Source organism: Patagioenas fasciata, chromosome 3 (genome assembly GCF_037038585.1).
Source record: "Patagioenas fasciata isolate bPatFas1 chromosome 3, bPatFas1.hap1, whole genome shotgun sequence".
Classification (NCBI taxonomy): domain Eukaryota; kingdom Metazoa; phylum Chordata; class Aves; order Columbiformes; family Columbidae; genus Patagioenas; species Patagioenas fasciata.
In genome coordinates this window covers 74,216,176-74,275,348 of record NC_092522.1, presented here as the reverse complement: position 1 = coordinate 74,275,348, position 59,173 = coordinate 74,216,176, and the positions used below count along the sequence as shown (strand labels likewise).

Sequence of the window (59,173 nt, the reverse complement as noted above, 5' to 3'; positions counted from 1 at the left end):
AATATATACGGCCCGCCAACTTTGGGGGCTCGCAGGCGATCCTGGTGGCTGCGCGGGTTTGGGGTAACCTCCCGGCTCGCAGCGCAGCGGGGAGCCCCCCAAACCGTGGGGAGTCCCCTGGTCACGACACAGCACCCCCAGAGAACTGCGGCGGGTGGGAGAAGAAGCAGCAAGCCGGGGAGCGGAGAGGAGAGGGCGGCGGGGCCGAGCCGGCCCCTCGGTCCACGGCAGGAGGAGGAGATACCCCGCGCTACAGCCCAATGGGAATAGTGGCGCTTCCCTTTCTCCCGTTTCCTTTCTCCACCCCCAGCCCCGGGCTGAGGAGGCGGGAGCGTTGCAGTCCGGCCACCGGCGGGGCGCGGGGCCGGAGGCATCTCCGTACGGCCCGTTCTCCGCCTCCGCAGAAACACCTGCGGGGGGGAAGGATGCCGGGGAGGGGCCGCCCCTCTCCGTGCCAGCGTGGGCCGGCTCCTGAGCCACCCCGGGAAGGCGGAGGAGGAGGAAGAGGGAAGGAAGAGAAAGCAGCAAGAGGGAAGTGGGGAAGTTGTGCCTTGCCCGCCCCGCCGAGAGCCGGAGCCATGGGCCCCGCCGGGGGGGCGCGGGCTGCCCCCTCGCTGCTGCTCTCCCTGCTGCTTGGAGCCTCGGCCCCGCTCTGGCTGCGGGCAGAGAAGCTGGGTGAGTCCGGGAGGCGGGCGGGAAGGGGGTCCGGCGCTCACGTCCCCCGGGGATTTTACCCCGCGCTGGGGGTGAGAAGTAGGGTGCTGGGGAGTGTGGGGGAGTCTCCGCCGTCGTTTTCTCGTTGCTCCGCGGAAGCGCAGCCTGAGCTGCTCTGAGGGCTGTATATAGTTGACCTGGTTAATCTTCGCCGGGTTTATCCCCGTGTCTGAGTAGCTGGGAGATTAAAGTGGTAACCGGCCTTACGGCGAATGTATACTACGGCTTACTTAATCTTCCATTAATTGGCGCTTTTTTTTTTTTTTTTTTTAAGTCAAGTAAGTGTAGAAAAGTCCCCGGCAAGTTGCAGGCAGGAGGTAGGGAGCGGCTCTGGCGGTTCCCGCGGCCACCCGGGCTCCGGCCGCGCTTCGTCAGCCCCGCGGGAGCCCTGAGCGCGGCGGCCGGCGCTCGGCCACCGGCAGCACCTCCCCTGCTCCGGCCGGGGGGCAGCCCCTGCCCCATAGCTGGATACAGGCAGGGCTGCTGCCCTGTTGCCTCGACGAGAAAGAGAAATGCCCTTACTCGTGCTGGGACAAAGTTTTGTTAGGAATTTCAAGGGGATCTTGCAAGCACTTTTATGATACTGCAGTTTGCTAAAATTAGGGCCCAGCTACTACTCTCTTTACCCTGTGTTTTTATGCGGTTCATGGTTAAGCTTCCTGTGTAAATTACAAGTACAGCTGACTTCCATCGAGGGGTTGGAACCTTTTGGCTTCTGGTGTTGCGTGGCCTGATGCATCCATCTTAGAAGTGTTGACTGATATGTACTGTAAAACGGTTAATTTTGGAAATTAAGCATCATAGTGAGCTTGACAATGCATTTGGATAAATTAGTAGTCTCCATATTAATGTTCCAACTAGGCTGCAAATTCCAGAACCCAGTGCTGTGCATTAGCATTGCACCCATGCAGTGATACAAAATAGTCTGGCTGATTTATACTGTTTTTTCCCATAGCCAGAGATTTCTGGTACAGATCTTTACAGAAGGGGGAATGTGGTATGAGTTGTGTTGCCTTTCCACTTGTCAGCTTCATGCCAGCTTTGCTCTTCTGTCCTCAATATGCTTCTGTGTTTTGAGACTCCAACTTGATATGCTCCAGGTAACACATATGTAGCAAAGAAAAAAATATTCTCTCAGTCCCCAATTTTCATCAGGGTTTTGGGGTTTTTTGCTTGTTTTCTCTTTCACCAATGTTTGTCTCATGTGATGGCACCAAGGAGAAAGTCATTTGAAGGGCCAGTTAGAATTAGTAAGTTTGCTGGGATTTCTGGGGGTTTTAGCACATACAGTGACACTAACCTGTACATATGAATCCTACTCCTTGTCTGTATTCCCAAATAAATTGTTAAAAGCACTAATATTATATTAATGTTAAAAATATTGCTACTATCAAACCAACAGCATGGAAACACAAATAATATTTTGCCTGGTTCTCTTTGGACGGAGCTCAAATCTGCAGGATAGTCTGTCCAGTGTCTAGAAAGCAGAAGAGACTTTGACAACTGTCTTTCCTTTCTCCTCAGGGGGCAGTTATTGTATTTTTTTGTTTATTGATATTACCCTATAAATTAGGGACTAAGTGTCCTAAAGTCACACCAGTGAAGAAAGGAGGTAAGGATAAGTGGACACCAACTTCCTGCTACACGAGCCTCTTGACATGATTTAAAAGTTTTAAGGGAGCATGAGAAGTGCCAGAGTGAATCAGACTTGAATTTTGGCTAATCCTATATCTTGTCACCACTGGTGTTTCCCACCAGCTGGTGCAAAGAGAGATGTACTGGTTTAAATACATTGATTTTAAAAATACTCATTTTAAAATATAAAGTAGTACATTTTTCTGGCTTCTCATAAGCTGGCTGCACAACCTGGGGGTTTTTTGTTTGTTTTTGTTTTGTGATGTGTGTGTGTTTGTTTGTTTCTTTGTTTGTTTTGTGAACAGCTCACCTTCCTTTTCAGTTTTTCCTGAGGGATGCTACAGAACAAGGATAAAGCTGCTGTTATAGCTTCTGTTCTCTTACTTAAGTTTCATATTAAGGAGAGGCTTTTCCCACCCCCTCGCCCCCCCATGTGGCTTGGTTACTTCATAGCATGGCTTGTATCTGAGTGTTATTGTGCAGCTCTTGTCCTGCTCTTGAAAATACATTAAACGTGTGTTGTCCAAGGGCTTCTATGAAACATAGAATTTTGTTGTTCACAAAATGATGATAGGAAATGCTGAGCATTTAGGGAATTGATTTTAATTAAAACAAGTTTATAAGCTTAGGATGTCCCACCTGGGGACAAATATCACATCTCTGACTATGCATGAGTAATAAATAGCTTTGGAATTTGTAATAAAAGTTTCATCTTTTCCCTTTTTATTCTGCTGTACCCGGATCTTAACTTCGCTTGTGGTTTTAGTTGCCAGTTCTTTGCTGACAGCTACAAAATATACCTTGTTCCTCACCTGTCAACCTCACACAGCCATACCTGACCTGGTATCTCTTCCAAAAATCTCCTTTCAGTGGTTTGAACCTGAGGCAGAAAGGAGGGAAGCCTGAACACATGATCTTTGCCTTGCATCTTTCTCTAGTTTTTCTTCTGGTTTCATTGAGCAAGACCTTGAACCATGTAATTGTGGGCAGCAGATATCAAAATCAGAGTTGAATCTGAGTCTTTCTTCTCAGAGTTTTGAGTCATCTTCTATTACATTCCTGGCCAGTAGGACTTAAAACTGAACTGGAGGTTGGTTATATGTAGGAAAGCATATGAAGAATTGGGGTTTTACTCTATTAAGAACAACATTTAAGCCACTTCTCTTGCTGTAACTCATTTATTTTCACTTTGAATAAAGCACAGCAGTGAAACTAGTTCTTGTGGAATTTGCATATCAGCATCCAAACATGAAGTTTATTTGCAGCTTTCCTGTGTCTGTTGACAGTTGTGCCTGATGCCTGGTTGAAAGAATTGATGGGCAGTAGACTTCTAAACATTTTGAGGCAAGGCTGCTATTTAATGTGACAACAGCATATGCAGTAATTCTGAGCAATTATGGCTGTTCTCAAGGGCTTGTACAAAAGCAGTACCAAAGAATATTGGTGTGATCATGCTAATCCACTTTGCATGCCCATTTCCAGCAGTTTGAAATGCAGATAGAGATGCATCTTTCTTGTGCCCACCCTCCTCTTCCAGCTTCTGAATATAAGTGATTGGTAAATTTTCAGTTTGTTTGCATTTTGTCCTTATGTCAGCTTCCTTCCTTGGCTCCCTCTGTCTTGCCTTGAGAATGCTGACTAGAATCACTAAAGAGGGAGGCAACAGTTTTCCTGCTGCAGTTCATAAGCAATGTGTGTACCCATCACATGAAAACTGCAATGTTTTCAGTCGCACAGGCTTTGCTATAAATAGCTCTAAGCCCTTTATATGTACTTCTCCTTAGGTTATCAGGGGATATATTTCAAACAAAATCAGAGACAGGGAGGACACTGGGAGTCTTGCTGACAAAGGAGGGAGAAAAAGATAGCTTGATAAAGTTGCTACCTTCACATGCACATAACATGTATGGATGTTGAATAATATTGCAGGCAAATTATTTGTGGATTTGCATATGTACAAATACATTCATTTATATTTATCAAAACTGTGTTGTCTTAGTCCACTTGAGCTACCTGTGTGGCACAGTAAAAATTAGTTTGAAAAACACCCACTTTGAGGATGCTTGAGCTAATGGATAGAGGTCCCTAAGGTATCTTCTCAAAGCCATTTTAGGTACCAGAAATAGTATTGTTTTGAAAGCCCATCTGAACTAACACAGCATGCCGAGGAGTGTGGTCCTGAGTGGTGGTGGGCACTGAAGTCCTCAGCATAGACGTCGCTGTAGTTTGGGACTGAAGTCCTCAGCATAGACGTCACTGTAGTTTGGGACCAGATGAATTGTATCAGATGCTTTCCTGTGGCATGTACTCATCAACACATGGGTTTGCACCACCTGCTAAGAATAAAACAAGCCAGACAAAATCAAAATAAAATCCTTCTGACTGGATTCAGTGGAAGAGCGTTGGATTCCAACTACCTGCAATAAAAAAAAAATGTTAATAGCAATGCATAAGAATGAGCACACAACTTCCCCAAAAGATTTAATTAGCTTTACAACTGGGAGTAGGAAAATCCAAACTGGGACAATCTACTAGTGATGTTTAAATAAAAAAGGATATTGGTTTGACTAGTTTTAAGAGTATACAGATATCTTAATTTTTCTTTAAGAATAAATTATGATCCAATTAAACTGATTTTTGTATGAAAATTGTGTGAGTGGTAAAGACACATTTTTGAGGTCGGCTGGATGCTTGCATATAGAAAAGATGCCAGTAGTTATGGTTAGGATTGTTGATCCTCTGTAATTAAGCCTGGGAGCTGAGAGTGTTACAAGAAGGAAACAATTTGGTCTTTTACTCCTGCTCTCCCCTCTCTCTTTCGACAGAGCCAGGACCTGCCTCTCGGGAGTTTCCTTCTGAGAGGCGAAGGCTTAGTTTGGTGGTGGTGGGACTTCCTCATCCTCCCTGAGCAGGATTTGCAGTCCCAGTGCATCCTTACTCACTATTTCCGTTCCCCTGATGGGACAGGGTTGCTGCCTGGTGGCAGCAGTTCCGCGCTGCTCCTCCATGTAGGCAGAGGGAAGGATGAGTGCGCTCAGGCCGTGCTCTCTTTGCCCATCCGCAAAGAGCTTTAATAAAGATGTTTTAAAGCACCAAGACGACAGACAGGAGAATAAATGGGGAAGACATAGCAGGGCAAGGTTAACAACTCAGACCCAAGGCCTCCTACAAGACCAGCATCTTCATTTTGATATGTAGTATCACGCATTTAGGCTTGAGCTCCTATTGTAATTACAGTAACATTGACCAGGCATTTAGTCAAGCTCTAAAATGTTGTTTCTTTCCTCAGCTGCTGCAGAAGCCTTGTTTCCATCACAGTTTTAATTTGTGATGTTCAAGTTTCTGGCACTTCCACCAGAAATTGTTCAACAATATTGGATTTCAGTCTGACACTTTGACATTAAAGTTGAAGTCATGTTGATGTCATCTTCCAGATGTTCATGTCTACTGAATAAAAATTGTGTTTATTTGTTTTATTTCAAATTACAAAAACACATGGGGAATTCTGGATGCAATCCCTCATGCTATACAAAGGCCCGTGTGTCCTGTCAGAAATCAAACAAAACTTTTCTTCATGGTGTAGCAGGGGAGACCTCAAAACACTGGAAACATAGGTGAATTTCTTCACCCATCCGAACAGAATGGCTTTATTATGTGCCTGAGCCTTGTTGTTGCAGCTGTGATAACTGCACAGAATGGAGATGTGCGGCTCCTGCCCAAAACTACTTGTATTTTGCTCTGTTGAGACACCAGTTCTGTGTTGGTGGGTTGGTTTGATTTTTGTAGTGGGCTATGCTTCATTTGTAAATGTCTATGGTATCCTCCAGGTATGAAAAAATATATTTTAACCTGTAAAACAAATTCAAGGGGTCCTGCAGGTCCTCCTCCACGGGAAGGCTTCGGCAGCAAGGTCCATGGCTGACACTGGAGCTCTTGCCCTCCCTGTTGTCTCGATTTGCTCTCAAAGCCAGGGGGTTGTGTTATCCCACATTTCTTGTGTCAGCACAGTAGAGAGGAATTGAAGCTGAAATGGCTAGGAGCAACAGAGCTGGAGGCAGAATTTCAGTAGATAAGCTGTAATGTGAAGTATTGTGCCATGTGTGAAGAGTACCTGGGTGGTCGTAGGTGTTCACATTTTCAAACCCGAGAAGGAGTCAGCACTTGCTGATCTATTAGTATTTTGTGACAGACAGAAGGCACATAGTTAAGCTTATGGTCCTTAAAATAAGTATGTGAGAACATACTGATTTTCAACAAGTGCTAATGCTTGTGTTTTGAAAATGGATCTTCTATTTTTTTTAAGATGAAATTCGGTTTCTGTGTTTTTCTAAGTGGAAAGTAAAAGAATATTGTGTCAAAAGAAACTGAGCAGTTACATTGAGGTATTCTCTCTAGAGATGAGTGAAAAACTGTTCAGACCTTTCTGATGTACCCTGTTTTAAAATTTGAGAACATGATTGTCTGATACTACTGTTAATCAAAAAATCCAGTCAAATAAAACAAAATTATGGAGTTTCAGTATAAGTGATGTACACAGGATGGCATTAAAACATTCTCTTTTTTGCTATTTTTCACATCCATTTACAAATATCTTTTATGCAGTTTGATATTAACATGTCACAGAAGATACAGAAATGATGCTGTGGATCATATACAGCACCACAACCAATGCTATTAGTACTTAAGTAAAGATGTGGTTGTTTTTTGGTGTGTTGTTTTGATTTCAAATATATTTGACAGCAACCATATGTAAACACAATGAACCAAAGAGATCACAAAATTCCCTTGTTTACAGACCCTCTGATCATACTGTCCTGGTTAATACCTTGATGAGCATCAGGCAGGCTGGTCACAGGAGAATACTGAAAAAAGGCATTTCTTGCTTTCAGTGTTCCAGCTCAGAACTCTGCTGTAGCTCTTTGACAATATCAGTTAGTTTTCACTGCCATTTCTACTGGAGTCGTAAGGAACCACTTGTGGTTAGATTGCAATAACTGTGGAGGAAAGAGCTAGTTTCCTAGAAATTAGGTTGAGTCAAACGGCAAAACAAAAAATTGCTTCTTACTACTGAATAGCAGTTATTGTTTCCTTCACAAACCAATTAATTTTCTCTTGAGATATTTGTTTGTTTATACCTTGGGGATAATGGGGGCGGGGGCTGTATAATTTGCTTTGAGAAAAGCAGCATGACTTCAGTTGTCCGTCCTTACTAACAAATCACATATTCCATCTAGGCATGCAAGTGAAAAAGGTAAATGTGAGATTTTTCAAGGAAGCCAGAATAGGTTTGCTTTCAAGAAAAAAGACTACCCCTAATCATTGATAACTGTCAATCTTGCCTGACTTGCGTCACACTGACAAGGGAACTATGTATTAAAAAAGACAGTGTGGTGGTTTCATTTGATCATGTTCAGCCATTTTCTCTCACCCAAAATAAAGTAGTTTTGAAATCTTGCCTTCCCACCTGCTACTGTAACTGGAACAGCTCTGCTTCAGCCTTTCCTTACCCTAGTGTCTCTGAATTTCCTGTCCCTGTGGGTATGTCGGTCTTTAGCAATGCTATGAATATTTCTATTCCTGTGCAACCCAATATTCGAGTCTGGCCCTGAGCTTGCAGCATATGTTTCCCACACAGTCCAAATTCGGTGCTATATGCTCTAAGTTAATCTACAGCAAAGCATAGTGAAGAGAAAAACCTGGGGAAAAAAAAAACAGATGGAGAAAGTAGAGCAAACAATTTGCATATATATGATATGTCTCTCAGTTAAGATTAGCATTTCCTACTTTGCCTGAAAAGCCCTTAATAGAAATCTAACTGCATATTTGCCCTGAATCACAGAATGTATGGGATTGTAAGGGACCTCAAAAGATCATCTAGACCAATCCCCCTGCTAGAGCAGAAACACTTAGCTGAGGCTACACAGGAATGTGTCCAGGCGGGTTTTGAACATCTCCAGAGAAGGAGAATCCAAGGCTATGTCTTAATGGCACAATGTCCCCCCAACCCAAGGAAAGCCCAGCATGGGGTGGGAGGTGGCTCCATCTCCCACTGTGGCCCCATGTCCCTGTTGCACTGCTGGGATGCTGTGGGCAGAGGGACTGGGAAGAAACTCCTGTCTGTGGGATATTTGTTCCCCATAGTATTTACAGCACTGAAGCTTCACCAGGGCCCTGAGTTGCCTGTGTGGATGGCTGGTGGAGGAAAACAAACCTTCTTCCCATTTATTTACAGTCCTTCGAGGTTCCTTCTGGGCGTGCAGTTCTAAGTGCTTGGGCAGTGAACTTCTCGGTGCCTTCTCATCACATCCGCCCTTGAAGGGTGTCATGTGGATATGTATCTTCAAGTGGGCTGGTACTTGTTAGAAAATAAAAACTCAACTTTCCTTTTGCAAAAAGGGGACCCTTCGCTTAAGATTACTCTGAAATTTCCATAAATGTGTAGCTCTGTTCTTGTTTCTGTTTCCAAAAACACTCCTGCTAATAAAATGTTGAGGTGATCAATTACAGCAATATGCCACATCCATAAAAGAAAAGCATTGATTGACGAATATTGAATGCAGCTATGCAGGGAACAAATAAATAAATTAAAATTTACGAATCTCTTTTGTTGCAGCAGTTAAAAAGGCAATGAAGTTTTCTCACACCCACAAGCTCAAGAGTGCTGTATTTAGAGTGCTGAAAAGCAAATTCCAGTGCTGAAACTCACTTCTCTGGAGGACTACATTTTGGTATACTGCCTAAGTCCTGGAAGCAGTGACTAGAACATGCTTATTTTTGACATGTATTCCAGTACTGCCTGTCTTTCACAGATTGTGATGGAGCCAGATAGTGATCCTAAAAAGCAAAGGCAAACCTAGTTTGCTACTATTTGCATATTTAATAGAAGCAAAGCAAGAAAACTATATGATGCTATTTACACTTTTGTGTAAACCTTGTTCCTTAAATAATTCATAGGAAAGGGACTACCAGGCTGTAGCTGCCATTTTCTCCTTTTGGCACAGTGATTTCCATGGTAATCTGAATTTTCTTGTCACTGAGGCCTCATATAAATGTAGCCAGATAGTGTTAGGCTTCATTCTGACACAAGTCTCTAAGATATATAAGCAGATGAGATGCTTACTTCCCAGAAGGTTATTTGATTAAGCAGCAAAAATAATTGAGCCTTTATGGATACAGTGAAACTGGAAAAGTCTTAGTGTGTGAGTTCATATTTGTTTAAGTTTAAGTAAGACTTACTACTCTACTGTTTGTTAAGGTTTCAAACCTGAATGCTGAGTGTAATGTTCCCTCTTCAGTGGTACATGGCTTCCTGTTGATGGAAAGAGTTGCTTATAAGGAGATTTCTGCTTTCTTTTGACATTTTAGGAGCTAAATAAATAAAATCTCAGATCTCACCAGATTTTTGTCTTTGCAGACTTCTGCAAACATGAGAGGTTTCTGGGGTAGTAAAGGCTGCCCAGGCTGTTTGTATCAATACAGCAAAGTCATTGCCAGGCAAGTCAGCACAGCTGGAAAGATTTCCCTGGACACTGGCATATGGCTGTGTGTGCAATTGCTAAAAAACTCTTTAACTTTGAAAAACAGCAGTACAATTGTAAGCTACTTTGCTAGATAAGGCACTTAGAATGGTTGTCAGGGATTTTTTTTCTATACTTGATTATGGTGATCCAACTGCTTGCCAAAATAACTTATATGTTTGAGGCAGATAATCTCTTCTGTGGCTGGCTGCATGGGAGGACAACCCCCAGCCGCAGCCTGGGTGGCTGGAGGGTGATTGCAGCTGGGCGAGTGGTGGGAACTTGTGATTTATGAAACTGCCGTGGAACCAACTGGAGATCATTTGCTGCTTTTTTGTTCCTACTTTAAGAGAGACATTACAGTAAATAATGTGTGTGAAGAGGAGGGAAAAGCATGCTGTGGTTTTTTTGACCTCCTCCTCCTTTTGCATCCCTTTGAAGTTAGCAAGTAAATAATTTGGGCAATGAAATAAATGCTCCACAATGTTCTTTTGTTTCTTCTGCTGCTCTACCTTCCCTTCCTACTCTCAGCCTTCCAGCCACTGCTTGGTTAGCTTGGGCAGTGAAATGGTTGTCCCGAGGAACTGTTGTAGTGCAGGGTTAATATGTTTCCTGAGAACCTCATGAAGTCAAACAAATTAAAATGCAATTCAAATAAAATGTGTGCAAACTTTTTTTTTTTTTCCTTTTGCAGTAGGGCATACTGCAAAGCAGGGGGCTTCTTCCCTTGAAAATACATTAATACTAATCAAAGGGCCATGGAAGATTGCAGTCATTTTTTTTTTTTCAGATGATTATAGACTTGCCTTAATTTTCACTGGTTTCTTTAATTATTCGAAAATAGTTTTTGTTGTGTCCACAAAATATTGTGAAGAATGTAAAGCTGGACTTCTGAAAAGAAACTGCTGTGGATTTATATACTTTTTAGACACGTCTCAGCCAGCTGCTCAGCTGGTGTAAACGATATCTACCCTGAAACTGGTGGTTTGTGAAACTCCCAAATGAATGGTCACCTTCTGGGTTCCCCTGTGATGCCTGTGGCTCTGAGTCCCAGTACTGCCAGGAAGGAAGACTGGGGGTACTCACCTGCCCAGCAATGCTTCAGGCCTGTGATGTTGCCCTTTGTTCTCATCACCTGCTTGAAGCCACTACCAGGAAAAGCACAAGCATCTGACATCTTCATCGTTCTCTGGAGAAGTAGTGGATTTAGGTCCCAGACACATGGTGGTCTCTCTCTTCCATTATAATGGCACAGTAAACAGCTGATGCTCTTGACCCAGGTTTGGCACCAGAGAGGTTAGAGATGAAGTGCTTAACTCTGGATTTTACTCCATCACATCAGGATGCAGTGAAGGTACAAACCCATTCATGTTTGCAGCATGATTCTGTTAGTGATGGAAGCCAGAGTAGCTTTATAAAAACCTAAAGTGTTGGCAGACCATACCAGTGGGTTTGGATGGCATCTGGCAAAAAAACTTGTCTTCCCCTGGTCTTTTCTCCTATCCCACAGGAGCAGGAGGGCACAGGTTTGACTGGAAAGAGTTGGTTTCTTTTTTACTTATCTGTTCTTATGCATAACTCGAATTTTCTTTCAAACACGAGTGCAGAACTCTGTTTTGTCTCAGCTATTATTGTGACTTTCAATAAGCTAAAGTCATTACTTCAGAGAGAGCAACGTGCAAGACAAGACAAATCTCATTTCTCCTCATGGGGATTCTCATCAGAGCTCACAAAGCCCTACCCTCAACTCGATGGCATTTTCTTCACTTTGGCTGTGTCTATTTGCAAATGTGGCTCTTCAGAAAATGATGAGCTTTGTCTGAATCCAGAATTTAGGTATGCAAACAGTTTTCTGCTCTTTCCTCTCAAGGGAAGGAGGAGAGGGAAGGAAAAAGGACAGGTCTGCAGCCTCCTGCTGCCTCTGTGACCTGACCTCCATGCAGGGCTTGTCCCAAGCATCACCATGAAGGTGGGTGTCCAAAAGGATGTCAAACTGGGAGAGAGGAGGCAGAGAGGGAAATAAGGCTACTTTGGAGTTCTTGTCCTGGTGGGAAGGGATTGGCAGCATATAGTGTGAGTCTGTAACCATAGAGGCCAAGAGAGAAATGCTGGTGCCCAGCAGGGCTTGTGCAGCAGGGTGGAAGAGGACAGGGAGCTGCTGGTTGTGTATGTGAGCACACCTAAGAACAACAGGTATTTAGCACTGGAGCAAGTCCAAGTCTGTTATTAATTGCTTACTGAGGTGAATCAGAAGGATGAAAAAGGCAGCTGTCTGCTGCCAGGATATTGTAGCAATACTTTTGAAAACAAGCTTTGATATCATGCTATATGACTGTTTTTGTAGTTGGCGGTATAAAAAGCGAAAGGTGCAGCATGTGGAAACTTTTTATAGCAGTTGTTTGAAAAACGGTAGCTTCTTCCCTAACTGGGAGGGTGGTATACTGAGTGCTTGGATGAAGGCTCTGTGCACATCCAGTCATGTGTGTGAGCAAGGGGTGGAAAAGACCAGGGAGCACAGGAGTAAGAGGCCAGGGCTTGGCTTGAGCACAGGGCTTGGGAAGAGATGAGAGGAGAGAGTCAGCACAGCCAGGTGATTTTAGGTGTCAGGAGGGTACCTCAAGGAGCCAGCATCATTTTGACAGATCTCTAGCTCTGCCATGTCTGGGAACACCGCTGTTTTGCTAAAGCCACAGCATCCGTCAGGGGCTGTGTCCAGTGCAGCTCACAGTGTGGGGCAGGAGCTTGTTTGTGGGCATCAGTTTCATCATCTACATCCTTCCTGGGCAGGAGGGGGCCCTTCTTGCCATGAGCCAGCAGCCGTGGTCAGGTGCAGCTGCCTGGAGATATTCCTTCACCTTGTCCCACACACATCCATCGTGCATGGTGACTGAGGAACTGAAGTGGTGTGGTACCCACCAGCCACCTGGTACCTCCTTTTGCCCTCTCCACAGGGCCAGGCACTGGTGTCCTCCAGAGGGGTCCCAGGTTTGGTTTCACACGCACAGGCAGCTCCTGGCAAGCAACATGTGAGAGAGGGCAAGGTGTGAGCAGTATGCCTGCTGCTGCGGTGGAAGGTGCCTGTGGTGGTTCTCACTTCTTGAGGAGTTATTTCCATCGTCTGCCACAGGAGACTATTTTTATCTGTGGTAAACAGGCTTAATTCCAGCACTATGTGATCTTTGGTACAGGCTGAGCGTAGACCAAAGGGCGGGCACCTGCAATCCAAAGACCACGATCTTGATCTTGATTCAAATGCCTGTGGGACTTGGTTTACAAATCATGTTTGATGTGCTTTTAGTAACTCCTTGTGCAGAGGAGAGATTTTATTAAATCTAAGTGTGTTTAGACTTTCTGGCTGCTGAATACCTTGTGTTCAAATATTTTGCTTTGCTCCTGTCCAGTGAGAAGTGATGAAACCTGGATGTCAGAGGCAAGGCTGCCAGTTTCTTGCCAAACAGGATGATGGAAAGCAGTTCTCAGAAGTAATGCTAAGTGAAAATTTAGTGTTAGCCAGAAGTTCTGCATTGAACTTGACTGGTTGAATACATGTATTCCCAGACAGAGGAGTTGTGCCTATAGGAAAGAGTGTGACATCAGGTATTTAAACCATTGTTTTCATAAGGCAAAGCAGTCGTGTTTTAAGCTCAATGTATTTGAGGTTTGTCTGATATGTTTTGACTGGAAATCAAAATTTCACATGGAAAATAATGCCAACAACAAAACTAATGGTAGTATTGTTCACCTTTTTAAATTTCAAAATGCGAATAGGGATATATTTTGAATTCCTTACCACTTGCCTCCATTTCTGAGCCCTTGAAATACAGTCACGGTATAATATAAATATAAGTTTTTTACTGCATGTAGTCATTAAATCTCTCTTTGAGTTATCAGATCCTGAGTTTCATTCTACCTTTCCTCTGTGCCTTCAGACTCCTTCCCTAGGGTGCATTTTCCAGCAGATTTCAATGTAAGATTTTTCTTTGCTCTGGTAATCTTGCTAAGAATCTCAAAACTTAGAGCTGCAGTCGGGCTTCTCTGTAATAAGCAATGGTTACTAGGACTTGGTCTAACTTTCTGGACATTGCTTTGGTTCCTGTGGTGAACAAGCTTTTGTCATGACCTTTGTCTTCAAGGCAGGCAGGCAGAACAGAAGCAGCAAGGAACGTTATAGGTGCAGGATGATGCTGCGCTTCCCTCTCCTCAGTTGCAGTGTTTGAATGACCATGCTCCTGCAGTGAAAAGTCAGAAAATAGCATTTATGGTTTCTTAGCTCAGAAGATGTTCTGATGCTAATACATTTCAATGCTGACTCAAAGGCAGCTTTAAAAAAGAGTTTCCCTAGGAACGAGACCTTGTATAACCTCGACAGAGGAAGACGGCTGGCTGAGGTCTCTGGTGCACAGTTTTGCCTGTACACTTTCTGCAGAAATAGAATGCTTTGTGACCTCAATGGTTGTCAGGGTCTTACCATGATACCAATGTCTTTACAGCTTTTTGAGGAGAGTTTTGTACCACAAAGGATCCTTGGGATCATACCGAGGCGACACAAGCCAGAACATAGCCCAGCAAGGGGAAGACTATCTGAACATTAGACTTCTCATTTTAAGTAGTTCACCCCCATGACATTTTGTTGTAGTTGTATAATTTTTGTCTTTGTTTTCCGTTCTCTTTCCCAGTAAGAATAAGTTGCAAACCAGGCTCCAGATTGTAGTTACTTTATTTTCAGAAGCCCAGCTGAAGTAAATGCTTACAGCTAGAAACATGCAGCTTAAATTAAAAGCCATGGGCAGTTCTTTTTTACTACGCAGCAGTCGGCTATGCAGGCAGCAAGGCTGTCCTGTGTCCTGCTGGAAATGATCTGGTTTTACACTGCTGGACCTCCCTGGACCACTCTCTGCATTCAGAAAGTCAATAGCTCCTCTACTCTATTGCTCCTTATATTTTTATTCCTGCTGCAGAAAGTTTCCATTAAGAAGATGGTTTACTCAAGAGGCTAGTTTGCCTTTCATCTTGAGTACATTCCTGTGCATTCTGAAATCGATAGAGCTTAGACAACAAACTTGAACAACAGATGTTTTTTAAAGCATGTGGACAAGGAGACCTGAAAAGCTATATTTAATATGTTTTATGGTGATATGATTTTGGATCCATGTTTCCTATTCACCTCCTTTCCAAGCATGAACCTGTGATAAAATTTAATAGAAGAAAACAAAGCTAGTAATAATGATAAAGCTTGAAAATAAATGCTGTTTCTTGTGAAAAAGTGGTTGAGTTGGATGAAATGGCAATGTAATTATATAGTAGCAAGTCAAAATTTGATAGCTTGGAGATAACCTTTGCACAGCATGCTACTTTCCTCCCAACCCCCAGTATGGCACATTTTGTCATCAACACTTCATTTCTAGTTGTTCACCTTTAAATAATCTTATCAAATCTTACTTTCTTTCCTCTTAGTGGTCATGGAAGGAGATTCAGAAAGCAGTTAAACTGAACAGACCAAACCAGTTTAACCAAAATATCCCCAAAAGTAAAATTCTGGGTAGTTAAGGTGAATATTGTGAATTCTCAGCTCCACGGGATTCTTTATTTTTTAATACTTCTAGGACTAGTTTCAATTTTGCAGTGATAACAGGTAACAGTATACAATACTCCTATATGAGTGCCTATGCCATAACTGGCCTAAAACTGAGGACTGCCCCTCAAATGCATGTATATATAGCACTAAATCCACTATTGCAATAGTTTCTAGTATTTGGAAAACTCATCAGAATGAAATGGCTTAAACTTTAATATGTAAATTTTAATTTACTAGTATACTTTAAAATAGTTCACTAAAAATTACTTCCTTTGGTAGTCAAGGTCTCTTATCTGATACCTCCTTCCTTCCCCTCCATGGATGCTTCCTGTTTTCCATGTCAGTCCCCACATCCCCCCATGTATTTCCATGTGCCTTTTCCTGTTGTCACACGTTCTGCTGCAGCTGCTCCTCAGATGCTTGTCCACCAAGGAGAGACTCCACAGAGGAAAAAACACTTTGCGGGCACCTATCCCTGCTCCTTGAGCAAGGAGGCAGCAGCACTCAATCTCCAGGCACGCTACCATGAAGTAGCCTGCCAGTCATTGGAGATGCACATCCCACTTTTGAAGCCCCTCTTGGGTCTTTGCCTTGTCCCCTGTTCTTTTTGTATTATGCAAGTGGTGCAAGAAAACCAACAGGAAATTGAGTCAGGTCCATGATAGGATGTAGTTAAATCATGTCTGTGCTTTCATGTATCGTGATTCAGTTACCCTCTCTCTGGCGATTCTTTCTATGGAAATAAAATGTGGAATGATAATTGGGAGAAAACTATTTAAGGAAGAATCCTACCTATTACATGTGGAATTGCATCATCAGGGTTTCAATGGGGTTTGGCTGTAAAACAGAAAGGCAGAGAAGCTGTTTGTACAGGACTGTCAAATACATACTAGTTCATCACTTTTTCCAGCCCTCCTTTATACCGCTTCACAAGAGAAATATGACTGTATTTACGTTAGTTACCTATGTTCCAACAACAGCATAACCGAGGTGGAGTATGACAAAATACTTTTTTAAAAGATAGAAGCACACGTGAGACATGATTATGTGGCCAATATTTTCTTACACATTTTTAATTGAGGAATACATTTCGTTTCTCTTCCTTATTTCTTCTCCTGCTGTAGGGGATGGATGTGGGCACACGGTGATGTATCAAGACAGCGGGACCCTGGCATCCAAGAACTATCCTGGGACGTACCCAAACTACACTTTATGTGAAAAGAAAATCCAAGTGCCTCCAGGAAAACGCCTGATCTTAAAAATTGGAGACCTGGATATCGAATCACAGAAATGCGAATCCAGCTACCTTACCATCCAGAGCTCTTCAACGTTGCATGGTATGTAAAACATAAGGCAGCGATCGATGCATGAGTTAGCAGAAGTGTGAGTAAAACCCAGGTTGGCAAAATGCGAGAAATGTCAGCCCTTGTCCTTTCCTCCTCCTTTTCAAACCCAAGTGTGTCGTTGTTGGCATGGGAGGCTGTTGCCCCTCACACCGTGCGTTGTGCTGCCCGGACTGGGGGTGCTGCCATGCTGCAGAGGGGCCATGGAAGCTTGTGTCCAACTTTGGCACATCCACCCACCCCCAGGGCTCTGCCCTCAGACCTGCGGAGCTGTGCTGTCACAGCTTTGCTACAGCACCTGCAGAGACCTCTGTCAGCCCTGTACCCTTCTCAGGGTAGGGGAAGAGCTGGCTCAGTAACCAGACAGAAACAAGATGAGAAATTGGAGTCAACTATCCTGCATGTCTCTATTTCCTAGGCAGTTCAGGCCTCAAAGATAACCTTTATTATTACTAGCTGTTAGCCACTGATACCTTTTGCTAATGTACAGGTTTTAATACATGCAGATATTAAATGCATGCAGCCAGTCTGCACTCCCGCAAGAGAATTGCACAGGAAGATAAGTGAGTAATATTCTATAGCTGTGAACTTAAGACAATCATAACGACAACAGGATCCTCCACAGGGAGAACCTGAGGCCTTCCTTGAATCAGTTCTCCCATCCAGTTGTTGCTGAAACTTTTCATCTGCTCTTTCTAGAAAAGTCACACTGATTTTCAAGTCAGCGCACCCTTTTTCAGATGTCCGATTTAAATTCAGGGCTTCAAGGAGTTCCACAATGCTGGAATGAACTCCAGAATCAACAGTTCATAAAATTTTGCCTGCTGGGAGTGGGCTGCAGCCCTTCAGTCAGCTGAGGCTGAACATGCTGTACTAGATTTAACAGCCAGAATTGATTAAATGGAAAAGGATGATGAAGAGATAAGCTTCACAAAGCTTCTGCAGGTTTTCTAGACTACCTAGCTCATTGCTTGACTTAGTGAAGTGTGTGGTTCTCATAAGATGAGGACTCATATCTTAGTAGTAAGGAGTGATTATTACCTTTCATTCATGAGCATGATAGGCCTATCACTCATCTGGTAAGATAAGATCAAGTGAGGTATTAAAGCCTTGCTCACAAATGAAGGTAAAGGTAATTATTGTTCTCATGAGGGAGGTATTACATTTTAAAACAGCCTTCACCAAGAGTGGCCAGTGACATGTTGATATCTAAGCCTCGCGTAGAGCTTGATTTGAGGCATAAGGAACGTTTCTGTGTGTGTGTGTGCTGGGATTTTTTTATGTTGTTTACCTCATTTCAGAACTGTAAGTAATGACTTGGGTTCACCTGAAGCAGTCTGTCTGTACTTGGCAGTTAAGAGATAGGTGTCGAATATTGCATTATCATACCTTTGAATAATTTTTATTGATGCTATCTTGGTATTTCTAATCAAATGCTTTTCTAGGAAGGAAGGAGAAATCGATATATTGTTTTCTGAATAGAAAAATGAAGCTTGGATGTTGATTGAAATTCCAACTCCTTACACATCAGCTTGAGGACATCTTCACATAGTCCCATCCTGCACTTATTAAGCCTGTAAATACAGAATACCTGTGTGTTATGCAATCAAATTCATGTGATGAATTTCTTTAAAGTATTCCCACACCCATTTTCAGGCCTGATTGGTAATGCCTGATGCATATGGACTATGATTTGCATTCTCAGCAACGAACTGCACAATTAGCACATTTTGCTTATATCTGATTAAACAAGTTTTATAGCTTAGGCATACATACCATCTGTAATAGGTTTTGTGGTCTGTAGCTCGCTGTAGACTTTCCCACTAGCATATCTACAGAGTCTTTGCTCTATATTCAGGTAAATCCATGCAGAAAAATAGCGTGGAAACAGTGTTTTATGCATAAATTCACAATATCACTTGTATTATAGATGAGAGTAGAGCTTCTCTAACTCAGTTGATTCAATAATTTTGCCATAGCTCTGGGTTTTAATAGGCATTTATGTAAGCAAAAGAAGCTCTGTGCGTGAGCACTGTTAAGTCCGTTCAGTCTATTAAGTTTCCTTTCTGGTAGCTGTTTCTGAGCCCAGATCTCCTCTTCACAACCTTCCCTTCTCCATGAACATCTACAGACGAGTCAACATCTTCCCTTTGGCCAAGAAGACGCTGACCTTTGTCATTGAAATTCTTTCATAGGATGATGGAGAGTTGAAAAGGTTTTACAGGAACTGAAATAATCTGAGCAATTAAAAATTAATCTCTGCATGTTTTCTGTATTTAACTTGGGTTTAAAAAGGAAACCCTAGAAAGTATGGAAGTTGGCAGTGTGAATATTACTCATGTTTCAAATTAGCTGAGCAGCCTCTGCTTTTTCAGAGGTTTGCAATTACAAGACAATAAGGTACAAAGGGAAATATGTTTTAAATATCATATTGATCTCTTCAACTCTACAGAAAACAACCGAGTGAATGTTGGTATACATACAAACATCTATTGAGAACTGTACCTGAAGCTTAGAAAATTGGTCAGAAGCAAAACACTAGATTATGTGCATAAATATAAAATTAGTATAAAAGAGTCTTCAGATGACAAAGTATTGTTTTCCTTTCAGATTTCTCCCATGTGTTGTCTTTACATTTAATTGATTCCTTCATTGTTATAACCTTCTACTGGGATTCATGCAGTGCAGGCAGGAGTAACTCAATTCTTGTTTGAGGTATTTATGTTCCATGCAGTAAGGGCACACTGTTATTAATATATACAAATGAACAGATTAATTGATTTATGTTAGCCATAACACTGATGTCTTCAGTTTTGTAAGTCAACGACTACAGATGAGACCACTTGTATATAAGTTTTATTTAAGTTCAGAGCACTCTTCAAATTTTGTAGGCTGGTAGAAGAGTGCTATGTATCTAATTCCTTCACAGAAAGGTGTGTAGTGTTGTTGCATATGCCGATTTACTGAAGCCTCCCAGATTACCTGGAACACAAACATGACACCACAGTTCTTATCACCTTTGATACATCTCAACTTTGGACCTATGAAGGCAGCCATTGCATTTAGTAGGTTTCTCCAATAGTGCAATCAAAAGTTCATCATTAAATAATCTTAATGAAGCTTTAAAACCAGAGGCATAAAGCACAGGAACACTGTATCTCTGGGTTATTACTCTGCAGACCATTTTCTTCAGTGTTCACCAGAGGAAAGAAGTTGCAGCAAGACTTTTTTTATTCAAACTGTTAGCTTTGCATCCAGACTTAAATGTGAAAATATTAATCATCAGTCAGCAAAGGTAAGTCTAACACCAGTTTTGGTGAAACTGAGTCACCTTTGTCTGGCAAACCTTTAAATATTAGCACAGCTTTGCACGTGTTGTCTCTAGGAGAAATAAATATACGGTCATGTTCTGTTTCCAAGCCATAGCTTTGCCCTGGATGAAAATACGGGTTTGTTGTGTTCACACTAAAGGAATCTAGAAGAAAAAATAATATGAAGCACATTGTCGTGGTGTAGACAAGGTGCAACTGTTACTTAAATGCATTTCTTCTCAAGTTAATTGCATTATCTGAGCATATTAAAAATACTAAGCTCTGAATTAGAGCTTCTGATTTTTTAATTAGTTAAAGGGATATGTGAAAACAAGATTAACCATGTGGTCCCTGTAGTTCTCATGAACACAACATGCACTGCTTATTAAGGTGTAGCATAAATGTTTTAAAAGTTTGACAGGAGCTGCTTTTAGTCAGCTTCTTTTCATGTCTCTATCAGATTTCTGTACCTCTTTTGACCTTTTTTCTTACTTTTTTTCCCCCCTTCTTTCCCCAGCTAATGGCTTAGTATTTTTTTTTCCCTTAATTTTGTGAGATGATAATCAGTCTTGACTGGAGAGATAGATCGAAGAAGAGATAAGTGTCTACTTATTTCTCCATTCACTTGCAGTCAGTAGGAGGCTGATGTGTTCCTCTGGGGTGGATGTCAGATCTGCTGAGTGACTAGTAATAATTTGAAGAGTTAGTGCAGTTAACTTGTTCTTGCATAATTTACAGCCAGTAACTAGCATGAAATAGATAGAGAAATTACTGAAAATGCTTTTTTTTCTCCAGTCACTAAGGGTTGTTAGACAAATGGAGCATTTACTCATGGGCGAGTGTCTCATGGCTGCTGAGAGTGAGTGTGCACGGGAGTGTGCAGGAGAACCAAGCACCTTCAGACGCCTCCTACCTGTCATTATGACTTGAGGGGATTCATTGAACCAGTCTTTCCTTATTATGTACTGTATATAAATGTCTTGCTTGAATAAAGGGTGTGTCTGCATTTCTTTTTTGCCCCTCAAAGGAAACTTGCTATTACAGTATTGTTTCTGGTATTTCAAGAAATCCAGGGAAATGCCCAGACAAGTTCTCACTGAAGATCAAGTCGAGCAGTTTCTCAACAGTCAGAACTCTCCTAATAGTTGGGTTTCGCCTGAGTGCTTGCAGTATTCTGAGGTTTCAGCTTTGGAAAGATTTATACAACAAAGAATGTCTGCTTTTCTTTTATCAAATTAATTATTTTTTCCTCTTAGCTGCATGAAGTCCATTGTGTGTTTTTCTGGGTTTTGTTTTTTGGGTTTGTTTGTTTGTTTTTTTTAACAGCTCCGGGTCTTTACTAAGTATTCCTAACTGTAGCTGTGCTTTTGTCTTTGGGTTTGGTTAAAACCACAGCCAGGTTAGAAGTGGGGGATCTCACCTGAGGTCAAGCAGACAGACCTACAGCTGGCACAGGTGGCCCAGACCCTTGCTTTTAAAATTGTAATTACTCCTCCAGCATGGTTCTGCTTAGATGTCTTTTATTTCCATTATCATTGTCTTTGGCAACCATTTGGAAATGCTAACTGAAAGTTATATTTATTTTTCTTAAAATGAGAAATGTTTACCACGCAGTCTGAGGTCATCCTGTGTTGCACAGGGTTAGATCTTGAATAACTGGGCTATCTCATCCTGACTGACAAATGTGACTACCCTGTCAGCTCATATCTACTGAGTATTAAATTCCCCCACATCTTGCAAAGAAGGTTTTGGTGAGGGGTTTGGAGAGGAAGCCGTATGAGGAGCAGCTAAAGTCACTTGGTTTGTTCAGCCTGGAGAAGAGGAGACTAAGAGGAGACCTCATGGCGGTCTAGAGCTTCCTCACAAGGGGAGAAGGAAGGACAGGCACCAAACTCTTCTCTTTAGCAACCAAAGACAGAACCCAAGGGAAAGGCAGGAAGATATGCCAGAGGAGGTTTAGATTGGACATTAGGAAAAGGTTCTTCACCCAGAGAGTGGGGGAGCACTGGAACAGGGTTCCTAGAGAGGTGGTCATGGCCCCAAGCCTGACAGTGTTCAAGAAGAGATTGGACAACGCTCTCAGACACATGGCATGAATTTTGGGGTTGTCCTATGCAGGGACAGGAGTTGGGCTCGATGATGCTTGTGGGTTCCCTCAGGACATTCTATGATTCTATGAAAGAAGGGCATGGAGCAACATTTTTTGTCTCCTGGAGCATCTTTGCAGGGTGACAGTGGTTATCCCTGAGTGTGTGTGACAGGGTTGGAACAAAGAGAGGTGACCTCTCCTTTCCTCCTTGGTAGGGGGACAGGAAGAGTTACTGCTTATGAAAGTTAAACATTTGTGTGAACATGGGATGGAAACGAATTTCAAGAATACAGATGTTTTCATGTAACAGATCCTTGCTGGTTTTATGAAAGACTTGTGCTCTGGCTGAGTTTTTAGCTCTGAAGCGAAGCAAGCTTAATCCATGTTCATCACATTCCCTGTCCTTCCTCAGCTACTGTTACTTCTAAATTGCTTTATGTGAGAAAAGGCTACTGAATATAAGGATCACAATTTAAAATGTTGTCTTCCCCAAACAAACTCCCCAGGAAATTATAATCTTGGAGATCTATGAGATCATTGCTACACATCACTCCCTAGCCCTGCCTTACTCTCCTAGACTAAGGTTAAAGAAAAGGGAGAAGAATCCCCATCGAAGAGGGGACATTACAAGCTGATATCTAAATTGAGTTTCTTAAAGACCTCTGCAGATGTCAAGCTCCAGATTTCAAATGAATTTGATGAATCTGAAAGCATAACAAGCGGAATGAACCGGACGTGCACTAGCTAAAGAGGGACAGAATTACTTTTAAAAGGAAGAAAAAGTCTTACGGAAGAGGCAGAAAGTGTTAAGAGCTACAGAAACAAATGGCATGTAGGCATCGCCAGCTGGTGTGAGAGAAGAGTCCTCTAGGCACAGCGCTTCTTAAAGGAAGTAGAAAAAAATAAAGGAACGTAATTCAACAAAGGAATCTCCGGAAATATGCCAGAGTCTGGTTGACAATAGAAGTAAACTAGACTTCATAAAACCAGACAATGCTATAAAGATCATAAGATTTACAAAATGACATTATGAAAAAAGACAAAAGCTGCAGACTATTGCTAACATTTAAAAAATAAACAACTTGTAAAATAATCTCTTCCGTCTCCTGATGAACCAGCCAAAGGATATCCAGGAGACAATGTACCATGTATCTTGCAGGATGTTAATAGTGCTTGAAGACGGGGATTCCAAAATAAAAGTATTTCATTTAAGCCACTTAAATCATACCAACAGAGCAGGAGTTTTGGACCAAAGGCATTACATTTTAGTTTAATTATAGAGAATGCTAAATTAGATACATTCAAAATTCCTAGGCCCATAACAGCTCTCCAGCAGAATTTTGAAGATACATATATATTTAAGAATTTGGAGTGAACAGGCGCAACCACAGTTGGGCCAACTCGTTAATGAGACACTGAAAGAAGAAAAGGCCCAGGCATCTAGATGTAGGAATACTGAAACATGGAGAACACCTACTCAGTTTCATGACATGTAACACATCTGTTTATCAAATCAAACTATTTTCTTTGTTCTTAGTAAACAAACCAAACAATCCCGCCTACTTACCCTAGCAGAGCTCCAGCTGAGTCACTTGAACAGGAAACAGGGAGCCAGATCAGCATTCACTACTTATTTTTCAAGCTGAATATGCAAAACAACCCACCTCACAACTAACATTAGAAGATGAAAAACTGATAATGTGATCTGGCAGTTCTCAAAAAGGATCTTAAACTTTTGGCTTAGTCCTAAGTTTAGGAATTAAGTATTTATCCAGAGCCAAGTCCAAATGCTGCAGTAATAGTTAACAGGGCCCTATAGACAAGTTTCTCGTTTTCATACCAGGTACAAACCAAGGTTTTCTCCATCATCTCTCCACTCTGGTTGTACAGAACATATGGGCAGTCTGGGGAAATCAAGAAGTCCTAAGTGGAACACATAGAAAACAGGGAGCACGTATGAGTCTTAAAAGTAGGTAATAACATAGTATTTTTGTCACTTTGATTGCAAGTGGAAAATACTGACTAGTAAATATAGTTTTCAGATGAAGTCTAATGTCTGTAGATGCTGTTTGGTTTTAATCTTCTAATGTTTATAAAATCTCACAATATACATATTCAAGGTAATAGTTAAGTCAATGGATAGCAAATCTGCTGGGTGTTACTGTGTATATAAAGTGCATCTAATTCAGGCCCACCACAAGCTGAAATGCAGGGGGACTGGGAGACCACCCTTTCACTTCTGGCTTAACAATAGGGAAGTAAATGGAGGACTGCTGTGCAGAAGTGCATAGGAAAGTCATTAAAGCCAAAGACATTTTTCTAAAGAAAATTAGAAAATAGATGAAAATATAATATTCTCCAATCAGTCAAAACTGAACCCGAAGAATTGTCTTGACCCCGAATCAGTTTAATTTTCTAAGCATTACCAGTTGTCCCCCTGAGGAATTTCTCAGAAGATTGTCAGTGTAGAATAAATTGATTAGGGGGAAAACCAGAATCTGAAGTTAAAAAGGCCACTCAGCAAAAACTTGGCATAATGGAGAGCAGTGCTGCTAAACATAAAACAGTATTAAGTAAATCTGATCAGAAAGGTGCTTACATTGGTCATTCGAAACATAGTAAGCACTGAAAAGAGCGGAATAACACCTCTTCCTAAAAACAGGCTGCACACATCTGTAGTTCTTACAGGGGGTAAAGAACCTCTCAGCTAAACTGGTGTCTGATGGGTTTCTCTAAGAACAGCAATAGAGAGGTGAGATAACACTTAAACTTATTTTCTAAACTGTACCTCTCAGTGCTCATTTCTGTATTTGATAGCACAGAAACTCTGCTAGATCTCAGGACAATCTGAAGACCTGGCAGTGTAGTGTTGATAGAATATTACCTGAATTATTGAGAAGAACTGTGTTGAAATATTTGGAAATACTTTCTCAGTTTGCAACAAAGGAACACATGAATGACATGAATGTTTTGTAGTATTAATAAATGTTTCTTCTTTTTTTCTTTTTTTTTTTTTCCCCAAAATCTATGTAGAAAACTGGTAGACTTTTGGAAAATATTCTTTCAGTGGATAGTGTTTCCTAGGCCCCCTTAGTTTTGAGCTACCTATGGGAGTTTCTTGGTCCACCAGAACTGCTGTTGTCAGAAGACAACACTAGCCTGGTTACCCTTCTTGGATTTGTTACTTAAAAGTAGAAACTTGTCCTAAGGCATTGCATACTGATTTCTTAGGCTGATTGTTTCTGAATTTTGGCTCTCATTTGGATTATACAACTCTATGTGTCTAGACTTTTTTATTTTATTGTTTTTGCTTATGACATATGTGATTTGTTTGTGTAATTACCTGGAATATATGTAGACTTGCTACCGATGGAGACACATAGCCCTGATCCAGCCAGTGTGTGGTTGAGTGAATCAGCCATCTAAATTATACCTACAGAGCAGATAGGTCACTGCCAATTGCTGCAAGGGAGAAAGCCAAGGAGCGCTTGTGAGAAAATACATAGAGACAATCCTTGAGAGAAGAAAAGGACTAAAGCTTTCTCAGGTGTTTCATTTTGAAGAAATGTGATGGCTGCCTGTTGTCTTCCCCTTTCTCTCTCTTTTTTTAAAAAAAAAAGAAAAAGAAAAATCAAAGCACTTTACTTCTCCCACAGCAATCTGACACAAAAGACCTTCTCAAATAAATCACTCGTGCAGTTGTCTGGTATGACACAGTGTCAGATGCTGTCTTTTTGATAAGTTCATTTCCTAAGCAATTTGTTTAACCCTTTTTATAGACACTGTTTTCTCTGACTAAGTTGTGAGTCATTTTCAACACGAGTACTCCAGGGAAATGTCACACTCTTTGCTTGTTTCTCTGCCTGCCTGGCTTTGCCGTATGATTTTTATAAGCCAAAAGACAAGAGTTCGTCTGGTTTGTCCCATTCTGCTGACAAGTGGCTGTTATTGGCTCCATTTGGCTTACAAATAGGCTGGTATTACAGTTACTATATGGCCGATGAATTATTTGGGAAAGACCCACCCCCAAGAGCATCAAGCAAAATGAAGAGGCTCTTAGGAGCCCATTAGGAAGCGTAACACTCATCAAATTTGTGCTGTGATTGTAATTTCTTGTATCTCAGGAGTCAGTTCTAAGTTACTCTAAAGTAGCCACTACCTGTAAAATGAGGTTATCAAGGAAAAATTAAAGTGATCCTTTTCCATCCCAAGGACTTGCTTTGGGATTCAAAAGCTGTCATTGACCAGAACAGATGGGATGAGGGCTTGTAAAGGGTCTTGTTTGGTTTTTTCTCTTAGGGATAAAAATCCCCCCACCATTTTACAAAATGCAGTTTATATTGTAATCATCCTCATAAACTTGCAAAAGTGTACCCAAGCTGCTTTGGAATTTTCTTTGTCATCTGTTCCTGAGGGCAGCCAGAGACCAGTGTTTGCACCCAGGTCTGGTGACAGAAGACAAGAGCAAAAACTATAGCCATCTCAAAAGAAAGCTCCCGTCAGGAACTGACTTCTGAAGAAACAAATGTAATTATTAAGAGTCCCGGGCATGCCTGCTGTCACGAGAGATGAGTGTCCCAAAGACTCTTCCAAAATACTGCTATTGGTAGCTATAAAACCCTTATCTAATTCAATGTAAGCACAAATCTCTCGTCTCTCTGTCCTAGCCCCTTCATTTTCCCCTTTCTTTCCCTCTCTTTTTTGTTTGAAACTAGACACTTGAACTGTATACTTCAATGGTCCGATGATGTTTTTAAAAGAAAAATAAATCAGAACATTTTCTGAGTAAAATGATACTGCCTTGTAGTACAATTTGGCTTGTGGCACATGGGTCCTTGAAAACCAGGTACCCTGTTTGTGATTTTACCTGTCCTGAATGGCTGCTGCGCTACAGCAGCATGAGCTGTACACGTCTGGAGAGTTTATCTAGGGGACCCTGTGTAGATCCCTTGGGTTGCCTTTGAATGTTCTGTTCTTTTCTCTAATGAGTTACTGCTGGTTGTAAGCACGCTGTACTTCAAAGGCCCAAGGGCATTAATCATTCTCTTAAGGTTTATGTGATGAGAGACCTGGATACTGGAATTGCTGCCATGGAGAAACAATTGGATCCTGGCCACTCCTTGTCAGGAGCTCATACCCATAAAGGACTGAAGCCAAAACCCTTTTGTCAACATTTGCATTGGTACTGAAGGAGAATGAGTGTTATGAAACTCTTTGCTAATCATGAGAATATTCCAACCTAATTATGTCATTTAAACTTTTGAAAACTTCTTTGTTCTGTCTGTAGGTCCATACTGTGGCAATGTGATGCCCGTCCCCAAAGAAATCATTCTGGAGAGCAATGAAGCGACTATTCACTTTGAGAGTGGATCCCATGTGTCAGGACGAGGCTTTCTGTTGTCCTATGCCAGTAGTGATCACCCAGGTAAGGTGAAATCCAAAAATACTAAATGATTAGTGGCATAGTTCCCTCTGTCTAATGATCTTCTCTACACACATAGACTTTTGTCCAAATGTTTGGTCCTAAATATTTCCAGATTAGCATGAATCATGATATTTTTAATAGCATGTGTGCAAGAAGCACTTGTAACCAGATATGATAGCTGTGGAAATCTTACCTAGACAAATTGCAATACAGGCCCAGTGAAAGAAAATTAGTATTTTCTCCTTGAAGCTCCACTGTATTCCAGGCTCCAGCGTCTACCACCCAGTGAGAGGATGAAGGGATAGGAGAGATTAAGATTTGATTCCTACATTTAATATTCTGGGAGTCTGTGCAACTTTGTTGAAGGTGTATGACATAAGAAGAGTAGAAGAGAGAGATGAAAAGAATGAAGGAAAACCATAGCTGTTGCTTTCCATCTATTAAAGTTGTTTAAGTACTGTACGCAGAGGTCTGTACATGTAATTTCATATCTAGGCAAAAATTTTGTCTATATTTCTACATCTTGAAATGGGGATTGACATTTGTGAATTTTTCACAGATCTAATCACATGCTTGGAACGAGCAAACCACTACACAGAGGCTGAATACAGGTAAAGAAGGTTTCCAGCTCTCTGTGCTCTGGCTGGCTTTGCTGTGTCTGTCGTCTGGTCCAGTTGTTAGAAAATGTCAGATAAGGCAGGTACAGTCTTGGTTTTCTGGATAAGTGAATTATTTTGAGCTCCGATGCTGTAATTGTCCAAGACCCAGTTGTGAGAAGCAGTAGCACAGAATGGAAGTCTGCAGCACAGAAAAATGAGAGAACAGAATTACAGAGCTCTCAGCAATTCTCATTAGGGCATACATATACATGGTGCATGCAAAAAGAGTTTCCATTTTGAAATTCAAAGTAGCCTCAAATTCCAGTGCTTCTCCTGAGAGCAGATCACATCCTAGCTGATACAAGATTATCTGAGGACAAGCTATAATTTCTTGGTTCCTTGAACTTTGTGATAGGATTTGAAATGGTAATAAATTGTGTTCTTCTGCCTGCTGACTGGATGTGCATGTAGGCTTCTTACCTGGGCTGTGCTGAAAACTCATGTGATAGCATTTCCAGAACGAGAGAATTAAACAGAAATGCTCTTGCAAAACTGCTTTTCTAGTTCTTTGTGTGCTGCCATGTGCAGTCCACTCATGAACTCAAGGGCCCATTTATTTACCTTCTCCACTCACTAACAGATCATCAGCCAGAACTTACTGCTAAAATGCTTATTGGTTTGAGAGTGTTTATTTTGTGCGGGTTTGTTTCTGTGTGTCAGCACTACAGTTCATATTTTAAACAAGCCTCTTTTCTCTCACTACAGCAGATACTGTCCTGCTGGGTGCAGGGACATAGCAGGTGACATTTCTGGGAACATCGGAGATGGATACAGAGATGTAAGTACATAAGGCAACGAGGGGACATTTACAAAGACAGAACAGAGAAGCACAGCACAACATGGTTTCAACTTTTGCTGCATGACTTTTGTCAGTAATTCTTCCCAGCTGTGTTAGATATACCTTTTATTATCAGTATATGAGTATGTTATCAGTATATAAGCACCCAGAGACACTTTTCAAACAGATGTATCAGTTGTGTGAGAGCAAAGTCCACTGACTTGTCAAATACACCTGCTGATTTGCGGTTTCTGACAAAATCCAGCATAGGGTTTGTCCCTCTTGAGGCAGTACTCACTGATGTACTAAATATTCCTACAACTTCAGCTTTTACTTGTTCGTAGTCCACGTGTGTGCCTTTTCTAAAGTTCTCTCTTGTAGGAAAAAAATATATTTTTCAGTAGCCAGGAGGGTTTTATTTAAGATTACGCCTGCAGTATCCCAGCAATCTGCTCTGAGATGAAATAAGCATTATACACTGCTTAATCACATCCCACTGATAACTACCAACCTCTTGGGTTGTTTTAATAGCTCATTCTTTAAAGCAAAGAATTTGCCTGAGTGGTTGCATTTATCCACAGTTCACATCACACAGAGCTCTGCCCTTTCTGTGCCTCTCATTCTGGACTCCCCTTCCGTCATGCCTTTGAAATCTTTACATCTCTCATGGTAGTATGTTTAATCATGCCACTGATGTAAAATCCTAACCTATCACAAATATGGAGTTTCCTAAAAGTCAATGTTCATGATTAACCTGTTCGTCCAGTTATTCGAGCTCACCACTCCAGCCTGGAAAGCGCAGAGCTGAAGAAACAAAGAAATGCCACGTTAGCCAGAGTTATTCTTGCCCTTCTTTCGGGTGATTAGGAAAGAAAAGCAGCACATGGCATGACCTCATGCAGATCTTATCTGCACAGAGGAATTTTTGAAAGAAATTTTCCCTCCACCATTAAGGAGCACTCAGCTTTTCTGATGGGAAAGACCTGCAGGGCTACCCTGGAGCTCTGCTGCCTTTGTGTCCCCACCTCTCCCAGCCCTCCTGGGAGGGGAGAGCCCAGCTTGTCCAGTAGGGTAGCCCAAGCCAGGCCGCTGGCCTCTGTGACCGGGACCCATCTCTGTCAGCAGCTGCTGGGTCCGCTGTCCCTTCTCTGCTCTCTCCTAGCCCAGGAGTACGTTATTGCCACCTAGTTGGCACACAAGTTGTCCTGCCTGTGTTCTTCCTTTATGTGGATTATCCCACCAGAGACACTGGCAAATGGGCTATACTTAAAACCCAGTGGCAGCCAGTCACCATATAGCTAAATTGCGTAAGTACATCATGACTCAAATCCTAAAGTGCAGTAATAGATTGATTTGCCTTCAGGCAAGTCCATCAAGTAATTATAATTTTCACTTTGCAAAGAAGAGTTGCCTTGCCTTTGACTTTGTTTTCCCAAGGAGTGACACTATACTTAATAGGTTCAAACCTTACAGCATCTTCTCAGAAGCAGATTATTTGCTTTTTCTTTTGGGAAAAAAAAAAATAAAAGAGAAAAAAATGAAAAGGTGACTTTCAGAAGTGGATGTATTTTTTCAGGGACTACTGTTCTTTCTTCCCTCCCCACCCCCACCATTATTCCTCTTGAGCCTTTGCTGGAATTTATGAGCCGTAACACTTATATACCAGTGGCTGGGAAGTTGAAAGCATTAGCAGTTTGTCAGACTGATTCTCTGAACTTTGGCTTCTGATGGGTTCTGCCTTTCAGACCTCGCTGCTGTGCAAGTCAGCAATACATGCGGGCGTCATCGCGGATGAGCTGGGCGGCCAGATCAGCGTCACCCAGCAGAAGGGCATCAGCCACTACGAAGGTGTTGTCGCCAACGGTGTCCCCTCGCACAAGTGAGTACCGCTGGCTCCGGGAGCACCCCCGGGGCACCATGCGCTGGCCAGGGCAGCAGAAGCAGGTGGGGACACTTTTTTAGGGGAGGGAAAATTGTTAGGTGTGGGTCTAGGGGCTTTTGGGCTTTTGTCTCTACAGCTTTATTAAAATCGTGTTGGCATTGGATATAAGAAGATGTTCCAAGTTTTCAGTGGCTCTATACCATATAGGGTGGTATTTTCTATTTTTTTTTCTTCTATTCCCTCCAAAATATATTTGAAAATTGCTTTGTTAGCAGATACATGGAAGTACGATGTTCTGCAACAAACACCTTTAGTCAATGCGCTAATAAATCATTCTAAATTCATGTCAAGGTTTTAAAAAAGCTTGGAAGAATGAATAAATAAAAAGTGCCGTTGAGCCACAGGGCATTTAATGAACAACTTCTTAAACATTGTGCTTTTGACATGTTTGGAGTTTTTCTTTTTTAGAATATTTATAGCAAGGGTGTTATATTTACCACTTATCTTCTGACTTTTAATTGTACTGTTGTTGAAGTAGAAATAAATCCTCTAATCTCTATCCAGCACAGTAAGCCCTTCCAGCAGCTGCCTCTGTCATTCCCGTTGGTTTATATTTTTTAATTTTCAAATGTTATCTGGATTTTTCATGAGGCTTTTTTTTTTTTGATAGGAAGAGAGATCTCCTCAGTCCTATAGCTTACGAGAACTAAGGGACTATGTCTTTTTTATACTTTCTTCCTGTTTTTCCCATGATTTCTCCGCACCCTCTGGACAATTTTACAATCATGGTTTCATTCATTAAAAAATAAAAACATTCATTTGGTCTGTTGTTGGGCTTAAGCTTCAGCACAGACGAAATGTTTTATATATAGTGGCACTGGAGTATGCAAAGCTGGGTAGCATGCAGACCACTAGCCAAAGGCCTATAAAGCCTGGTTTTCTTGAAAGTTAATTGCAAAAGAAAATTAATATAAACTTGTCTCAAGCAAAGAAGGACTGAGAGCTCAGCTCAAGCACCAGGCCCCTTCATAAAACAAATAATACCAATTCTTTCCATCACAGGTCCCACCTTAGTGAAATCCTAAATTAAATATTTTGTGCCTTATCTAAAGATGTTACAGAACCATTTATGTACAGAACCATTTATGTTCATGATCCCTGAGAGTCCCAGAAGGAGTAACTTGGACAGTAGTGAATGCAATGCTATAATGAAAGGCAGCTGGGTTCCCATTTGTATTTTTTTTTTCACTGTACAACAGCTAGTGGGCAATGAATGAAGCATATAAGACAGTAAATGTACACGTGCTGGTGGAAAACACTGTTTGCATGGTTAATCCATCACCTTAAGTATCAAGCATCTTTTTAATGTTCCTGTTCACAACATATACTATATGTTTCACATGAGTAATAGAAATGCCGTGATGCAAACTTGTCTCTTACATCAAGTGGGAAAACTCCCATTTACTTGCAAAAGAGGTGAAAAGTGCATTTCTAGGCTGAAGGCAGCCTCCAGGGCTCGGATTTAGCCCATTTAATGGGAGGCCCCTGAGAGAACACCCTAAGGAGGAGAGCAGCCCCTTAGCCTTCCTGCCCACTGGGCCAGAGTCACTCCTCCAGCACAATGCACATCTCCAAGGGACTGAATTGCCCTGAAGAAACAACCATTGCTTTCTACAGATTATACAGGGAACCATAGGTAAGCGGGCTCATACTGCGTCAGATGCTTGCAAATAAGATGGCACAGATTTAGACAAAAATGGGAGTGTGAGCACAGCACTTCCCAGGATGCTTTTGCTGCTTCTGGGAGCTGGGACAGTCCCAGGAGCACAAGAACTGCTGGTGTGAGCCTGTTATCCCAGGAAATCCTTTTATTTCAAAATATGAAAAGTGTTCCTAGAAACAGTGGGCCTATTTACTAAGAAAATGAACCAATGCATTTCATGCTTTAAAAAGGCTTTTGTAAGAGTCTTTTCCAAAGCTGCATGTCTCCCCTGTGCTCAGGATACCAACATGCTGCAAGAAATTCCTGCAGAGCAGCCAGTGCTGGCAAGAAGAAGTTGGTGCTCGGACAGCAGTGCTCTAAGAGCTTTTTAGATGCCCTTAAATATAAGCTTACTCAAGTTTTTAAAATCTCATTTATAGTGGATTTCAGTATTAAAGATTTAAGTTATTTAGTGACTTGAGCCGAAATTGAACTCATCAACAGCTGCTGCTGGAGCGCATCGAGCTGATAAATATGTTAAATGTGACGGTGGAGTTACGGCTCGCTTGCTCACCAGCCCTCAAGAGCTGACCTTGGGCTCTCTGACTCTCTTTTTCAGTGGGCTTGTTACACTCTGGCATTGGTGAGGTTTTCTCTACTCATGAATCATGTGTGGACCTGTACCCACAAATGCCATAATGAAGATCAAGTGGGTGGATTTATTAGACAGTCCTGATACCCTAGTACATATATATGGGGGTGAGCTTTTTCAAGTGAGCTGGCCTGTGACTGTCCGTTCATGCACATGAAATCATTTGTCTTTGAAAACGCAAGAAAACACATGCTCATGTGAAAGGTGAAATTCAGGGTTAACCTCCACTGCTTATAAAAATCAATTCTGAAAAGAAAAAAAAATAAGAAAGAGTATTTGATGCTGACAGAAGTTTATTATGGGAATCAGCATCCTTTTTTTGCAGAGCTACCAGCACAGATCTTCCGTGCCGTCGTGCCACCAGTATTGTCAGTGAGGCAGGATCTTGAAGGTTATGTAGCAAAAGGAGGAGCATGGGGTGGTATGTTCCCTTAAAGGACAAAGTGAAATTTGTGTGGCAAATGCCACCTGTCACATTAGGAAACTGATGAATTACCACTTAACTGAATTAGTTTGTCCTCTTCAGTGACTTGCAGAGTTATAGCAGAAGTATTTCAGCTTGATTTCATAGCTTTATAGACCTTAGAAATGCTAACCTCCTCCTTTTCTTTGCTAAAATTACAGCCCTCTATTTGAAAGGGATGTGTGACTTTTTTATTACAAAAATTTATCTCATAAATAAGTACTCCAGTAACACAGTGATTTCTGTTTTGGGTAGGTTTTTCTGATCATCATAGGTGTTTGTTTTCTTCTTTTCTCTTGAAATGGATTGCTTTGCGTTCACTAAGAAAGCAAAAATTGTTTTGGCTGTAATGTCAAACTCGTTTGAAGCGAGCAGAGCACATCTGATTGCCCCTGAGGATTGCCTGGGGGGAAGATGTGGGAGGGAGGGCTTGAGTTTCTCCTTCTAGCTACTCTACCGCCTACATGCCCAAATAAATCAGCTCCCTCCCAGTGCTCCCTGTCATCTCTGAAGGGCTTCATTTGCCTGTAGTTATTAGTTTTCCCCTCAATGACAAAAAGAGGCAGTGTTTTTATTGACCTTGACATGGGACCACTTTCCTGTTCCACGTATGCAGTGCTCTCAAAACATACAGCTATGCACACCGCTGTTAGTCCACAGAAGGTACCTCGGGGGAAATTTTCCTGGCCAACAATAAAGGGCAGCCTGAGCGGGAGCTGTCTTGATGCAGAAGGTGCTTTACTGCTCAGTCACACTGGCCAAGGCTTTTCAAAAGGGGCAAGTGATGCGTGCAGCTAATCAAAGTGACATTGAAGGGGTCAGATTGTCAAGAAATCGAAACTAATTTCACATTAAAACCCAGGCTTTTATTTTTATTAGGCAGCCAGTCAGAGTCATCCATTCTGCAACGAAACCTCAGGGGCATCTTTTTGGGAATCAGAAAGTGGCTCCGTGGGAGACCAAGGAAAACACAGTTTTTCCTTACAGCAGTGATTTTATCTTGTCCTGCATTGTGTAGGGTTGTGTGCAGTGGCCCAGGAAATGGCTTTGCTCCTGAAGCAAAGCAGTCCATGTCAAGACGAAGAAAAGGGGAGCCATAGATGTGGTGGTGTTAATGGAGCAGAAAGAACCATTCCTGTTGGTTGTGGTTATAACAGACTCAGTTCCCACCCAGATTAAAACAAGGAGTAGATTTCATTCAGTCTGGCTGTGATACACCTGCAGCTCAAATAGGAACGGCCAGAGCTGATGCAATTTAGTCACCATCAAGTGTAATTCTTTCACAGTGCTTAAGGCTGGATTTTCTTCAAACTAGATGTGGACTTAGACTGATAGAAAGTAATTGATTTCAGTGAAGTTGCTCTAATGTAAGCTACTGTAGGTGAGAATAGACCTGGGCCTTGTGCTGGAACAGAGCACCACCGGTAGCTCCAGGCCATGTTAGCTTTCCAATTCCTGGTTCTTTTGAATGCTCTCACATTGCTGGTCTGTGCAGAGGAGAAAAGCAGAAGTGCGTAGCAAGATTAACAGGCTGATGGGAAGGAGAGTCGTTTTCATAGAATCATTTAGGTTGGAAAAGACCTTTAAGATCACCAAGTCCAAGCATTAACCTGGCACTGCCATGTCCTAGCACTAAACCATGTCTCTAAGCACCCTGTCTACGTGTCTTTTAAACACCTTCAGAGACAGTGACTCCACCACTTCCCTGGGCAGCCTGTTCCAATGCCTGATAATCCTTTCAGTGAAGAAATTCTTCCTAATATCCAATCTAAATCTCCCCTTGTGCAACTTGAGTCCATTTCCTCTCGTCCTATCTCTTCCTACTCGGGAGAAGAGACCAACATCCTCCATGCTACAACCTCCTTTCAGGTAGTTGTAGACAGCAGTAAGGTCTCCCCTCAGCCTCCTTTCTCCAGACTAAACAGCTCCAGTTCCCTCAGCCGCTCCTCATCAGACTTGTGCTCCAGGCCCCTCACCAGCTTTGTTGTCCTTCTCTGAACTATCTCCAGTATCTCAATGTCTCTCCTGTAGTGAGGGGCCCAAAACTGAACACAGGATTCGAGGTGCAGCCTCACCAGTGCCAAGTACAGTGGCACAATCACTTCCCTAGTCCTGCTGGCCACACTCTTTCTGATACGAGCCAGCATGCTCTTGGCTTTTTTAGGCACCTTGGCACACTGCTGGCTCATGTTTAGCCAGCTGTTAGTCAACACCCTCAGATCCTTTTCTGCCAAGCAGTTTTTCAGCCACTCTTCCCAGAGCCTGTAGCGCTACCTGGGGTTGTTGTGACCCAAGTGCAGGACCCAGCACTTGGACTTGTTGAACCTTAAACAACTGGCCTCAGGCCATTGATCCAGATAACTGATAAAGATATTAAACAGAACTGGCCCCAATACTGTGCCCTAGGGAACACCACTTGTGACTGGCCACCAACTCGATTTAACTCCATTCACCACTTTAAATCAAAAGAAACGCTCAAAACCATTAAAAATAACTATCTCGATTCGGTCATGGTGAGAGATGCCCAAGAGCACTCTTTCTGGGGTAGACAACCAGCCAACAAAGTAAGCAGCTACCCAGCCAGAGATATTTTGCTAGATAAACAGTGATTCTGAAACTGTACCTTGGCATTCCTGTAACCGCCTTCTGAATTGCCTTTTTCTTTTCTTACAGAGGATCGCTGTCGGATAAGCGGTTTATATTTACTTCAAATGGTAAGAATAATGGCTTTTAGCTATTCAAATTTTACCTTTTTATTTAAGTATTTTCTGTAAAACTTTCGAAAAGTAATCAGGAGAATGTCAGGCAGTGTCTAGGAAGGATATTTTAGGACAGCAATTTTTTTTAAATTGGCAAGTTGAGTAAAAAAATTGAAGATACATGAAGCGAGCTAGGAAAAAAATGCAGAATAGGAATAGGTCATATGCACATAGACGAGAAACAGAAATAGCATTCTGCTGTTACATTTCTTGTGCCAGCATATGAAAAATGGCAATCAGATAATCCTGTTTTTATGCACTTTAGGCGGCAGAAAATGAAAGCAGTTTTTCTTCAGACATTTATAAATCCCATCTTCATTATACAAGAAGAGGACAAAAACACAGAGAGGAATGAAAATATATTTACATTGCACTGATACAGAACGGGTTTTTGTTTATGGCTTTCCAAGATGCAAAAGCGTCTTTAATCTGTCAAGCTGTTCATTTGCAAAGAACATAGCAAAGAGGGGGGAAAAGTTCGCTCTTATTCATTTGAGTTATATTTCAGTCATCTGAGATAGATACAATCATTTACTATTCCACTGAAAACTGTAGAGCATGTGTAGGCCTTTGAAATTGCCAGAGAATTATTTTTAACTTCATTGAAACCTTACTCCACTGGCCTCTTTTCTCTGAAGAACCTTGATGTGCAGAAATTTTGCGGGTTCTTTGGTGGAGTTTGTAATATTTAACCTGCAGCTATTATCTTTGTGATATCACCTCTTGGCAGCAGTATCAAGGAGCTTCTCTAGTGAGTAACTTTCCTAGCTCTAATTGCAGGTGAGAATCATGAAATATTTACAGTAAAGTGTTCCTTTCAGTACAGTGCCTTCATCTGAGAAATGTTTGGTACAGAAAAAAATAATTAATGCCAATCTCGAAACATAAATATTGTATTTTTAAATTTTCCTTCTGAAACATAAGAAGCCTTCACATGACTGAGGCTAAACTGCAGAGGTTAAAAAACAAAATGGCAAGGGGAAAATAGCAGAGGTAGTCAGCAGGTGTGTCATGTATGTAGGATCAAAATTGGTAAAGGAGAGGGACTGCAGTGCTCTGGTACTGGATCATCCACTACAAATTGACTGGCAAACACCACCGCTAATGGATAGCATCAGGCTAGCACTAGATTAAGCAACATCTGACTTTGCTGTTGTGGGTGGTCTTCATAAGTTTCTAGCCTAATATAAGAATATGCTGTGAAAATGCAAAATAACTCCTTCTGTCTGTGTGTGTGGGGACTCCTAGGCTGCAATAAATCTCTCAGTCTGGAAGAGGGATTCCTCTCCAAGAGCCAGGTTACTGCATCTTCCTACTGGGAGGAGACCAACGAATTTGGGCAGCTCTTCCAGTGGTCTCCTGGCAAGGCTTGGCTTCATGTTCCGGGTTTGTCTTGGGCCTCTAACCACAGCAGCAATCGTGAATGGTTGGAGATAGACTTGGGAGAGAAGAAGAGAATAACAGGTATGTCACTGTCTGGTTATTAGAAGCTGGGGTTTCAGCTAGAAAAGAAACTAAGTGCAGTTGAAAAGCTAATAATGGACTAATGCAGTGTTTCTTTCATTAAATGTAATGAAATGTTCTGCATTGAGGAATACTATTTTCATATTTAAGAAATTATGGCTATTTATAGGACTGGTCTCCTATAGGGATATAGGATCGGACTCAACTGTCATGCATGCCTGATCTTAACACACTGTAGGTTCAGAACAAAATATTTACACAGGGACCTGTAGAGTCTGAATGGATGATAAACGGTTGCTTAGAACCTATTATATGATGCAGCTCTGGAATCAATATTAAAAAAAATGTTAAAATCCTAGCCTTTGAAATAATGGCCCAGGTGAAAAATACTCCTGTTTCCAGCTCCTGGTTTAGTTGTAGAAATGTAAATTACAGTTGCTGCTGAAGATGCAAAGACTGATGATATGGACCATAATATCAAAAAGCAATTACCACTTTTGGAGTAATTTTTGGAGTTTTCTTCACCCAACTTTTAAACTCAGTAACCACCCCAGAATTCCAACATAGTTTGAAAAAATGAACGAAGAATTTGAAGGCAAAATTCTCCAAATAGTTTTTGCTTCTGTGTTTGCATTTGAAAATGTTCCTTTAAAAAAGACACCTAACACATGAAAATGTATTTTGCGTTTTGTTAAAAGGGATTAAGACCACTGGCTCTGGCTCCACTACACCAAATTTAAACTTTTACGTAAAGACATTTACAATGAACTACAAAAATAACAACTCGAAATGGAGAACTTACAAAGGGATTCTGAGCAATGAAGAAAAGGTAAGGGAAAGCAGGAGGGGCAGGAAAACACAGAACAACCATGCGTACGCTGCCTTGACGTTGAAGGGCAGGCTTTCACTGTCAAGGAAGATTAGGAGTTTCAAACCTGTCTAGACTTGGTTTGTCTTCACCAATGTAATTTACAGCCATGGAGCAGATAGAGAGCTTGTTGAGACAAGGAAGTTATCCAGGGTTTGCTGAAGTTGTGAGGCACACACAAGGAGGTATGTGTATGTCTGTATTCTTCTTTTTAACAAATTGTGTAATTAAAGCTGTACAACAGGCTGTTTGGGCAAGTCTTTAGCTCAGCTCAGTGCTTGCCCATGCTAGGACCGCTGTACCAGTGCAGAAGTATTGGTTGGCGTGGCACCGGCAAACCTGAGATCCACCTTCAGATGCACCAGGACAGCCAACCTACCCCTCCAGCAATTGAAACAATAGACTGCTCAAAGCACAGGGCTGCTGGTGAGGCTGCACCAGTGGATCAAGCTTCTGCTGGGGCTGTTACGGTGACCACGGACTGCACTGCTCCCCACCCCCAGCTGGTGGGACTCTACCGACACAAGTCTGTAGGCACAGCCTACATCTGTTAGGAATCGATGCAACTGAACTTAAAATAGATGTTATTACACCACAATACCTGTCCACACAATAGCTTTCACAGACTCTGAGTGACTTTAACAATGAACAGATAACAGCAGCGCAACTAGTTTCTGCAGAAAAAGGATGTGCTGCACAGGTTTGTCTGATAAGTTTCCCCTGAAAACCTCATGTTTCCTTCCAAACAAAAAAACCCACACAAAGTCCTCCCTACCCCCACAGCTCCCAAAGTCACACCTTCGCTCATAATTTCCAAGGGAGCTCAGTTTTCCTAAGGATAAGGCTCTACGTGGTTCTCACTCCTGAAGGCAGTTCTTAATAATTTGGTAGAACTGTTAACAAATTTCCTACTAGCTCTCATTTCTCTAGCTTGTATGGAAAGGAATTTCACTGCACAACATTAACTGGTTTACAATTTTTTAAACATTCAACTTAGGGGAGGCGTTGGCCCAAAAAGTGAAAAATCAGCCTAGTAGTGGCTGAACTGTGAAGGATGGCTGTTTAAAGTCTGCTGGCTTGCAGTTTTCCACAATGACTTGTTATTTACAAATAATCTTACGGAAGTATTGTATATGATCTCAGTTTCAGCTAGGGTGCATGACAAAACCTGTCCCATCAGAACCCCATGTGGCCTGGCATTTTATTTAAGATATGCTGACCTCACCTCCCTATCTCATCAGGATTCTAACTCCTCCTACATCATGGCAAAGCATCACTGAGAAATAATTTTGCAAGGATTACTGTTCTGCACATAGGCTGAACTGATTCTGGGAAATAATGTCTAAGTATGGGAAAAGGAGACACAACCACATAGTTAATAGTCACTCTTCAAACTTGATACAGAAAACTGACCATTTTACTAAAATGTCTAGAAATATTTCAATTCCATTTTTCTTTTCATATTTTTATCCCCTTTTGCCCAAGTAAGGGTGCTGCAGTGCTATTAAATCAAAAACTAGCATTATACCAGCCTACATTAACTAGAAATTACACAGAATTGAAACAGAGTGATAATCTTTCTTCTCTGAGCTAACAGTAAAATGCGATCATCTGTCATAACTAAAAAGATTATTTCTTTCCAGGGGTCTCAATTCCACAAATCTTGTGCCTGCATCCCACATTATCAACATATTTTAGTTTTAGAATAACGAAAACGTTTCAAGTTGGATGTCAGGGGCACTTTGAAGAAAGAGACTTTTTAAATGCAACAAACAACACACTTTCATTTCATTTCATTGCAGGTATTCCAAGGCAACTCCGACCCTGGTGACATAGTACGCAATAACTTCATCCCTCCAATAGTGGCCCGTTATGTGCGAATTGTTCCTCAAACTTGGAACCAAAGAATAGCATTGAAGCTCGAGCTGATGGGTTGTCGAATAATGCAAGGTATGGGGTAAGCAGCGCTCCCCAGGCACGGTGCCTCCAAAGCCTCCTGTGCCACCATGGTGCTACTGACACCCCTTTCTCTTTTGCAGCTAATAGTTCGTTTACACATTCTATGTGGCAGAAACCAAGTCAAAGCACAGAAACCTCCTTAGGAAAAGAAGACAGGACCGTTACGGAGCCCATCCCATCAGAAGAGACTAACTTGGGTAACACCACCTAGCACTGCATTTTCCCTAGGATGCATCATGTCTTCAGCCCAGACTAAGTAACCTTCAAACTTTCTCATAAAGCAAAACTTCTATTTTCCCATCAGACTTTAATAAAGGGTAACAACAGAAGAGGGAGGAGCATAAGTTTCTTTTGTCTTAAGCACAGAAAGAGATTGAAAGCCTTAATCTTTCTTGATATGTGAAACATCAGGCTTTGGTTTCCCTGTCAAATTTGTCATGCTTGGTAGGTGGCTCGAGGGACTATAGTGAGCACTCATCAGCATTTTTTGGAGGAGCTCCTCCTCACCTTCTTCCAATATTTTGTAATTATTGTAATACCTGTAATCACAGAAATGTTATCTTCTCTCTACACAACCATGACTCCTCCCAGAGCAGGTCCCCAGCTCGTTACAGCATTCAGTAGTGCACAGTTGCATAATTAAACACTCTTCCATAATGCCTGTATTCATGGGGATGCAGACAACCTTAATTGGCGTACTTCTCCCTGAATTTGCAGTCTTCATCCTTTAATGTTGTGAAGCTAAATTCTCAGATCTTAAAAAAAAGCAAACAAACAAAATTCGTTGCTTATATGGACTGTTTGGTGGACCTATATCCAGGCAGGAATTACCAGAGCCACTACACCAAACACTGCTACCCATTAGGTAGCTGATAGTTGCAGGAATGTCTCTATAAACAAACTGGTTGTAAGAAGTGATCACTGTAAGAAGAATGCTTTTCTGAAATTGCATTACTCTTGCCAAGAGCAAGCTCAGTTTATCTGTGCAGCAGAATGGGTAAATTGTATCCATGTTCACTGAAAATGAAATCTACTGAGATTTCATCTGGTAAATTGTAAATACCTTGTGGACAGGTGTACTACATTATTCTCACAGCCTGGTAAGTGTCTGTAGGAATAGCAAATAGCACATTCCTGACATAAGAGCTACCCCACTGCTAATTTTCAAATCCCTGCTCTAAACCATGTGTTAGAATTTAACAGTGGCTAAACAGGTTCCTCCCTAGCTCTGCTCGTGGAAATCTTTGAAATATTTTGGCTGAAATGTTTCAGCCAGTTCAGCATGAGCCAGATACTCGGCACGTAAAGCTGCAGCTTCATTTGGCAGTTCTATAAGCAACTAAAAACAGAGTGTAAGTGACTTTTTAAAAGTTACCTACTGTGTAGTAAGAAAGAGCTGCTCTTTGTAAGGATGCATATGGATGTTAAGTCAAGTGTCAGCCTTGAGAAAGTATATTTAACTCTTTTGTCTCGACACTGTTCCACATAGGTACATGGCAACCAAGTATGGCTGAGGAGTAGTCTTGCAGTTTTATAGTTTTCATGCTCTCTTGCAAGAAGCATTCCTGCAAGAATATCTGCCTTTCACTGTATTCTCTGTAGTAAAAATTAGCAGCTTCAGAGTAATTTGCCTTTTAAACTTGTATCCTTTTTTTTTCTCATGCAGGCTTAAAGCTTACAGCTATAATTGTCCCCATCCTCATCGTGCTGTGTCTGTTCCTGTTCTCTGGAATTTGTATCTGTGCAGCTCTACGCAAGTAAGATACTGGGTTTTGTCATAGGAGGCATTTGTGGCTACCTAGCTAGCCTGTCCACCTACATGCCCTCTTTCCAGAGCTTCTTTACCAGGGAGCTGGAAATCCATGCTGTTCGGCAGTCTTCCTTTTAAGTAGAACTCACACTGTGTCTCTATAAATTGTATTTCTCATTGTACATCTCCCTTACTTCGACCAAAACTAAGGGGAAGCGGGTCAGAACTGCACACGCCAATTTACAGCCCAATGTCACTGGCTGTTCTCTTCAGCCTACATATACCCACAAATACCAAGTTGTAAAGCATCAAAGACAGAACAGTTTCCACACCACAGCCAAGTAAAATTTCAGTGAAGGGAGGATTTGAGCTATCTCTCTGGATCATTTTCCTCCCATTATATTTCTGCTTCCCAGTCCCTTAAGTTAGAGCACTTAAGGTAGTGGGCTGAAAGCAGCTAGAACTCAGCCTCTTCATTTCAGAAGTCAGAGGGCTGGAAGAAGCATTGCTAACTATGGTTCCTGCTAGATGTCCCTTCATTAGAATGTGCCCTTGCATGTAGAACAGAGAAATGCTCCTTTCAGCCATTGGGGATTTGGAAGTATAAGCAATGCTCTGGTGATGTTGCTTCATCACTAGCAGTACCCAGCTCTGCCCTGGATTCCCAGTAAATCTATAACCTAGATGAAGAATTTAGAAGAGCAGACCCAAAACATAACCTGGAGTGACACATGCGGACACGGACACATCAGATCAATGAGTGCCAGACACAAGAAATTTGAACAGCAGCAGTCACAGCTTGTATACAAATGGGGAAAAAAGAAATGTCGAAACCCAGGGTTGCATGCCTTATGTTCTAGCAGACTCCAGCCTCCAGAAATTCAAAGTGAAGTGTTGTCCTCGGCCACTAAACACAAAGGCTCTCTCTGCTGGAGCTAAGGCGTGAAGCTGAAATGCTCTGAGTGCAGATATTTATAAATGCTTTCCTCTCCTTGCAGGAGAGAAGCAAAAGGACTTTCTTACGGATTATCCAGTGCTCAGAAATCAGGTTAGTAGAGAATCGTGTACTTTGTCCTGTCCTGTCCATTGGGCCAACGGAAAGGGAGTTAAGCAATTAAGCATGAAATGCTTATGAAAGAGCATCCACGTTTCCTCATTCAAATTCACCTCTTCATACAAGGGAAATGGCAAACAATAGTCCCACTTGTGTCATCCTCCACAGTGCCCTGAGAAACAATATAATTCGGTTTCTATGACAGAAAGGCAATTAGAAAAAGATCTATTATACAAAGTGCATATATTAGCACGTAAGAGTGCTCCCAGGTGCCCTCTGTTTCCTTCCCTCCTCCAAAATACCTATTTAGCAGAAAAATCCTGCTTTCCTTTTCTTTTTCCCACAGCAGAGGTGATTGCCTATCTCCAAGAGAGAAAGGGCTAATAATTTTTTATGGCTTTAATATTTCCATCTCACTGCCCTCCCTGCCTGGGACTGTATTTGTTATGCCTGACAATACTGAATTGCACTTCATGTGTGAAATCTGAATAGGGGATTGGCTTGAGGACTTTGCCTTAGGAGATGCCTGCAAAACCCAGTGAAGTATATTCTTTGTCTTGCTCAATAACACTTCATTAGAGTGGGGTCTCCCATCAGCTTGGGAGTTGGGGTTTAGCTGTTTATCCTGGCCAGCTAACTCTACAGAGGAATATCCTTCTGAATCTCAGCTTTTCATAAAAAACTAAACCACTGGGCAATTCATGTCTCCTGACAAGTGCCTTGCAATAGCTCATCTCCAAAATTTCATCCTTCAGCAGGTGCTGACGTCAGTGAAAGGAATGCTGTTACCCACTGCAGCTTGCCCTCATTAGAAAATTAATTTGTACTTAACACCATATTTGCTAATATGATTTTTCAAGGTCACATCATAATCCTTTCTCACTTGCTAATGAGGACAAATCCCAAGAAATTTGAGATAGCCTCTTACCCAGTCAGTTCATCTGTTGCATGTGTGCTTCATAAATCAAGCTCCTAAGCCCTTGTGAACCAGGCTGGGGACTTAGAAAGCTGGGAGGCAAACCTATCACTCCACAGACCTCCTGTCACAGGCTCCAGGCAAGTGCCTGACACTGTGGATTTTTTCTTTTTTGTCTCATAAAGATGTGAGAACAAATTAATTGATGAGTGCAGGTGCTCAGATACCAAGGAAATGAAAGCCATACTTGTTTACTGAAAAAAAAAAAAAAAAAAAACAAAGGAAATCTTAAGCATTATTTTTGCCACATAATGACAAAACATGTAACTGATTTAAAGCTGGTATTTTACTGGTATAGTTTGACCCACAGACTTTGAGCCCTTCTTGCCAAGAAAATCCTGTGTAAGGTTTCATTTTCACTTGGAAATCCCAATTGATGATTAATTTTTTCCCTTTCACCATCAAAATTTAGGGGCTTTTTTTACAAGCAACCTAGTTTAGTCTTGCTTTTTAACTGCTTTAATATATTTACAGCAATGAGTACACTAAACTTTCTGATAAGTCTTCTGATCATAAGCATTTAACTTGCTGATAAGCCTTCTGTTTTTATTTCTTTGTCATAGGTTGTTGGAAACAAATCAAGCAGCCCTTCACCAGACATCAGTCAACTGAATTTACCATCAGCTATAATAATGAGAAGGAGACACCACAAAAACTAGATCTGGTCACCAGTGACATGGCAGGTAATAATTGCTTCCCCCACAGTGCCTTGTTTTTATTACTCTTTGGGCAGAGCAGGTGACATGGAGAGAGACAGGCCAGCAATGTTACAAGCTCCAGCTCTCACGCAAGCTGAGGCCCAGGAACAGATTTATCTGTGTTCATCCCAGACTTCTAGTGAAGCAGCTTAATATACCAGTGCAGAAGAAAACAAACCAAACCAACCAACCAACCAACCAAAACAAATAAAAAGCAAACAAACAAAAACCACACACACACACAAAAACCCACCCCACTCTTTTGAAAATTTTTCTTGGAGTTTTTGGAAAAGATTTCCTGACTCTGAAATAGTTACAGCTGAAGGCAGTCAGGCATGGATGCAGTGCAAGAATGTGCCTCAGATAGGATAGTTTGGCTTTGCTGACTAATTTTTGTGTTTCTATTTAAACACAAATGTCTCTGGAAATGGAACAAAATATAATGGCCCTTGTTACTGAGCAAATAGAAAAATTGCTTAGTTGGTTTGCAGTTGGATTTCATGCCCAGCTGGAAGTTGTGCTGAGATCCCTGCACAGCCTTCCTGGTGCCTGAACTGTTTTGGAGACAAGGCTCCCTGAAGTGGAAGTGGGTAGATGACAGAAAAGGAAAAAAACAACCACAGGGCTTCTCTCCTGTGCTGACTTGGCTCCGGGTCACTGTTTGGGTAGAGCAAATCCCCACATCAGTACTATTTGCATCCCAAAGGGATATTTTTTTTTAATTCATCCTCTTAGCATATCTTATCCTTGCCTAGTTTAGTCTGTTTGGGAAGGCCAGCGAGACCAGCCATTTCATGGTTTATCCAGCTCCCCCGGCTGTGTCTGAGGAGCCTCTGCTCTCTCCATCCTCCCCTCCTGCAGTGTGTGAGAAGCCCTAACTCTCCAGTTCGGCCAGGCAGCTCCCCAGCTGTAGCATTTCACCTACAGTCTCCTTAAAAATTAAGAAACACCAAAAAAAAAAACCCAAAAAAACAACAGGAACACATCCCAGAAGTGTGCCATTTAATAATTTAATTGCAGATATGCAACGTGCACAGAGGCTAACATGCCACACAGAAATCCACCCCTTCAAATCCCAAAGGCAGCTGGGAACAAGTTGAGATGTTTCATCCCAAGCAAGGGAGATTGCTGGGGATGGCGGCCACGGCGCTGGGAAGAGCTGCACCACTTACTTAGTGAAATATCATAACACCTTCACCCTACATGCTGAAGTTTGGGAAGCAGCCAGGAACTGCCAAACAGATTCACAGGACATATGGGATCGAATTCGACGCTCATGGCAGATGAACCACGATGCCAGAACAGAAACTGAGCTTTAGCGCCTGCGTCAAAACTTGATACTTTAGCAGTGTCACTTACTGGAGCTGTTCAGGCCACCGTATGTATCTGGAAGAGATTGTCACTAGCACCAAAGCGAGAAAGTTAGAAAGCTGAATTTTCTCATAATAGTTTTACTGTTTTTTTTTTTTTAAAACCTTTTTAGTCCAGATCTCTTTTGTACATGGCAGCCTGGCATCCGCCTCAACTAGAGGTGCAAACATTCGCTTCTTGAGGACACATTTCCTCCATCTCATCTTGCTCCTGCTTGGACCATTTGCCCATCCCCGCTGTCCCCCTTGACCAGGGTGGTCACCTGGTTCTTCCAGCGGTGCTGGTCCGACTTCTCCTCCCATGGCTCGTCCCGCCTCGTGCACCCGCAGCAGTGCTGCGCTGGCTTAGCACATTTCACACTTCCCTTGACTCCCTTGGCTGCCATTCTGCCTAACTTCATCCTTCTTGTCAGTCGGCTACTGCGAGATGCCTTTTAAATAAAACCATCACTTGGTAGGGCACATTAAGAATCCTCCAGGCATTCTAATTATTCCAAAAGTGGGACACTGGTTTTGGAGAGCTTCCTGTTTGTTTACCATCTTCATGCAATGTTCTTTGTCCAGTTCATTGACAATATTTTGTTGACTTCCCTCTTTTTTTAGGGCTTTTGAATAAGCTCCAGAAATGAAGTTGATTTATTCGGGTGGGTATGTGGGAAAAGGGAGGGAAGGAGTAGGAAAAGGGATGTCAGATTGAAACTCCTCCATGGAACAGCTTCTGCCATGTTCTACAACACTTGCTGAAGCAAGTTACAGGACCTGTGCTGGGGCAATGTTTCCTCACATCCCTGATAACCTCGTGTTTGATACAATAACTGAGTCACTTTTCAACATCATAAGATACTTATCAAAGCATAAGTATTGAATACATAAAATAATCTGTGCCTTATTGAGCAGTTCATGCTTCCTTTTAGATTATCAGCAGCCTCTCATGATTGGGACTGGGACGGTAACACGGAAAGGATCTACTTTTAGACCCATGGACACCGAAGACGAGGGAAGAAGGGGGAGTGCAGAGTTTGAAAATCACTACCACTGCCCGCACAGAGCAAACCGGCACGAATATGCTCTGCCCCTGACCAGCCAAGAGCCCGAATACGCCACCCCCATCATAGAGCGGCACGTAGCAAGAGAAAATAATTTCCCTTCTGAAAACGGCTACAACATACCTGTCATCTCATCCCAGAAACACGCCCTTCCTGCTGGCAGTTTCTCTAGTTCCTGTAAGACCGACACCAGGAACGGAGACTATCAGACACCCCAGAGTGTCATAAACTACGACAAACCCAAAGTTAACGGTGTTCTGACCTCCGTGAGCTACAGCACGGACTACCAGAAACCTCAGCCCAACGCCCTCGGGAGCGAGGGCTACTCCACGCCCAGAGACTGCCTCAAACCCATCAGCCAGACAGCAATGACAGCTCTCTTGTGATCTGCCGAGCAGGGGAGACGCGGCGCGCAGGATCGGCGCCGCACAGCTTTACTGCAGCGAAAACAGAGTTTGGAGGGACTCTGCCGCAGGAGGCAGAAGGCAAACAAGCCCTGTGTACATAATATTGCAGTCTTGCTGGGTTCTGACATCTGAAGAAAGCATATGCTGTTTATCGCTGTTTATAGCAAGAGAGATGTTATCAGTGAAGACTGTACATCTTATTTTCTGTGACTGATCTCAGTGCTCCATTTGCAATGTGTGCAATTTGTACATAGCTTTTATTTAAGGAGAATTTCTTAAGTTTCCTTTTCACCTGGGGGACTGAAAGGATTGCAGAAATGCCTATTTAAGAAAAACAGGTCTCCTTCTCTGACTTTATTTTACCTGCTGTTGTACTGGCATCTGTAAATGTCCTACAGTTGTGGTGGTTCATCTCCTTTCCTATGATAACTGAAGACAGGGCATCACTGTAGTTCTTATTGGGAGGGCAGAAGAAGTAAAACTACTTGAAGCATAACATGCACAAGAGAAGGCAGCTGAGCATTTAAATGCTGTGCTCAAACCCACTTTCCCGTCTGCTTTTTAGCAGCAATTCATACATGCTTGATTTGATCTAAGCATGCTTGCTATTCATGTTAGAAAAAGGTAGAAAGGCTGAAACCAGTTTTGGGTTCAAGCCACAGTGATCACTCTGCAATAGAAAAAGAAACAACGAAAAACAAACCAAATGCTTTCAGTCTGGTTTTACTTTTCCAGGAAGTGTGTGTGGAACCAAAATGAGAACCAAATCATGTCCAAGCCCTGGCTGATGCTTTTGCTGCTAAATTGTAACCAAATCTGTTCCTTGGCACAAAGCAGCAAACTTCCTGAACTTCTCATCCTTCCACTAGATATTTTTCTGTCTTGCAAATTTAGTGTAACATTCCTATTTGAAATATTTTGACTAAGTAAAACTGTGTGTGTATGGCTTACTGTTGCAGCAAAATTCGCAAGACAGCAAATCAGCACAGTTGTTTTCAAATAGTTTTGCAGCTAATGTTACCCTTAATTCTGTGTTTGGACAAACTTGAAGAAGTGTGGGGATGGGTGCAATGTGTCGCACAGCGGCTGGCTCCTCTTTCAGCAGAGGTGTCATTGGAGCAAAACAGCTTTTGGTAGCGACTGGGACTGTCCGCTGCCCTTCTACCTGCAGTGCTTAGAGCGTCACTTTGAATTCAAAAGCATGTCCTAAAATGTCAAGAAGCGGTATACGTCCAGGAAGGATGGTGCTATATTTAAAGCACAAGGTTAGGAAACGAGACAACCTGAGCTCTGGTAAAGTCGCTAACCGAAGGCCATCAGTTTCCTCTTGTGTAAACTGGGGATCATTTGCAAAGGCTGCAACAAAGATTTGTGGTCTGTTTGCGAAGTGTTTGCAGATCCTTTGGTGGCAAGTGCTGTCAGAGTACAGACTAGTTGCAGTGATACTACTCACAAGGATTGCTGACTCCAGCCACATCCAACCTCGAGGCAAGCTCTTAGTGGGGTCTTTGCGCGCACGCTTGTTTTGTGGCCTCAAGTGGTGCCGTTCCCTCAGGCTGCCGCGCCATGCATGCGATTCCCATGCAAAGAAAGAGTCAAGGTAACCTCGTAGCCTTCCTGTGTTTGCTGTCAATACGGTTTCTGTGAAATGTCTAAAACACCTCAGGTCCCGAAGTGAAACAGCAGCAGCCTGTTTGTTAGACCGAGCCGGGCAGTGTTGTTTACCTTCTGTTGTTTACATGTCTGTGTAAATAAAGAACACTGGTATTTGTAAATCAGTCACACAGGCCTGCTACTTAACTCAGTGGCTGATCGTCACTGCACACCCACTCTCGTCACACATCCTGCGGGGTGAGGAAGGAGCGTTCCTTACGCTCTGCAAAAGTGCCAGTTGCGCGGCTGCAATTCACAGCCCCAGTGTGAAAGGCTAAAAAAAGATTCTCTCAGTGCCCCATTTAGCCCGGCTTTTCTAGCCATAAGCTCTAGAGAAGCAGCGCCCACGAACAAACTTCTGTGCCCAACCCTGCTGCTGGATGCATATAATTGAGAGAAGGATGAGGATGCCCTCCTGATGAGCCTGAAACCAATACTCCACCCACACAGCTAATCAGCCTGACTTGTCACTTCACAAACAAGCAGAGTTCAGTAATCAGTTCTCCTCCCCACCTCATGAGGCATCAAGGTAATGCAGCACTGCAAGGGGAGCAGGCAGCAGATGACATTGCTTGTATGAGAATGATCTTTTTGCATGCTCTTGCCACATGCTTTGCACATCTGCAGCATGCTACAAGCATCAAATGGTTCTTGGTAGCACATGCCCCTTTCTGCTGCCATTAAAACCCATCTTAACACAGATGTTCTAGCCAAATAAAGTTTGGTCTCAATTTGCACCTTGCCTTCATCCCTAAGACGCCCTCCCCCCCCAACCCCACAAAACTCCAAAAGGTGGCTTAAAATAAATCCCTAAGCATCTTTTCCCTCCCTGTGTTATGGTGGCTTGGTGCTGACAGGGATGGAAGCAGCACAGCAGCTCTCCAGTCACTCACAGTTTCTGGTCACTGCTGTGAAGTTCATGGTTCGCGTCTGAGTGACTACTGAGGGCGGCTAAGATAAAAAGCCTTGAGCTTCTCCACCTCAGCTTGGGAAACAAGAAGTTTTTAGTGACTGTAGCAGCAGATCAGCAAGGGAACTTCCTACTGGTGTAGTCTGTCCTGCTGGTGGTGGAGATGCAAAATCCTGGTGTAGGAAGGAAAGGGGGCTGCCTGATTCTTCACAGTGGTAGTGGCTTGTCCTCACGTTCTTCCTCTGAATTGCTTCTCACATACTGGTATATCAAACTCCAACTCATCTGCATCAGCCTGTTCTGACCATCCAAACCAAGTGTAACACAGGCAGTCTTATGAAACATAACACATTTAAAAATCTTCCTTCCACAGGGAAGATTAGCGTATACTCCATTCTGAAACATTTACATGCTTGGAAGGGCTTCATTAGCTTCAAGTCTCTCTCCAACATCTCTAGGGATTGTGTGAGAGTAGAGGCTGGTCAATGGGGAATTTCAATAGCTTTTCCATAACGAATTCTTTTCCTGAGCAGGCACTCCCAGTAGGCTGGAACGGTAAAACCAAGCCAGAGTTCACAAGATGGTTAAATATTAACCCATCATGGCACTAAGGGCCTGCCTGTCCCAGCTGCAGCTGACGGAAAACCCCTGGCTTTGCCAGGGGCAGGGTCACGCAATGCAACTGCTCGTGTGTCTGACCGAGGGAACTGAAGAAGGCTCTTGAGGTAAGAAGGTGTAAAAGGTGACACACACTACCTACAACTGAAAACCAGAAATGACACTTTAGCATCTGCTCCTGGTAGTGCCTTATATTAAAGAAAAAAAAAGCCACAAAACCAAAAATCCCTGCCCCCCAACCCACAGAAAACAACAAAACACCACAGCAAAAATACAAATATTCTTTGCTCTCACCTCTTTAGGCTTGCAAAGAGATTGTGAATTCTTATTTCTTCTGTCAAGTGCCTTTCTAACACTCAACACAAAAGCTTTTTCCCTCTTAAGTATAATTCTAAATAGTATTTCCCTATTTCTTTTCTTTTCTAGACTTTTAACATCAGATATAAAACCCTACCTTAGTACCTCCCAGAATCTTAACATCCAACAGGCAACAGATTAAAATCAGCCCTTGACTTGCAGACTGGAACTAGGGTTTCCCCAGCTCCGCAGATGTCTTACTCCCTCACTTACAGCACCATCTGCTTTCTTTTACAGCCTTTCTCTGGATCAAGCACTTGGCCTCACCTCCCTCTCCAGACACCACCAAGGGTGGGTTCAACCAGCCCAGCAGCCCCCTGGCTACAGCAGCCTCTGCATAGATAGGGGAAGGCAGAATGAGCACTGAGGCCAAGCAGCATCCCCTACATCTGATGAGGGCTGTAACCACTGACCTAACATGGCAGCGGTCACAGCAACGCCTCTAGCACCTGTGTGGTTTAAAATGAGGGATCCCTGCTTCATTCTTTAAAAAGAGCCCCATGAGGTTGGATTCCAGCCATTAGAAGCAGGTTGTGAATCGCATGGCTTGTCTGCATTACTGGCGTGGCTAAACCCCAGGAAGACTGAGTTTTTAATGCTGACTTTCTTTAGGTTTTTCCCCACCCACTGCCATTTGGCAGTTCTCCACTCCGTAGGCAGAATTTAGCGGAGCCCCACCTGAGGCGTGAAATATTCCCTACACAGGACAAGAACATCAGGCTGTAGGTCCCATTACAGGAGCAGACACTCAACTGTGCTTCCTGGTGGATCACTATCATTAAAACACATGCAATTTGTTTTTCTATGGTGCCAGAGACTCCCATCCCATGCAGCCATATGGCAAGGATTGCGGCACCCTCCCCAGCACCGCTCTGTCATTGCCAGGCTCTCTGGATGCATTACCAGACGCTGAGCTGCTCCAGGACTCATCTCCATTGCACTGGAGGAAAATGGTCTTGTGGCCATGCAGAAAAGTGCAGAAGTCACCAGAGGCATTTCAGTGCTCGGGTGGTCTAAGCTGCACCTGCGACACAGAGCAAACCTACACACCCACCGCTGAATGGGAGAAGCGTTAAGGGAAAGCCACAGGTCAGCTCTGTCTAGACATACCCAGTAAACCCCAATTTTGTAACTGTATAATACAGGTAGCAATTTCTGCCATCATCTGAGATGAGGGCTCACTCACTATTTCTGAGGGATCTGAAAGCCACAGCAAGGAAGCCCTATTGCCGTAAGTCACGCTAACATCCTTCGACCTTAAAACAGTTGTGTTGCATTCCAGCAACACCTTCAAAAGAGTGCATATAAATTCACCACTGAGGTAGTTATTAAAAACTAAATGAAGTGCAACTATTTGTGTGGCTTTTGCCGAAGGCAATATAAGCAGGTATTTTTTCTCTGTGGCATTCTAATTCAGTTCAAGAGGGCAAGTAACAAAGAGAAAAAAAAAAAAAAAGAGCAGGAGTTTTGTGATCTCTAAGAAAGGAGCCAGTGGTCTCACAGAAGTCCTGCAGGATCAGGCACCCACTGAAAAGTAACCTCATAGAAATCCATCAGTATTCTTCTGTTCACACACTCTCCAAAACCAAGTTAGCTTTGCTCAGCAAGTGTTTGTCTTAGTCATAAAATCATAGAATGGTTTGGGTTTGAAGGAACCTTCAAAGGTCATCTAGTCCAACTCCCCTGCAATGAGCAGGGACATCTGCAACCACATCAGGTTGCTCAGAGCCCTGGCCAGCCTGGCCTGGAATGTCTCCAGGGATGGGGCATCTACCACCTCTTTGGGAAACCTGTTCCAGTGTTTCACCACCCTCATTAGAAAAAACTTCTTCCTCATGTCTCCCCCTTTTCATTTAAAACCATTACCCCTTGTCCTATCACAACAGGCCCTGCTAAGAAGTCTGTGCCCATCTTTCTTACAGGCCCCTTCTAAGTACTGAAAGGCTGCAATAAGGTCTTCCCAGAGCCTTCTCCTAGTCTCCCCTAATCAGTCAGACCCTAGAAATGACAAGGTTATGTTGTTTCATTCCTCTTTTCCTTATTATTTTCCATAAAAAAATCTATATTGCCCTTTTCTTTCCAATGTCAGCTATGATGTAAGCTTGTACTGACCTTCAACCTCTGCTGTGACAGTTCAGCATGGGGTAAAAGCAGAATTTATTGTTTCATTTGAAAATCATCAGTGTTGTTGATACCTATATACTGAAAATTACCGTCCCACAGCTGCGTGAGGCTAGTAAGATGAACAATGTTGTGAAGAAGCAGCAGCAATGCCTGTGGGTTACTGAAGACTGAGTAAGTTTCAAGGAACACACTTATTGAAAAGGAAGGTGCCATTTCTGTACAATCCCTTCCAAACTTAAAATAGAAACATCTCCTGAGGGCTTCTTTTTTTGAAGCCCGCTGGTACAGACTTACCATCCATAAAGGACACACAAGGAGGAGTCAGATAAAGTATTTCTAAGCTAGATAAATAGGGAAGACATCCTTAGTTGGGGAACACGCATGTTACCCATGATAAGGATGCCTCACATCTGACTTTCTGTGCTATCTCATTGTGTAGTCTGGTCATGAAAATGTGGAGACTTTTAAATTCAAACTTTACCCTATTTGTTTAGGCTTGGCCTCACATTATGCATCTGCAAATCCTGAAAAACATTTGCCACCTACAGTATGCAGGGGTTACTCAGTAACTTCTTGTCCTTGGCTGAGCTAATTAATTATTTATTCACACACTCACAACACAGCAATCAAGCTGCCATGTGACATCCAAGAGATTATCATCTCATTTATTTTTATACAGTCACAGGTACTAAAAAGAGAAATGCAGGAAGGAGACAGCTGGATAAGTTAAAGCACATCATTTTTCAGCATAGCAAAAAACATAAGCCGACATATATGACACAGTATTGTTACTAAGGCTTTTGTGTCCAGATTAACAACCCTGAACTGACCTCAGGAATCTGTAATTTTGACTAGACATAACATTTTTAACAGACCTTACTGGAAAAGCTCCCTTCATGATCTGTGTTATCTACTCACCTCAAGAGGAACAGTATCCCTGGATACCCAGCATTTCCTCCTATGAGTCTGAGCTACTAAAAGGAGAGAGAAAACTTAAAACATAACAAATGATTAAAAACCTGTGACATTCTCTCAGCCAGATCAGATGACAACGGACCACAACAGACTTTAAAAACACACATACGTTGCTTACTAGAAGGTAGGCAAAAAGGTAATCCAAAATTTCTAGGCTTAAAATAAACACCAAGAACAATTTCATACAAACAATATAGAAACAGGCTGAAGCCTGACCTGTGTCAGGGAGCTTATTATAAGTTCTCCACGAGAAGTGACAGATAGCAGAGAAGATGGTGATGCTTGCCATCAAAGTAGGGGAGAAAAGACTGCAGAAAGGCAGCAAGTTACCTTAGGCACTACCCAGCCGCTGGTCTGAACGATTTAACGCCTTGAGCATGTATTACAAACTTCAGTCTTTACAGACATATTTTACACATCTAGATTTCCGTGGCCCAGGCAATCATCGCACAGAAGGGCAAACTGAGACACACAGATACGCTGCCACTTGTCCAGAGCTGCAGCAACAAATCAAGCCCACCCCAAAATGTAAAGGTCTCTGAAAACACCGATCACAAACCTGCAAAACGTCCTCTGTCACAGAGGGAGAGAAGACAGGGGTGATAAAGAATACAACACAGTAGCAGACCTCACTTGAGGAGGCAGCTTTTCTTCACATCTATAGCTAAGCTTTTTATCCTTAAGTGACACCATCTGTTCTGACAGACAGTTTTATAAAATTTGAATAAGGTGACCTGGATAAGGCACGCCTGTTATATGGAAATGCAGAGTCATATGTGGACAGGTTGTGGACAGCTCATGCAACTTCTCTTCCACGGATATCCAAGCATTTCCAATGTCTCATCACAAAATGCAACACAACTTTTTTTTTGACACTCCGTAATTCAAAGCGGGCCATGCTTTTGGTAGTAATGACACAAAAACTTTTCTACTATCTTACAAATGCCTGGCAGATGGCATTTAGGAAAGTTACCCCTTTAGGGTATAGACTTCATTTATATAGGTAACTTCTTGAGACATGAAGTCACATTCCACACCCCATTTATAGTTCAACAGACGCACTGTATAAGGACCAGCATCAAGAACATAAATATTTTATGTCACAGAACATTTGGCTGACAAGTTCAGTGATCACCTGGTTAGGAACAGCAAACAAGGTCTGTAGACTGCGCTACGATGTGGTGGTCATTGGAAACCAACAACAGTAAAGCAAAGCTGACAGTGCGTCAGTGTGAACTGACCTTCCTCTTTCTTCTGATCGAGAAGCTTCTGTCTGAAACTGAACTAGAGCTAAATGTAAGCATCACCTCCCTCTTCCACTTCCCACCACCACAGTCTGACATGACTATGAGTAACTGCTGTTCCAGCAAAGATACCAGGAATGTGACAAGGCTGGTTGCATATCATGATTGAAGGCCACTGGCAAAGTGCAGGCAAGAGAGTTTACAAACCTACCCAATATCTCAACTCATGTTTTATCGGTGCATTTGGTTCCTTCTTTGGAAAGATGTAATCTGCCCACAGAGATAAAAAATTTCATGCTTGAGTGTGATCTTATAAAAGAGCAGAGCATTCCTTTTTAAGTAATTGGTGGGGATATTTAAGCAGTCTTTAACAAGTCGTGAATCCATGAAATTGTAATTGTCTATGCATGTGTTCATGTGTGCTTGTACATACGCTGGACAGACACAGAGGACAATTTTTACCATAAGATGTGTCACCTGCAAAGTACTTGCTACAGGATGTGAACTAGACTGGATATTTGTTATCTTAAGAGTACATCTTACTAGAAATAGTTCTAATGAATAAAGTTTTTTCTGGTTTTTTAAATTAAAGAAAAAAAATAATGCAAACCAACAAATCAAAACCAAACAAACCTAAATAACCTCAAAAATCCCCACAACATAGACCAAAAAATTCCACACACACACCAAAATATACAAAAAAATCCAAACAAACAAGCAAACAAAATCACCACAAAACAGTAGGTTCCATTTCTGGGTAATGTTGAAGATTTGAAGGAAGCTGCTGCCACCTTCTGGCACTAAATACAAATGCAAATATTTAGCACTAAAAACCTTAGGATCGTGATCACAAATTACCATTACTAATAGAGAAGTTTTGATTTTGAAAATAGCATAAAACTGAGACAGCTCAAAATACACTTGCCTATTTAACCAAATCACTCAGGACAACCACGTTAACTTACTCTAATACACAGCGGTCTTGCTAAAATAGTGTGCCTGTGACCTTCATTGTAACATAAAACCAGTTTCAAAGTTATTAATAAGTGACCTGGATTTAGAATAGTCAAATTAAGAGCACAACAGATCTCAGATCTGAAAAATCTCTGCTAGCATCCCGAATTCTCTTATGCCATCCCACATCTGTCATAAATGAGCAGAATACCTGAACTGTCACGCTGGACAAAAAGGAAGATCAAATAAACAGGAAACTGTGCAGTAACGCTCACTTGACAGTCATACAGAATCCCCATTTATCACATATAGAAAGTCCATGCCTCTGTTCCAAGCCCGAAGCTGCCAAAGCTCATCAGCTGAGGTGTGTACCTACTGAAGGGTTTAAGTCATAGCGTCTATTGGGAATCCTTTTCCACAGAAGGACACATAGCCACGTAAATTACGAATTAAACCAAGAAGAATCGGTGCCTTTATGCACATAACCCAAAAGCTCTGATCCTATACAAGGATCAGCATGGGTAACCCACAGCAGCTTTCTTCCCCTGCCTTTAGCAGAGGAAGGATCAAGAGCAGCAAACTCACCGCAGGCTGTTCCAACAGGGGGTGAACTGTGACATCCATCCCACTTCTGGTCAGAAGCAAAAGCGTTCAGGGCAAGGATGTTTCCAGCAGTGTAAGCCCAGTGGACCGAATAGGTAACTACTCTAGTTCAGCAGCGTGACTACTAATGCTTCCATTGCCCTAAAGAAACTGATAAACAGAAACACTTGGACAACAGCAAATAAAATTTTCATTACAAAAATATTTCCATGCTAATCTGGTTTATTCCATTTTACAGATGTAATACTTGTGCAACTATTTAGACACTTAATAGGAAAATTAAGATTTCATCATCAGGACTTACGGAGATTTACAGATATATTTGTTAACAATTTGAAGGCTTGCAACTTAACAGAAAAGTTATCAGATGTCTCCCAAACACCCCTGACTGCCAGCACTACGGGCAACCAAAACACATCTCTGAATGCCTGTATATTCGCTTTGTTTGTTTTCACATTTTTCTGAACCTCCTGTTTGAGACCCAGCCCTTGAGAACCAGGCAGCAGAGCCAGCATCTGATGGAGGGGGAGCTGGGGAGACGGCTCTTGCTGCAGTTGAGAAGAGCAGTGCTTTTGCATTTCAGAAAGAAAATTTGAAGAAATACAGAGTGCCGAGAACTTAATGAGGGAAACGTGATCATTATCTCTAGTAGAAAGTTACAAAGAAAAAGTTTTTTAAACATTTAAAACAGTTTTCCTGGATTATTTTTTACAGATTAATGCATTTCTAACATACCTCTCACAGGGATTGGAAGGGTATCCTCCTGCAGAGCCTTCAAAACCCTGGCAGCTCCGATGCTTCCCATCGGTACCGCTGGGAGAAACAAGACTCCACACACTAGGCAGAAGGCTGACAAAGAGACAACGAATAATTTTGACATCTAATTGAATTAAACACTTGCAAAGTGTGTGAAAATTTATCCAAGTGACTGAAGTTTTCCCTTGAAAAGGGAAAAAAACCCTCAAAATATATCGCTGGGTCTTATTCAGCCATTTGGCCCAGAAGCCCTGTTTGTGTCTGGTGTGGGCAGCGGGAGCAGATACCAAAGTGCATCTGGGGCAGGGCTGCTGTTAAGCACATGGAGTAACAACTGCCCTCTTTAAAAAAAAAAGTATTTTTCTTTCAAAGTCAGTGCATTTGCCACTTCTAAACTCCTGGGTTCCCCTCCAACTGTGAAACTTCTGGTTTTGCAAGAATCAGAAATCAAGTTGTATCAGAAACAACACCCTCTGGACAAAACGCAAGCTTGAAATATTTTCAGTGATTTTCTTTTCAGGCTATTTATCTGAGGTTTTAAGCAGCAAAAATGGGCATGTCAGGACACGTTCCTCTCTGTTCTGTCATGTGTGGTCTCTGGAAAAAAATGAAGGGAGCTATTCAGTGACTGTGGTCACTGGAAGCAGCTTCTGAGTGCCTTCAGTTGGGCACTGAGACACCAAGAAATTTAGAGTGATCTTCCTTGACTCCAGCTGACATGAAGAATTATTTTTCCTCCTCTTTCCATCCATTTCCATCTTCATTCAGAGCTGCCTCTAATTCTCTGCTTGTTTTATGACAGTTCAAATAAGTGTAATCTTTCTCTCCTTTCCCTCTTCCTTCCATCTGTTGAAGTCACCCATATCTAAACCCTCTTAAAAAT

The 59,173-nt window shown here is 42.2% G+C and overlaps 1 protein-coding gene across 2 annotated transcripts; it reads left to right on the top strand.

The window, feature by feature from the left end:
• Nucleotides 1-245: 245 nt before the first annotated feature.
• DCBLD1 (discoidin, CUB and LCCL domain containing 1) lies at nt 246-49,871 on the top strand. Of its 2 annotated transcripts, none has more exons than XM_065835170.2 (15): nt 246-675; nt 16,566-16,778; nt 27,472-27,609; nt 28,169-28,220; nt 28,974-29,046; nt 30,792-30,925; nt 36,419-36,459; nt 37,753-37,968; nt 38,667-38,797; nt 40,639-40,786; nt 40,876-40,992; nt 42,462-42,552; nt 43,544-43,593; nt 45,139-45,258; nt 47,558-49,871. In XM_065835170.2, the coding sequence occupies exons 1-15, from the start codon at nt 261-263 to the stop codon at nt 48,073-48,075; spliced, it is 2,457 nt and encodes an 818-aa protein (XP_065691242.2). In that variant the 5' UTR covers nt 246-260; the 3' UTR covers nt 48,076-49,871. The 2 variants fall into 2 exon arrangements, with proteins under 2 accessions (XP_065691242.2, XP_071662707.1); XM_071806606.1 differs by having other exon boundaries at nt 42,462-42,548; nt 47,558-47,695.
• Nucleotides 49,872-59,173: the final 9,302 nt, after the last annotated feature.

Bases quoted from the DNA above. Each gene is read 5' to 3' on its own strand.
- DCBLD1 (XM_065835170.2), top strand. From the start codon at position 261: ATGGGAATAGTGGCGCTTCCCTTTCTCCCGTTTCCTTTCTCCACCCCC. The intron at 40,993-42,461 runs GTAACACCACCT...TTTCTCATGCAG, and splicing joins ATCAGAAGAGACTAACTTGG to GCTTAAAGCTTACAGCTATA. The intron at 42,553-43,543 runs GTAAGATACTGG...CTCTCCTTGCAG, and splicing joins ATCTGTGCAGCTCTACGCAA to GAGAGAAGCAAAAGGACTTT.